We start from the raw sequence: 72089 nt of genomic DNA, 5'->3' as shown, positions 1-72089 counted from the left end.
CCTGCCCCTCAGCGCCGCCCTGTTATTGTGGCCGCGGGGGGAGGGTTAACCCTGGCAGCCGCTTCCTGCCCGGCCCCTTCCGCCAGCGCCGCCACGCTTCCGGCCCCGCTTCCGCCGCCGGCTCGCCCCGCCCTGCCGCCATCTTGGGGGCAGCGAGGGGCGGGGGCCGTAGTGCAGCCGCCATCTTGAGTGCGGCGTCGCGGACGCCATCTTCACCCCGTCGCCCAGGAGACCGCCATATCGGTGGTGGCCACAGTGCAATCGCAGCCAGTTCTTCATAGCCCACGGAGCGGGGCCCGGCGCAGCCTGCCGGCACCCGAAAGCTCCGGGCGTACTGCGGCCTGAGGCAGCCGGCCCTACGTGTGGCCGATGACACGGCAGAAATCACCGCGTCAGGCTCCTGAGAGCGTTAAATGCCGACTGAGGTACAGGGCCATAAATTGAGTATTTTGAAAGACAAGGAACTAAGGAAACGCTGAAAGACTGGTTAGGAGTTCGGCATTACAACAACAACCACACCTGTGTGGTAGGTGGGATTAAACCAGCTCACAGGCCACAGTGAGACTCTGAGGTCCCTGTGCAAACATTTGGAGAGGAATGTAATTTATAAAAATTATGCCCCAGCCCACACTTCTGTATGATCTGACATGTGATACTGATACGTTATCTGCAGAGGCTTTAGCCTGGCCTCAAGAGTCCTGCTAGTTGCCTTTGCCAAAGCGTATTTGCGGCATTTTGTGGGTCTATACGTAGGCCATCTTTTAATCGCTGCATTTGGACTGATCCCAGTGGAAATCACAGTTTACTAAGCATCTTGGAGCCATATTTCATACAAACCCGAAGGAGTTGAGTAACCAAGCCCATTTATTACTAGGCAGAATATTTGTGGTTTGTTTTTTGTGAAGGCCAAGATGCAAAGAATCAGTTACTGGTTTAATGATCATCCCAGAATAATCCACAACACTCTGTGGTGAAATATGAAATAACAAAATAAAATTTTATCTTGCCTTTGCAGAATGAGCAGGGTGAGTCACAGAGAAGCTATTAGAAAAACCCATAGGTACAAGAAAGCACTGATACCATCTCTTTTGAAGAATCATACAGTAAATGCATGCAGTAGCATTCACATTTAGTCTGATGTTACTCATTATTTACCCCAACTGTGAAATGGCTTCAGGAAGTGTTCCTGCTTAGCTTTTCCTCTTGCACATTAGAAGCAATTCCCATGACTACAAAATCAAATAACTGCTCTATCCAAGTCTTGTTTCTCTTGATCCCTCAGCTAACTTCTCACATCATCACTGCTACCTACAGGAAAGACAGCAGGAACATCTATCAGCTAATACCTCATACAATCTGCCTGGCACATTACATTCCTATAAGATTATTTCAGTACAGAAAGAAAAGCAGGAGAAGGCATCATACAGCAGGAACGTGACAGGAATGCATGCGCGATAGGCTGTAGTCAAGCTGGGTTGCTGAAGGGGAGGAACTGGTGCCACTGATGCTACTGCTGAACAGAATTGGTACCAGCTATGCAAATCAGGGACAGGTCCTATTCTTGGCAATCCGTGTAGATTTTAGATGTGTCAACAGCAACATCCAAAACATTTAGACCCCAGAAACATGGGGAAAGTAGGCAAGTGAGGTCTTCTCTGAAAAGAAAGCAAGAAAAGGGAGACAGTTCATTCAGTGTCAGGATTCAAGCATGGTAATGCTTGTTCCTGCCCATGCCCCCCCTCAAAGGCAGGGGGCATGCATTTAACGACAGTAAGAGAAGATTGCTAAAAGGACACAAGAGAGGCTAAACTTAATTAAGGAATCTGGGCAGGGCAGTTTGGTTTAACTGTCATTTAAACTTATGTATAAACAGTCATAGTATATGAATGGTTAAGTGGTTACAAGATAGACAGCAGAAACCAAAAACACCCTCTTTTTTTCTTAACAGAAACTTCGTAACTTATCACATAGATCAGTTATACATGGACCTTTGAAAGCAGTTTGATGGTTCTATTTCATTTTCTCTCCACTGCTACACATGAAAAAGTTTAAAGTTTGAGGCACTTGAGAATATCTAAACTAAAACCCAAAGCAAAATAATTAGAAACTAGCGATACTGAACAGCCATCAAGAAAATTCTAGTCTTGAACAAGTTTGAAATGAAATAGCACACTTCATTACATATAGAACACTACTGAGAAGCTTACAAAGTATAAGAGGCTATTGTTACTTAAACTAATATTAGAGTATTTGTTTTGCTTCCTGTTATCCAGGGTGTTAAGACCTCTCATTTAGAGCTGGTATTTCATGCCACAAGCTTATATTTTAGAGAGGTTTCATAATTTTATTTCTATAACACAAGTATCACTGAATTAAAAATAAGAGACCCGAGGGAATGAATGCATTCCTTTATGTTTTAAAGAAAAAAGTCTACAACCCACAGACCCTCAATACTTAACAGTCTGCCAAAGAGATGTTTCTAAGATTTAATCTTCTGAGACAATGAATGGTCTCCATCCTAACTGATGACAAAATTTGTCACTAACTGCATACAAAGTGGCTAGCAAAAACTCATCATTTCAAAATTTAAACCTTCTTAGGGAACAATTTATTAAATACCCATCTAGCTTCAAACAGAAACGTCAAACTGAGAAAATCTTCTAACCCCAATACTTTTACTATAACATCTCATTAACAATTTATGTATCACTTTTCTTGTATACACTCCTACACCATCAACATAACTCATAGAAAATATCCTAGCATACCCTAAACCCCAACATATAACTATTTTCTTCTAAGAGGTCTTTCTCTCCATATTTATAAGATATCAGTACCTAATGTGTCTCACCTGCATCACCGAGTAAGCAGTCTGTATTTTGCTCCTCTCTCCACAGCTGATACCCGATAAAATCGAATCAAAGGGGTTCTGACATACAGCATTCCTTTTACATGTCAGTAGTACTTTCACTAGGGTTTAAATATCTAGCCTCACATTTCTGTGTCTTCTTTACATAGAAATAGTCTCTTTTTACAAGGTTAATCTTTGAAAGAATGAGTTCTATTTTCTGATATGCACATGCGCTTCTTCACCCTGGAAAAGCTTAAGAACTTTTTGTAAAATCTTTGGGGTTAGCATAGCACCGATATTGTAAAAATATTTACTTCTTATTGCTAATACTTGTGTTGTCTGCCTGTTCCATTGAAATGTAACCATACTATTTGTATCCTTACCTGGATGTTACAGCTCACATCTGCGCTGGCCATGTGTTTGGCCATGAGACGTAACTTAAATATAGAGGGTTCTGGGACTATATGTCTTTTCCCTCTAGGGAGGGTGGTCTCAGTTTGGACGATTACATACCTGTTTGCAATAGTATAAAGTTACCAGATCCGTAGTGCTCTTGGCAGTCATGGAGGTTTACAGACTCATGAAATCACTTCTCACTAATTCTTTAATTATGGAAGGCTATATGGAAAAAATGATGCATGCATTTGTAAAACAAATTTGGTGCTGTGAACTTGAAGTAAATTTATTCAGGGGAGAAACTATCTTTCTAGTGGCAGTTGGACCCTTCTGAATTATATTTACAGTGTCATAAATGGGAAATCCATCTGATGCCAAGGTGTTTTGATTGCACTGAGCAGAACTGTGTTGTCTTTCCTGACTATAAGCCACCCAGGGCTGTCTTCTGTTGACCTGGCTCATGGAAGCTGTTGTGATTCCCTCCAATGAGAGAGAGACAATTCAGCTTCCCAGTGAGCATGTTCACAATAGCCATATGACATGCTTTGGCTGCTTGAAAACATGGAGGTGTTGCTTAGAAATTCATATAAACTCCTAGCTGTTTAATTTCACACAAGTGACAAGGGGTGTCAGTTTTTGTCAGGCTGTGGGAGGATTACAGGGAGCCCTTTATGGCAGAATGTGCCTGTGGCATTGAGGGGTGCGGTCTATTAACCGTCACTAAATGTGCCTCTGCTCTCATTTAAGAGGGTGCGGACCCTGTTAAAACAACAGGCCTAAGAGGCTGTGCTGCAAGACAGAATTAAAAATAAAAACAGCTTCCGGAGATACAATGAACTCTTAGTAACGTATGTAACAAAAAAATCAAGTAGTATAGCACCTCAGTGTCTGCACTTTTCCCTCAGGCAGACATGGGGTGAAAGGCAATAGGTACAGGGGTGATGTGCTGTGATTTCACACAATTACAAAGTGAGCAAAGGAAACTATGCCCTCCTTTGAGCTTCTGAATTTATTTCCTGCTCAGACAGGAAAGCTACAGTAAGCACCGGAATCAGGAGGGAGCTATAGTTAAATGTGTATTTGGACATGGGAGATGGAAAGAAATTTGCAGCCCTCTGCTTCAGGTTAGGTAGATTGAGGCCTTTCAGAGCTGGAATTAAACTGGGGTCCTGCTCATTGTGGGAGATGTGTGAGGGCTGGGGCCATGATGAGCTATATTGCAATGCTTGTTAGGAACGGGGAGGGAACTGCCTTGTTTTGCTATTCCCCGGTTTGGAAGGGCATGAGTGTAGTCTGTGGAAGTAAATGCAGCTTCAGTCCTTGCAACGATGGGCTTGTTCACTACAGGAGTGGAAACCTGCCACGAGAGTAGATACAGCAGCAGAGACAAACCTGTCCTTCTGTTATGCTCTGTGTGATGTGAAATCATCTTCCTTCCAGCTGTGCTCGGAAAGGGTAGAGGTGAGCCAGTTGGAGGCCAGCAGCTGCAGGTGTGCTGTGCTTCTCCCAGGAGGTGGCACCTCAGTGGCATGGATGGGAAAACAGCTCTCCCCATGCCCACATTTCTCTACTTTCAGGTGCTGCTTCTGGGAGGTCTGAAGGAAGATGGTCACAGATTGGCCAAATTAGCATAAAGCTTATGTGACATACATCTCTGTCAAGGGGGGCTGCTGTTCTTTGAGGAATCATTAACCTTTGGGAATGAGATACTAGAGCTGTCATGCTTGTAGCTGGTACATTCTGATTGCCTGCTATATCTGAGAATATCTTGGCCTAACTCAGTTTCATAATTAGTGGTCCCTGTGACCAGCTTGTGTGTTAAGAATGGAATGAAAATTTTTAGATACTTTTGGTTTTTTAGATTTTAAATGTGTATTTCTATGTATTTGCTTGTGTCTCAATAGTTTAACACACCTTATGTACCACAGAATTTGAAAAATATCCCTTTACAGACAGTCGATAAGTTAATTCATGTAATTCATGGCTTATACAACTTGCATAAAAAGCTTTGCATTACTAGAAATTGTCCATACTATCAAAGCATTTATATTCTGTAATACAGAAGTGGAAAATCTTGTTACATGTTTATGAGTTGTCCAAGGACAGATAGATGCACAGTTTGGATTACTATTTGAATTTGATCATACGTCCTTTAGAGTGATTCCCAAGGAAGATTGTTACTTTCTCAGTTTCCCAGTTCCTCAAGGAACTGAATCTCAGAACCCAACTGTTACCAGACTTTGTTTCGGTTATGGTCTATTTATCTTCTGCAAAACAGAAAGGAAATTTTCCTTCTTTAACGATTTTTGCAAGGAAATCTGTAATATTTGAAACTGGAAGGAAAGGGGAAAAAAGCAGCCAAAAATCTGTATGTGGAATATATGAAATTTGTTCAGCCGTTAGTCCAAAAAACCAAAAGTCATCAGATACATTAGCACAAGTAAAAGGATGGCAAGTTTGAATAATGTTCTCTGAAGAATATCAGAGTTCATTTCATTTCAGTTCACTTTAGTATTAGTTTATTTTGTTTTATATTGGTGTTTGCCTCAGTTGAATTAGTGGAAAAAAAGACAATACTTAGTGGAAAAGAGACAATACTTAGAGTTGTCATAGTGATAGATGAAGTATGAAAACCTAAATAGAACAGAAGAAAACTAGAGATAATGAGCTCCATGCCACAAAGAAAGGTTGGAATAGCCTTTTTGGGAAAGATTCCTAGGCAAGTCTGTCTGTCTCCCATTTCTTGATGATCATCAAGACTTTTTGTTTTGTCTTGTTTTTCATGACAGATAAGTATTTTTCTCCATGTGGCTTGTTAAACTCGGAAGAGGACCCTCTCTCTTGTAAGTGCATAAGTAGAATCCTATAATTATTTTTTCCTAAAAATAAATCTGTATTTCCTCAGACACCAGTTTCTTTTTCCTGCATCTTGGTTAATACACTGTATGTGTGTTGATTATTGCTTATTATTGAAATACTTTGAAAGCTTTGGTACTCTTGTGTTCTGCATTGTAATTTTTAAAGCTTTGGGGAGAGAGGGCAAATTTTCTGTTTAAACAGAGTGTGTGGGAATCTGCATGTTTTGTGCAAAAGTAACAGGATAGCATTTCAATATTTTTTACTGTTAAAGGTGTGAAATCTGGTAGAAAAAAGTATTTTTTCTGTCTTTCCCTAAGCTTATATACTAATATGATCAAAGTTAATTTTGCTCCATATGCTGGTTGTTTACCCATTCTCTTAGCTCAAGACTTACTTTTAAACCTCTCCCATCTATTATTTTTTTTTATATATTGGAATTAGCTGAAGAATGTTCCAAAGCAAGAGATCACCATGAAAATGCAATTTCAGTAAAAACTTAAACTTTTAAGATGTCTCCTTCTTGGCACATGGCTGAAATAAAGAGTGTTAGAACTTCACCAGTATTTTAGTGGTTACATTTTTTTTCAGCAGTTCTCTTTGCAACCACAAGTTGCAGAGTCTTATAGAGTAAGATCTTATGATCTTAAGATCAAATAGTTGAAAATGTCTTCTGCTTACATTCTCTAGGTTGTGACACTAAGGGCCCATTTTTTTTCTAAATACTTAGTATTAAAGATTCAGAAACACTAAAAAACTGTAGTAACTAGAAACACTCAACAAGCATGAGATAACCTTTGAGCTATTTAATGTAAACAGCCTGAGCAGTATCACACTGGTTTTAGAGCAGGGTTAGAACACGGCTCTCCAGGCTGACTAGGCACTGATACACCATAATGAAACCAGCTGAATATGAATTATATTCCATTATACTTCACCAGTCAATTACCTGGTATTATTTTCAATCCAGAGACATGGGATTCTGGTCTGATCTGAAGAATGATTTATGCAATAGCAACTGGAGAGCACAGCTGGCAATTTTTCATCTTGCCCTTGATGTCTTTAAGAAGGTAATTGCTAGTGTAGGAGTCAGGAGACCTGGATGTTGGTTCTGGGTCACCCATACATTTCTGATATATAAGAGGCTTTGATCAAAGTGGCTTCATTCCCTCTCAGCAGTTTGCTTTCCAGGTCAATCTCTGAGATCTTAGGGGCAGGGTCCATCTCTTATATTGAACTCATGGAACATCCAGTGTTCTTCATCTCCTGTACTTACATACTAAAATAAAGGCAGTAACAACAGCATCAGAAAATTACAGTAACAACAATATCAGAAAATACAATGCAGGCTTTACAGACCATGAAGTAGCTGTATTGTACTGGCATTTTCTTTTTTGGGGAATCCACCCCATCTGATTTTCAGGCCTGTATTTCATTACCTTTTGTCATAGAAGTGAAAAAGATGATGTTGTAAAACCTTACTGAGAAAGCCTTTCCTTCTTCTCCACATATAAACAGATGCATCAATGATATATGAGTAACTTTTCAGTGTGGAGTTTTGAAAACTCTAATCCTTAATGAGTGCAGGGAGATCTGTTCCATTTTTGCATTCAATGCCAGTATCTGGCTACCTCTATTTTATTTTGTGATCTAACAAACAGGATCTGAGCATGTTTCATCAGCTCACTAAAGCTACATACATTTTTCCTTCCCCATATTTCTATGTCGTTGCTCCATCACACAAACTTGACTGTCCAGATTGTCCGGCCGCTTCAGCATTTTCTTCAGATGTTATTTACAGCAATTTGCAAATCATGTTCTTTGCTCTGGTATGTGGCAAAAGCTGGTATGCTTCTCAGCCTTATCTGCAGCTACAGGCCAGTCCATAATGCTAGGAGGAACTGATAAATAGCACATGCCCTCCATGTTAGAAAGTATTGCTTTCCAGCTGCAATAAAAAAAAAAAGTCTGTTTCATGTCAGAAATAATCAGGAACAAATTAGAGTCCCAGGGGTCTGTGGCAGATGCAGGGGTCTGTGGTGGACCATTTTAGACCTCTAACTTACAGGGCTCTGAATCACCCTTGTGGGTGTGCATTGTCTCCATAGGAAACTTAGTGGTTTAGGTTCACAAACACAGTCAGTTAAATATCTCAATATACTAAAGCAAATGGTATGAATATCCACTTAGGCTATAACAAGCCAAGCTAGAAGGCAGAAAATATCCTGAAATTGTCTGCTGGATTTTCTGACATCATGATGAAACATCAGAGTTTGGCTTTGTTTTCTCAGTTTCATAGAATCATAGAATGGTTCGGGTTGGAAGGGACCTTGAAGATCATCAAGTTCCAACCCCCCTGCCATGGGCAGGGACACCTTCCACAAGACCAGGTTGCTCAAAGCTCCATCAAGCCTGGCCTTGATCACTTCTAGGGAAGGGGCATCCACTGTTTTTCTGGGCAACCTGTTCCAGTGCCTTGCCACCCTCACAGTAAAGAATTTCTTCTTAATATCTAATGTAAATTGCCCCTCTTTCAGTTTAATACTATTACCCCTCATCATATCACTACACTCCCTGATAAAGAGGCCCTCCCTCATTTGATCTTTCTCAGTCAAGATACATTCAGGTGAGACGACCTTTTGTGAGAATCTTTCTAGGTTGACTGTCCAGAGCCACAAGCCTTTGAGCTGTGAGGAACTTTTACAATATTACTTTGCTTGTTTACGTTCCTGTTGCCTAATTGCCGGGACCTTGTTTCCAGATAAACAGAATTCATGATGGTGGTGCCTGTAGTCTGGGTCCTAGGACAGAGAAGAATTTTCTGCCAACATCCTCCATTAATTCCTCTCATTCAATACTAAAAGAATTAGGTTCCTTACCTTTCTTAGCTTAACTCTCTTAACAGGAAACAACTCTAGCTGATGAGCAATAATATTTCATACTGACAGATTTTTTGCTGCTGCTGACTTATTTTTAGTTTCAGTATCAGCCTACATCCTCATGCTTTATACATGTCCTAATCCAAGAGCTAAATCAGAGCCATCTGACTAGCCTCTTTCAGTCCATGCACACAGCCCTTACGTCTTGCTGTTCTTGTGCCATGAGCACTTGCAGCTCTAACCAGCAGTTTCTTATTACCTTAGAACAAATTTACAATTCATCTCTTTATGAGCAACATATCTAATCAATGCTGAAGGTACAAATGTGAGCAGTCTAGCTAAAGAAGAAAGAAAAAATGCATTGAAAGTACCTGAATAGTCTGGTTACCCAATGGAGAATTTTTATGGCATTGCTTTTCTAGTCAGATGTCTTACTTGCAACTTCAAGACACGGCAACTTCACTACATTCTAGTGAAGGGGAGGGGAAGAGATGAACAAAGTTCAAGAAACCTTATGGGATGTTAAACTCTAGTCTATAACAGTGTTGATCTCTGTTTGGTAGATTCCTCTATCAAGTTAAAATTGCCCATTGGTTCTGCTTGATATTCACCCATCTGTCCATGGTGCTGTCATTGCCACTGTCTGAAAACGCTTGAACTTGCCAAGTCCCATCATCTGTGATTTGTTGCATCCATTCTTCACTAATGCAGAAGGAAGGCCTGCTTTCTGAAACAACCATGAATATAAATTACATTTGAAAATGTGTCATTGTGATAACTTGCTTCAGCAGTTAGGACAGTCTCATGAAAAAATAATTTAAAATATATCCATGAGAACATAGTTCATAGCAACATAAACTTCCTACAATCAGAAAATACTAATGATGGAGGGACTAAATAAATATATGCAATAGAAACATGCTGTCTGTTGAGGCTCTTTTTTATCTGTGAAATGAACATTTGGTTTCATGGAAATGGCCTTTATTAACTAGGCCTTTATTAGCAGAGTGCAAAGGTGAAAAATATGATTTTTTTCTGGGAGCTTTTCTGGAATAACTTCGATAAGCTGGCAGTGTAGGTAATGATAGCTTGCTCTTCATGAACTCTGCTTTCTGTTTCATGGAGAGCACGGCCCCGAAGATGATCCCTTCCACTTCTTCTCCCCACCCACACCACAAAATCTGATTCTATGAGAGAAATATAGCAGCAGAAACACAGTCTGGGAGGTACCATGAAGAGAGTGACCACACTTCTTGGTCTAGGAACTTCACACTCCTCACATGCTTGTGTGATCCAGCATTTAGAGCAGTAGTCCATCCTTTGACACATGAAGATGCTAATTAATCCTGACTTAAGTTACAAAGAGAAGGGGACTGTGGTCTATGCAGAAGCTCTTATTCCATCTTCATTAGTCAAAATGTTTAAATTTCCAATTTTATCCTCACACTTGGCTAAGACTGTTGTTCTAAACTGATAACCTCAATAGAAAATCAAAGTGAGTCTCTTTTCCTTATGCATCACATAGAAAATAATATACCCCTTTTCTGAAAGATGAGAGTTAAAGCCAAGGTGTTGTGTTTTGGGCCAGATTTACCAATAACAAGACAACAGATGCTGTCCCCCACCTCTTGCTCCAAGGAGAGGAAGAAGAGAGATAAAGAGATTTATGAGTTTAGAAAGAACTAAACTACTTTAATGAAATACTAATAATAAAATAAAAGAGGAAATAACAAAATAGACTAACATACAAATATGTACAAAACCGTATCAAGCTCCCAGGGATACGTCACCAGCAGGCACTGGGGAAGTTCCAGACTGGACTCGGTGATGAATAGGAACTGTATTCTAGATCTTGATCCCTAAGAACCCGCAGGTTGGCATCAAAGGTAGATGAACTGACAGGGCCCTCCTCAGACATCAGTCACTAACAAAAAAGAACCACTGGAGAGGAGCCAACGGGACTCCTTTGATCCCTCAGCTTTTATACTGAGCATGGCAGATGGGATGGAATACCCCATTGGTCAGTTTGGGTCATCTGGCCTGTCCACTCCTCCCCACAGGTGCAACCTCCACAGGGTAAACAAACAAGTCAGCTGATCCTGGTTGCTACAGCAACAAATATAAGCAAGTACCTATCTCACTGAACAAAAAGTTGGCTTTCACTGAATTTACTGAGTTTTTAGAGTTGGAAGGGACCATAGAGATCATCTAGTCCAACTCCCACCCCAAGCTTCACCCCAAACCAGGACACAAGATCATAGGTAGCCTCCCATCAGTTTTAGCGACCTTTGAATGATCCAGAGTGTTGAGTAGGTTTTTAAGGCATTAAGAGCACCACTGTCACTTAAAAAGGGGTCTTAAGCCTCCCGCTGTGGGGAATAAATCCTGCTCCATCTCAAAAACAGTCCCTAGGCTCCTGTTCTGCTGCCCTGTGGTTTCGTAGGACACACCAGCAACTGGGAACAGCATATAATAACATTAAGAAATCCATCTGGCCAAGACTTACATAACATTTGGTAGCTACTGCTATTTTGCTCAGAAATGCAATGCATTAGGGAACTATACAGTCTGTAGAAGAAAGTCCCTTGTTAAATACAGTCATCATTTTGTATTATTTAACACAGAAATGCAGAGTATTTACTTTTATGAAGTTTACTTGGTTGGAAAATAGCACTTCATTTGCATACTTAATCTAGCATTTCATTAATCTCTCAGTCTCTCTCGTTGGTGGTTAATCAGCATCACATAAAGTCCAACAGCCTCTTCTCTACAGGGAGTGAGGGTGATGTTCTTAACTCTGCCAGGAGAAAGAGCACGTACTAACACCACGAACCAACAAACCCTCTTGGTCCTTCCATGACAGGCTGCAGCCTGCCTGATCCTCCAGTGCCATTCAGCCAGCAGTGGGATGGCCAGGCTTTTTGGTGTCTCGCCTTCAAAGGCAAGCGCATGAGCTGCTTTCTGCGTTTTCCATTCTTTTGAAGTATGAGTCTTACTCCAGCCCAACTAGAGTACCAGACAGAAATGATCAGAAATGATAACCAGATTCCAGTTCCAAAATTTTCTTCATGTGCAAGCCCAGTAAAGTTATTCATTCATAATTTTTAATTCTGGGAAAGTCTGTGTTCTCTTGACTGTCTATTAAAGTGCAAAAGATATAAACTAGCTTAATAATGAAGAAAATAAGGTTGTAAGAGCAGAATAAAAATATCTTCAGGTCTGAAAGTAGCCAATTTATCAGAATTGAACAGAATTATTGATTATCGCATTTAGATGACAGAATTTAAAGCTTATACAGTCTTACAATTCACCAGATTTTTTATAATTTGAAGGAAAAAAAGAGCCTTATTATAGGGTAAATTCCAGTAACATGAGGCCATCTAGTGCATGTTATCAGTGTTACAACTTCTGTTCCAGGCTTTGTCTTTTCACCTCTGACCCTAGCTCCTGCTCTGTGATTATTTTCTGTAACTTGGGAAATATCTCATTTGTGAATAATGAATACAATAAACTTATTGTCTAGAAAAGTCACTGTGGACAAAAAAAAAAGATTCAATGTTTATTTTAATAACCATGCAGTCTAAGTAGGTAAACAACATATACAGATCAGAATTGTACAAACTTAGAAGAAAAATGAGAACTTAAAATTTAGCTACAAAACTGGAAGACTCAAAGCACTGCCTAGGAAAGCAGAAGCCTTTGAAAAGAAGTATCTGCAAAAATTTCTGGGTAAATGAAAGAAAACACTTCACGAACAAGGAAAGCAGAGTCAATGCCTGCACTGACTTGTGTCCACTAAAATCAGGTGGCATTGTCAGAAGATTTGAACTTTAACCATGGAGACAAATATATAAAGAAGGGCTCATGTGAAACCAATTTGCTACAAAATAGGAATCCTCCTGAGAATCCCGAGAAAGTGCTTTGCAGAGAGGACAGAAGTGTTGATCCCAACACTCTGCAGCAGAGAGAAGCAGCAAAGGATAGAGCTGCGATGAAAAGCCTATTTTGTGCTTTATTCACCATCATCAGAACAGGCAGGATGAATGAAATTATTTAAAAGATTGTGATAAGGCAGTGTACAGCTGTTCTCAGCACTCTTCTCCGTCACGCAGAATTCATTCAGCATGCCCCTGCTTGCTTCATACGTAAGGCACCTCTACTTCTTCTGCAAAGGAAAGGAAAGGAAATAGACATTGCAGATATTAAGCTTAATCTTATGAACTAAAATCTCTCTGAAGTCTTCAGCCAAAAACTTGATAACAGAGAATACACTATAAAAATTTGTAGGAAACAAGAAGGCACTGATCTGTAAACAGTTTTCTTTTAAAAAAACATGTATTTTATCTATAAAAAGCAAGATATTTCTGGTACCACTTTTGAATTCTTGTATGACCTGATTTGGATTCAAGTGCTTTGTTAGCCCTGTGTTGCTCACTGGACTCTTCTCTTTACTGTCCAACTTGTACAGTTTCTGCTGGAATAGGAAGTTGCTCACACAAATATCAAGGTCATTTGTTTAGATCAATTGGACCTTATTGGTGGGAGAAGCAATTAGTCTATAAAAATTACACAGAGAAGTAAGAGTAGAGACCCTGAAGAAATGAGGGCATGTAGGTGGAATGGAGATGATACCAGATAATTTAGCTAATCTCAGATTTTGGCTTATTCAGGAGTAATTGCGTAGTATTGTACTTACAGGACTGCTTTACAGAAAGAACATTTGTTGTTGTATGTTTTCCCATCGGAGCCGCAGAAAGGTTGATAGAGTCTTTCACAGTAAATAGGTCTTCCTCTCTCTAACCTCTTGTATTCACTGCAGTCTACCTACAATTACAATAGATGGATTCAAAGGAAAATGATTTCTCACATTCTCCATTCACCTACAGAAATAATGAATATACTAATTTTTTGGACAAGCTTGTCAGCTGCTCTAAAGCAGCACAGTCAGTGGGGCTTCACCATCTATATTAGCTGAGCCTAAGCCTCAAAAGAGAAACATTCATTCTGACAGAGATGCGTGTGATGCTACCCATGTCAGGTACTGAGCACCTTCAGGGACTTTGCTGTCTGTCTAAATAAGAATACAGTCACTGGAAAGAAATAAACCCCCCCTTTCTATCTACAGAAAAGTTGAGCCTTAATATTTTTTTTTCTATCTGAGTGCAATTGTCAGTAAATTCAGTAAATTCAGGTGAGATTAATTCTCAAAGATGTGAAGGGTTTCGGTCTCCTTATTACACAAGTATCAGCTCTTGATGCTTCTTACACTGACAAATGGATCAAGTAACGTCCTATTTAAAATTAGCATTCAAGAAATCATTGAAAGACCCCCATCTGATAGTGGAACTGTATTCATTACAGACTTATATATGCAAATGGGAGTGTAAACTAATAAAAGAAATGACTGAAAATGCTCCTGTCCTGGCTTTGAAGCTCAATCTTCTCCTGTCAAGTGAATGTTATTCCAAGTATTTGATAAGTAATGAGTTCCTTGTGCAGTGCACATAGTCTGTTTAATGTGCCGTTTGTCATCCTCAAAAGTCTAGGGCTTCCTTTCTGATGATCTAGCCGAAATATGTATTATAAATGTATATATTTAAAACAGAACCCAACCCTGCTGTTCTCTTGTTATGGCCTGATGTTTTCCCTTCATTCCAACTCTTAGTGGACAGGAGTGTTACTGGAATTCATTACAGATTATATGATTGGTTTTATGGCAGCCATTGCCCAGGATCTGCTGGTGGGTGAGATGAGGAAATGTGTGTGGTCAGCCCCTGCAGCAGCCCAGCCCCTGAGCCCCCATGGCTCAGCACAGACTGAGGGGTCTCCACTGGCAAAAGGAGTCATTAGCCAATTGCTCTTTTCAGTATTCTGGGTTTAAATCCAGTGTCTGGAAAGCAGGAGGCAGCACACATAGTCCCAGTTGAAAAAGCGGATCAGAAACCTGACATATCTGACAGGTTTCCACAACATAACCCAGCAGAGGCAGCAGCATGGAAGGGAATCTCTGTAGCTTGTAACATCATTTTAAAACTGGAAAACCATGAACTTGTGAGAGCCAGTTAATATAAAAGCTAGAAACTAGGTGAATTTACCCTAGGTGTATATATATATATATATGTTCTATATATGTGTATGTGTGTGTAACAGCTGGTGAAATGGGGAAAATACTTAATTTGATGCAGAGAGTGGGACAGGCGCTTCCTGGAAGGGTCTGTATGTCTCGGCGTAGTTTTAGACATCAGAAGCTGTACGTATTGTGCTAGTATGGGACCAGATCTGTGTGTGTGTGGGTGTATACTCCCTGCTACTGTCCACTGGACTCCCAAAGGGCTTGTCTCTGCTCATCTGAATCAGGATTTTTATTGCTTGGTCTCACATTTCTTTGAGAGGCTGATCCCAGAATGGGCACTCCAGCATAGCCAGCATGAAATTAAGATTGGTACGTGGTTTCTGATCTGAAATTCACCAAGAAAGCCTTATAGTGTTATCACCCGATAAATATTTTAAAAAATCTCAATGTCTCTGACTTTAAATTTGGCCTTGTCCAATTTGTCGCCCAGACTGCATTACAGGTAAAAACATATGGAAGTTGCCAGGACACTTGTATGGAGACCAAATCTCTGAAACTCAAGAATTGCTCTCTGAAATCTCAATACTTTGGCATAATTTAATTAATGTCTAGCAAGTTGGTTTTTTTCTGACCTCATGTTGTTACAAATTATATATTTTCTATCTAGAAATAAAGGAAAAAATTACTCACCTCATCCTCTTTGGCAGCATCTGCAATATAAACAGAATCAAAAAAGATAAAGTAAAAAACATTGTTAACGAACATTCAGTTTGCACTGGGATAATTTCATTAGTACCAGCCCTTCCAGCAGCACCAAGTCTCTCACCTCCTTGAAAGTAAATACGGACATAGTTTTTCAGTGTTTAATAAGATACAGGTGTCAGGACCTATTAAACAAGTGGACCTTGTTGTATTGTTTACCTTAGAAATCAGTGTCAGCAGCTAGAAAAGCCTTTGTTGTCAGAGGGGATAGAGGCTGTTATTCCCCTTTTCACCACAGAAAGATTGAAGACCCAGGAGTCAATATTATGTTTAATGGCCAGTCTTTTTAGTATGAACTAGTTGTGGAGCATGACTGGGTATTAAATCCCAAATATATTTAAAAAAAAAAAAAGTATGTGGCAGTAGGCAAATCACATGGTCCCTTTAAACTTTGTTTCTTTCTGTCAATAATAAGGATGATATTTTCATTGAAAAATAATACTAAATATATATAGTAATGGTAGTGCAATTTGGATCATAATACCACTTTAAAAAGTGTTTCCCCTTGCTGGTTGATATGGATTCTAAACTGTTTTGTGGAAGGATTGGCTCTTATTTTGTATACACATGGCATCTAATATAATGGAGCCCTGTTCTCAGGTGGAGCTTCAAAAAGCTCCTTCAAAACAATGATAATTATACCTCCCATAAAGTAATCAAGTAGCATTGGCATGTCTCCATTATGGTGACACATTTGTTACTTTCTTTAGGAATGTATTTTGTTCTTCTGTCCTGTAATTGTCGTTCTGTAGCTTCCAAAAGATAAAAGTTATTCGGCAGAGGCTTCTGTACAGAAGGAGCAGGAAGAAAATACATTATGATATAAAAGGCAATACAGCTCTAGCACTTGTCCTTCTGACTAAATGTAGCTTTGTAGCTTTTTTTGATCTCTAAAGCCATCAAGTGTTCCACTGAAACTTCCTTTCATGGAGCTGCTTACATCTTCTCATCAAATAAAGTTGTCCCAGGTAAAGAAAACCGGCATATATAGTGCTCCATGTCAAATTTCAGACTGTGTCACCAGAAGTTTTACTGAGTTTTCATTATTCTGGAACTAGATGAGATTTAACCCACTTCCACAAAAACGTTAAGATGTTATTTTTTTTCTCATAACCTTTTAATATCTACTATGTATTTGAGAGTGAATGCAAAACAGATGTGGCTCAAAAAGTATTGAACCTTAGAGTTTTAATGCAGGCAAGATAAACTAGAAAGTTCAAGGGAAGGATCTGCTGGAATTCTTATGAAAGCAGTATTTATTATTTTTATCTGCAGTTACTGAAATGCCATTTGAAAGAACAGTTGCTATTAAAAGCATGCCATCTCATTGAAATTCACGTTTTTCATAGAAATTTTGATTTTGAGACAATTTTCAAAGCAAACTTTTCACGGCTAGTCAAAATGGAAAATGATTATTTTGTTTTGTAATTCTGGATTTGTTTTAACACGTTCGTTGTTTTGCTTCTTTAACATTCATAATACTATTGAACAGCCACTCTACTAGCAGAGAAGATTTAGACTCTCCTTTTTCAGTTATTCTAAATGTACTTACTTTTCTATATCTTTCTTTTTATATTGCAGTTTTTGTTAATAAAAAATAAATTACCTAGTGAAGGCTCAAGAAATTCCTTCCATCTCCCTATTTTATCATAGAGCAACTTGTGGCTCAAAGTGCTCTCCAGCCTGGCAAACTAACACCATAAAGAGGTTATTCACAGCCATATTATGTGTCCCGTGCATAATCAACTGTCTCTTGCTTGCTCAGTTTGGCAGGAGAAGGATGTTATCAGCTCCAACCTCCCTGTTGAGATGGAAATATAAAAATAACTAGGTAAAACCCTGCTGTTCTCAGGCTTTAGAGGTCACTTTTTAGTTATAATGCAGAATGCAGCACTGATTCACACCACCACCAAGGAGTAGCTTTCATCTACTCAAGTTGGCAACTGTAAAGCTGGTGCAATGCTGTGTGCTAAATAGTGCACAAGCATAAAATTTCCCTTGCTTTCTGCCACCCAAGCCCAGCAGCCATTGCTTACTGTCTCAGTAGACTGAGAAGCTTCCACTGTATGAACGTTAGAACTATAATATAGCAGGAATTAAAAAAGGTCACTTACTTGCTAAGCAAAGAACTGCCAAGGTGAGGAGCACAACAACGCCTGTTATCTTCATGGCAGACATGGGTTCTTGACCTGTTTCACAGCCAATCTGTGCTCTCAGTATTCCAGTACACTTAGCTTAAATGTGTATTTGTGTATCTGTGAGAGCAGAGATATATATATACGCTCACACAAAGAGCAGGCGGCCTGATGATGAAATCCCCTTGTAAAGAAGATAATTAGAAGAAGGTGTTGCCCATGGGTAGTGTCAATAAGAATGTCTTCTGTAAAACATGAAGGTCATACGTACAGGGCAAAGATGAGCGTCACAGCATGGATTGTGTTGATAAAGGAGATGTATTGTACTTTTCTAATCCCCTTGCCTAATTAACTGTTCCATATCCATTAGCGAGTTCAAGGAGTGACTCAGTAAGGTGGTGACTTATTGCTGTTCTGTTATTGCCATATTGACCCTTAGAGCTGAACATAATTCCCACGGAAAAAATTCTTACTGGGTGCATTCCAAAAGATTCATACTGGTAGAGCTGAAATGCTTAATTCCTATTCTCTTGAAATTCTGGAGACCCTTGTCACTACCTGTGGATAGAGGTGATGCTGGTGAGTATGGCCATGCACTGAGCTCTTTCAGACTGCTCTGTGATCGTAGTTGCTGCTTGGAAAAGTCTATGTTTCATGTGGATATCCCCACCTTCACACACGGCCCGGAAGATCCCCCAGTCTTTTCAGCATTCTTCTACCTTTAAAGTTTGACCAGTTCAGAGATCAGATACAATGCTTTGTGGCAGGAGGGGCAAAGATACCGCATTGCACTGCCTAGCAGAGGTGATGAGTTCTCAGCCATCGTGCATCCTCCTGAGTTACTGCCTAGTTTGCTGTCATGGAGGTATGGAGAAGATCCTCTGCCTGCCCATCTTTGTTGCTATTTCCAGCTCAATAGGTGTCATATCACATGGGATTCTTTAAACAAATCCAACACAGCAGTGTGTTAGTGACTTAACCAATAGGCGTAATTTTCTGATATTTGTAATACAGACCAGATGTACAGTCTCAACAGGAAACTCAGATCTGAGTCTTAATTATCATAAAGTTCAAAGTAATGTGGAGCTTTTAGCCTATAGTTCAGTTTGAACCCACCCTTCCATAATATCCTTGTCTTTAGTGATTTGCAATCACTAAAGTAGTGTAGTAGATCTGCAAATTGTCTCAATATAAAAGATCCCTGTGCACTATTGCAATTTGTAGTATTTCAGTGGTGACCTTGCAAGATAGCCTGGGGCTTTTTCCCCATGCAGGAGTTAGGTATATATATATGTATATGGTGTGTATATATATATACATATGGTATATATATGTGGTAATTTCACTAAGACAGAGGGACTGAAATTCTTACAGAAAAGGTTGTAGTGGGTCAAGCAGACCTTGGTCTTCACTAGCTCATGTGGAAATGAGGGATACGGATCATCTTGTGTCTAAAAAATGTAGGTAATGAATAAATGGTTAATTTCTCATTACATAATGGGACAAAAAAAATATGTGGAATGTCAGTGAATTTTTTGTTCTGGAAAGCTCAAAACTTTTCTGAAGTTCCATGAGCATGTATAAACTCATAGAGAATATTCAGCATATGTTCGTTGGTTGGTGAACAATTACCAACATTAGACAGTAAAAGCAAAACCCAAAACAACCCAGAAGGTACTCCTAGTCTGAATAGCTTTGAGCAAACAGGATTCTTGAAGATATCTTGAAACTGTAAAACTGCAGCTTGACACAACACACAGGTTCCTTGACACTGGTATGAGGAAATCTGTCACTTTGGTTACACTGTCTTGCCTAATATGGTGCCACAGATTGTACTATCTGATGCAACCTCAGTATCCATCCTATCACTCTAGCAGGAGAATATATACATCTCTTTGCAGTTGTCTGAGTTGATGTAGGAGGATTTTCTGAGGACTAATGTAAAAAGGAAAAGAAGACTTTTGAAGGGGGGAGGGAGCTAATGAAGGAAGCGGATTTTTGGATCAGATTTTTCTTAGCATTTGAAGATTATCTTGCTATTGAAAGGATTCCTGATATTTATTCTGTGCTCCATAGCAGGAAAACTTTGGTGTGAATGTTTTCTTTCTGATAATGTTTAGGAGCTTTGATTAGGGGTTTTGAATCAAATTAAGATTATTTTTGAGCAGTGGACTTTAAGCTTTGTAGGGCTTTCCCAGACAACTAAGGTAGGAGGGATACAGTTCTGATGAGATGGAACGTATTGTAGGGTGTGCGAATAACAGCTCACTATGGACAGGGCACAGCAGAGGGTCTGCTGAAGTTCTGAAGATTTTGCGTTTTGAAATATCAGTGCTGTCGTGAGAAGAAAAGTGCCATACGCAGAAAGCAACAGTCTGTTTCACTTTCTGCAGTGAGGTAACACTCATATGCAAAATCTCAAAAGGAAACTTGGTAAAAAGTAATGCCACAAAGCACTTACTGCAACTCCAGTTTAAAAGGCTGCTGAAGTATCTCAGTATCTATATGCCTAGCTTCAAGAATGAGCAGAATTCACATTAGCCAACTAGAGAAAATAGTCACTGTTCATCTGAAAAAATGCTTAATCTGAGGCATCTTTCTGCCCAGACTTGCAGAGGCTTGTTGTTTGCCCTGGTAGTCGTCATACAGAGCTGGTCTGACAACCTGAGACCTGTCATCCTCAGGTAGGCCAAAGGTTCATTAGGTTAGAGTTGTCTTCAAGAGCATTCAGTGGCAGACTGAGAGGACGCTAGAGCTTCTCATGGTGGACAAGTTGACCATAAGTCAATGGTTTGACCCAACAGTGAACAAGTCCAACTCTGTGTAGTGGGCTGTATCAGTAAGAATGCAATTATCAAGTCAAAACAATCGTTGTTTTCCTCTGTTCAGCACTTACGAGGCTGCATCTGTCTTCTGTGTACAGTTCTGGGGTGCCCAGCACAAGACACATACTGAAATACTGGAGCAAATCCAGTGAAGGACCACCAAGATGTTCAGAGCACGTCATGCTAGGAAAGAAGGCAAAGTCTCATTGTTGTCTTCAGCTACTTTATGGGGGCGTACAGAGAAGACAAGAGCCAGGCTCTTCTTGGAGGTGCACAGTGAAAGGAAGAGAGAGAATAATGCAAATTGCAGCAAGAGAAATTCCAATTAGAGGTGAGGAGAACCAGTTTCACAATGAGAGTAGTCAAGCGTTGGAAGAGGTTACCCAGAGAGATTATGGAAATTCCATCCTTGGAGATATTAAAAAAATAGTGTCTTCTAAACTGGCCATGGTCTTGTGGTGGGGTGAGGATATGGGGAACCAGGTGACCTCCAGCGGTCCATTCCAACCTGAACTGATTCTGTGATTCTCATAGGTGGATGTCAACTGTTGCTGGCAGTCAGCTGTTTAGGGACTTTGTGGCATATATGTCCTTATGAGTTAACATTTCTGGATTTGACAAAGCAAACACAGACAATAGAGCAGCACATTGCATTGATTTTAGCTATTCAAAAAAAAAGGTTGTTTCTTGGAAAACAAGTGTTCAGATCTGTTTAGTAATAGCTGCTTCCCTGAGTTGGTGAAGTAAAGCCTAAAACTAATTCTGAAATTTATGGCAAATACTCTGTTTGGATTGAAAAATGATGAGTGAAGTTTTGGCCTCATCAGCAGACTCGTACTGGTTTCCATTGAACTGGGAAGTACTGTTTTAATACATGGATGTTAACTGTGGGACTCTGATAGTTTCCTACTTTTATCATTGTATCTCGTCTTTTCCTGACGTCTTCCCTCTCCAAGTTGTTATTTTGAAGAAGAAATTGGTGAACAAATATTTATACACTTCAATGGGCCCGTTACATCTGATAAAATATTAGTGCATATTTTTCTGAGAGTGAGAACATTTGTCACAATTATTGATATGTTACTTTTATTTTTGGAGCCCTGAATGGAGCACAAATGTGATCCCAAATATGCTGCTGCAACACGTCATTTGTTAAGCGTTTGTTGTGCTTTATTCTGCACAGGAGGATGCTCTCTGGCTGCATTTCAGAAAGCACTGATGCACAGTAACTTGTTCCCTTTCATATGATGGAACGTCTCACATTGAGGACATCAACAGTGCTGAAAAAATGGTGCATGGAACAGCTAAAGAACATATTCTCATGCACCATGTGTACCTGGGAAGAATGTACAAGCCAAGGTGGATATTGATATGGTCACAAGTGGGAATTCAGACCTCTTAGTGATTCCAGTGCGTGTTTATTTGGAACCCAGTACACAGACTCCATCAATTCTATGGTGTGTGGGTGGTTAGGGTTGTCCACCCATGTGCAATTAACAGATCAGACTTTTAAAGTCTTGCTCAATGGTAGATTTGAGAACCAAGTGATGTATTTCTTAAGGCATCAAACTGTGCCAAAATATTTGGGTATTTGCCTGAAGGAAGGTGAGTTTCCCATTTTCCACACCTTAAGAAAGATCAAAGGAGCCTTTCTTTAGAATTGCAGGTATCAAGCTGGGACAAATCCCAGCTGAAGGTCTCAGAGCTTATTTTAGAAAGTAAAAAAACCCACCAACACCATGACTCTGTAGAGGCTGAAGCTGCTCTCTATTATTTTTCTTTGTATCTTCTGATCTCTTAAAGCTAAATGACAAGGCTGTGATACCTACTGTCCTGCAACTAGATTGTGAATCCTTTGAGTTACTTAGTGTCATACCATTGATGTTTCTGAATGACTTCACACATATCTGCAAAACGGGCATTAACAGCTTAGCTTGTAGAAGTGAATGAATTGCACAGTGAGCATTGAATAGGACTTACTTTAAATTGCCTTCTATTTTGTATTTTAAGATGTAATTTCCAGGTGTTTAGCACTTTGAAGTTCTGTCACACTGAAGTCAGTCAAACTGAAACATTTCATGAAAGGTTTCGTGTTTTTTTTTCATGTCTCAGAACAAGGTTAGAGGACATACATAATATTAAAAATATTATGACTTTTATAAAAAAGAAGCTACAACTTATGAAGAAGTTGTAAGAAGAGAAGATGAAGGTCAACATGGAAGGAGGGGTGGATATGAAGCATTTGGACCCGAAACCTAATAATACCCAAATCTATTATTCTCTCACAGAACCCCTAATTAAGTCTTTTTTTTTTTTCCTTTTGCTGTTAGCAGGTGCCTGCTTACCCAGCTCTAATAGCTGAAGCACTTAGAGGATAGCAAGCTCCCTCTGCAACCTATTAGTTCCTCATTAAGTACACCAACTATTTGTAAAGCATTCTTTAGGGTGAGGAGCACCCACAAAAAGCCCTGGAGGGAATTAGTCAGTCTGTGTTCAGTGCAGATTTAGGGAGGTGTGGTTGGCAAAACTTAAATCCACAAGCTGAGTGATGCGTGTGAATAGAAAGCTGGAGGATCTGCCCCTTCCTGGAGAATGGTGGGTCAATGAGTAAGACAGGGGACCAGTAGAAGACCTGTTATGTGACTATGCAATTAATGACTGTCATGCCATCAGAACCTCAGGAATAAACTTAGTTCTATCATTATTTTATTTCAGAAGCTTTGATTTTGCAATCCAACTTTTTTTAGGGGCAATTTTGTACATTGTGCAGTTTGAGCGAGTGTATACATTGTGACATTTATAAGAAGGTTTCCAGATTTTTTGCGGTGCAACAAGGAGAGGAATTAAGAAAGAGAAGTGCAGGGATTAACTGTCAAATCAACTATTATTTACTTGACTGGATGGAGTATGTTAGGAAATGATCTCCACTCTATGGAGCCACCCTATTATATTTGTGCTGTGTTATTAACACCTTTTGGTACAATCAAGAGAGTTCCTCAGATATAAAAGACTGTCTGACAATTTCTGGAGCAGATATTCAGAGGCACTGGATCCATATAAGCCCCTGGAAATGCATAATCAAAGACTGAAGCCAGCCTTATGTCTTAGAGAGCAGCCATCTTGCAATCAACTTGATTTCTTCAGAAAAGAAGGCGCATTATCAGGCTGTGCTTTGTTATTTTTCGCAAGAATCTTAGGTGATGACTTTATTCGCTACTGGCTCCTCATTACCTCATGATCTATGCCAGGAAAGCTTCCTGTAGGGAGGTTTAATTCACCTTATGGGAACATGGCACAGAAAGGCATATTCCTCTACAGGTAATAGATCAGTATAGTCTTTGTCAGGATACTGGTAAATTTAGTCTCAGTACTTCTGAGAGCGAAAACGAGGCCGAATCAAAGTTAATGAGAGGTTTCAGTGATTGGTTTCAATGGTGCCAAGGTTTCAACCCAGATAGCTGAAGAACAGGAAGGTCCTACTAATCCTGAACACTGTACCAACAATGTTAGAGAGAAACCTCAAAGACCTCAAGATAGATGTCAGCCTGGTTTCAGTTGCAAACCTGACCACAAAGGCCAGTGAACTTCAATGTACTCTTAAGACTTCAAAAGAAACACTAACTTCTTAACCTGCAGAAGAGGATTTAGAAGAGATTGCTGACTAACAGGCATCACTTTTCTGTGTTTCCTGTACAGTTTTACAGGCCACAAATTTGGTAGCATTAATCAGTAAGATTACTTCTCCCTACAGACGTTGCCTCAGAAGTAGTACATAATATTCTGGTAGGAAAGTGAAGAATGGTATTAACCATTCTTCTTAAAAGATCACAAGTAGACAAAATTTTCTTTTTCCAGACATATTTATTATTAGCTCCTTTGTAAAACAAGTACAGTAAATTGCATTTATAGCAAAAATGTGTACACTTAATAAATACTAACAGCACTTATAGCTAGATTATCAACAGTTTTCTGAAATATCAGATACTTCCCACATTTCAATATTTAAATATCTTAAATCACCACCCATTTCTAAGACTGGAAAAGAAGGAAGCATGGTCACCATGGAAATCATTCTTTAATTTCAATGACCCTGTGTCATGAGGCCTAAATCCTCAAAGATATTTCAATGTACTTTGCCCTCTTGAAAGTCAGGACTTAGGTGATTTGACAAAAATGTTCAGGGTTCAACAGATGCTTCTGCTTCTTTCCAGACCTGGGGACTTACACTGTAAGCAGTTCAGAACCAGGACTTGAGGGTTTTTTCCTAAGGTTCTGTGAAAACACCTAGCACATGTTGCAATACTAGGGAAATTCTTTCAAAATTAACTATAAAAATCTGTATTCTAAAACTCTAGCTTTAATTAGATGCTTAACATCCATATATAAAACCAGTTACCAATTACTCTCTGAAATATCAGATACACACCGATCAAATTTTAAGTAATTTAAGCTGTCTTGGTTTCAGTTGCAGATTCCTGACTAGTTGTACCCTGTGGTTTTGCCTGTGGCACGGCAGGTCTGAATTGATTTTATTGTCAGAAAACTCCACTGCAAGAGATGCAGTGTGTCTCTGAATGAAGGGTTGCTAATGATCATAGGCCTGAAAGAGAGGGAGTTGTGTTTAGGAGGTGTTATATTCCTCTGTTGGCTCCCGTTTCCTTTCATGTTCATGAGAGGTGGCAACAGGAATCTTGTAACCGCAGCACCTCAAAGCTGCCTCCGTGCCAGCGCTCCCATTGCTCCCACTGCAGCTCGGGTCCAGCTGCAGCCGTAGGGCTTTGAGAGTGGTTGAACTCTCATGCAATAACCATTTGCAGGGTTCACCAGCCGGGCATCAACATGATGTAAGCACAGAGAGCTGCCAGAATGCAGCAGCTGACACTTCTAAGACTCGGAACTCGCAATTCCTTCTTTTACTAAAACATCTGCAATCAGATTGAACAATGAGGGTGGCCCTTGATACATGGTATGTAGCTGCCTCATGCAGCCAAGGCTTTCTAGGCTGATACATTTCAACAAAATAAAAATAAATAAATAAATAAATAAATAACCAGTTAAATAACAGTTACTAAACAGAACTAAAACAGAACTAAAACAGTTCTTTCAGTAAGTTACTTTCCAAATAAATTACTACATGAAAAAGTTGGCAATTGCCATCATCTGGTATTGCAAGTCAGGTCAAGTTAATAAATACTAGTAAATAAATAAATAAATAAATAAGCAAATAAATAAAAGCAATACAATAATATGCCGAACCTACAATAATGGCTGGCAGCAAGGTATCAAAATACTGTACATGTTAATATAACATGATGTATGCTAAAGGTGTCACTTAAATTGGGGGAATTTAAAAGAGCTGCTAAAATCTGAACCATATTAATCTATTACAAAAAAAGATACAGTATGGCTTCTTAATAATCTCAAATGCATATTTTTCTTCTAATTATACTTATGTTCTTGTGCTAATTCATTCTTTGCTTTCTTTAGGAGCATCGTGCCATCCTCCTAGAATCTCTTACTGGTTATCTGTAAAATAAGAGAAAGGAAATTTACATAAGAATTATCTTTATTTTTCTCAGACCTAGATTTTTAGCCCATTTCTCAATGAAGCTTTGCTGGTCTGAGCCATCTATGAAATGCCACCATTCAATTTCTCTAGAGGACTTGGGATCAGATAATGCAAGGCTCAGAAGTTCCTGTGTCTGATGGAGATTAGGGATTCAGCTTCAACTGATGAGAGCGAGGCACCCCTCCAGCTACAGCCCTGTCTCAAATTTCCTTCAGTTCCCACTAGTAAATAATCAGTGCCCCTGTACCAATGCAGACTGGCTCCACAGAACAGTGTGATCTCATTTCTGGTGTTTCAGTTGGGCTACAAGTTTATAACTTTTCCACAGTGTGACTCGGGAAACTTGGAGGTCAGAGAGATTTGCATCTACACCCAAAATTACAAAACAGAAGAGAGGAAGAAGATAAAAAAATCTGCATAATTCTTTTTGGTGTTGATCTGAAAGAGGCTGTTTCCATATTTAAAAATCTGTTGTGACCTGGAAAGCTGGGCTAAGATTAATTTAGAGCTGTCAGAGAACACTAATCAATTCACAGAGTAAGAAAACAACCACCCTTAAGACTGGTAGAAGCTGCCAATAACTTTTCTTTGTAATAGCAAATCTCTCCTTTCTCTCTCTCTCACTCCCTTTCTCATTTTACTGGTAAAACCTGGCTGTGCATGGATTGTCTCCTGTATTTGGATGCTCAACACTGATTCATAAGCTCTCAATGAACAGAAAGGATAAAAATCAGCATGGGTTATACCAGCTCATATATTTTTTAAAGAATATTTTATAATTTCCTAGTTAAGTAGAACCCTACTTATGTCCATGAACCTGCATCCATTGTTTCCTCTCTGACTTAAATGGATTCTAATTGCTTCCTTATTTTTATTTTTATTTTTTAAGAAGAATTATTGTTTAGGCAGCCCAATACATTTACATGTTTATTCTCTTACAGATATTTCATGAAAAAATGTTCAGGAGACAAAAATGGTTATGAGGAAATATGAAATAAATGAGTATTTAAGAAGCACAAGAAACTCCTTGCTCTCCTGAGTAAGGAATCATCCCTGCTCCTCCGGTAGAAAGTTCTTTAAGTCCTACCTGCACCGTGAAGACCAGTCGCTCCAGGCTGAGTTGTAATAGCGATCCCTGGCCTGCACAGAGATCTTGTCTTTTGGGCTGGTTGTTGGAATCTGAATAGACTGCTCCTCAGCATCGTAGACCTGTGAACAGGGCACAGCTCCATCAGCGGATTGGAAAGGTCAAGCACAACATACAATAAAGTGCCAGAGAGATTGCAACAAGCACATGTAACTCAAAAATCCCACTCCTAGTCTGTTGTTTCAGGCACCAGTCTTCACCCACAGATACCAAAGTCATGAGGACTTATGAGAACTTGAGCCTCAGTAGAAACAAACTGAAAATCCCACTTTCCACTGAAGTTGGTGTTGTAAAGTGATCCAAACCCCAGACTGAAACAGTCATTGAAACAAAGGGGTTATTTGTTTGTCTGGGTTTTTCTCTTTTTTCTTCTTCTCCCAGAGCGGGAACCCTAAAAGGCAGAAGTTGCTGCTTTTCAGTATCATTGAAATTTCCACCGCGGACTTGTGGCTGATACAAGAAGCGCTCAGTAGACTCAGTTTCTCTACCCAATGGACTGCACAAGACAACTCTGCTGGATCAAGGAGTCAGCACTAGGGGAATGGCCCCATCTGCTGGTTACGGGCTTGCTTATTTTTTTCACATAGCAAAAGACATCCTTTAGTGTCTTTGGTTTTAGCAGTTGACAAACAGATGATCATTACATTTGTTTGCTTTTCTGATTGTTGGACCCGAGAAGAACAGCACTGCAGCAAGGGACCTTCACTGTGGTCAACTGGTTTGTGTATTTCTTTCCAGTTCTGCTGTTTATTTCTTTGGCAAACTGGGCAAATCACAATACTACTGTTGTGTACCCTGTAGTGCATCCATTAGCATTAGCAAAAGAAGCAAAACCATTTTGTGATTTAAAAGTAATAAAGAGTAGCAATGTTCGGTTAACAATTAACCAGTAACTGGAAAGTGAGTGGCAAAGACTGTAGCCTTCTCCAGTCTCTACAGAAATGCTACCAAATGAGTCACTGATTCCTTATTTGCCAATTCACCTATAAAGTCTGAGGTCCCCAGGTACAAACAACATACAAGGAAATCAGTGCAAGAGATCCTAGACTTCTTGATTTGGAAATTGGGATTTTCCCACATTAGGACCCACACAGCCTACTAATGAGTTAGTAAATACATTTCTCACGCTAGCACGGCTATGCAATGCTGGGCAGGATTTCATCTCCCCAGTTACATCAGAGTTGCATCCACCCTAGAGTGTGTTGCTTGGATCTTATTGCTCATAGGAATAGGACTGGGAAGGAGGTCTTATTCTGCCAAGACAGAACCTTACTGCATTTGGGTATCAGCATCCTTTTTTAAATTTTTTTTAATTTTAGTCCATGATTCTTGCATACTAAGCTTATATTATTCTATATTATTTCATATATGATTATATTTTTCAAGCAAGAAAATTTTGTGTTTGACATGTTGTATCTCTACCTGGATTTTGTGTTTCTTTGTACTTTCAACTTTGACCCTGAAAGTCAAAGGGAAGTAGGACTTTGGTGTGCTCCATGTTCTGGGATATGTCCAGGTCACTGTTGCATTTTTGGCCACGTACTGACATTGGGGTGGGTCAGGTTTTACTGCAAGAGAAAATATAGAAAGAATTAATTCACATTAGCAGCATAATATAAGATGTTGGTGTACTACTGTTGATAGATTTATAAGTATCTGCTTTGGGATCCTACAGGAGATTAAGAGAGGAGTAGGCACAATGTGTAAGAGCTGCTTTGTATGCTTCTTAAGAAAAATTAAGCACACTACCAGAGTTTTTCTCTGGGTAAGATCCTTCTGGTTTTTTGTTTTTGTTTTTGTTTTTTTTTTTCTGGGAAGGTTACAGAGGGCTCTGTTGGACAGAAGAATATCTTTAAGCCCTGCTGACCATTAGGGTATTCAGCAAAACATCTGTTTCTTTATGATGCTGCTTCATTTTCCTGTGGCATCATGGTCACAACTGGTCCTCTTATTTCCTGTCAGTTTCTATTAACCTGCCCTGGGTGCCCATCTGTAAGAATGGATCAGAAGGGAAGCATACATAGTGTTAACCATTACTTATTTAAATCTGCAGTTCTCAGAGAAGAGCCTGCTGGGTTATTGGTTATTCTCTGACTTCTCCCACATACCCCTTCCAAACATGTCCATCTAATAGAGAAGGCTACAGAAACTTCTGGAACATGTGGGGGTGAGAGGGTTGGAGGTCACAAGCTAGGGAGATGTTGCTTCTTCACTTCCTCATCCTCTTGCAGACTGCTGATATGATTTGTTTTCCCGTGTTCCAGTAACTGGGGGCTTGATACAGATTTACAGTAGAATAGGGCAGGGATTCCCAAACTTGGTTTGATCAGCTACTGTTGTTAGTTCCACTATCGGCAGCAAGAATAAAGCTAAGAATTAATCATGATTCCTGGTCTACTCACCGATATCTCTGATGAAGAAGCTGCTAGTGTAGTTCTCATATTCCACCTCGTCAATGACCTCCAGGAACATCTCAATTGGCTGGTGCTCTTCAGCAAATGGACAATAGTTTTCTTTCTGGCACTGGACAGTGTATTCAGTCACTGATTTGTCAGTGTGAGCTACGGGGCTGCTGCAGGTTATGTCTCCTTGAGAGCTGAACACAGAACAGAGAAAAGTACTTGGAAATGTTGGTTTGTTCTGAGAATTTGTTGCCATAATGATAACACGTAGTTGGTAACGTAATGTTTTAATGTTGCCTGTATCATTTTACAGCTGCACTTGTACAGCTTCAGAAACAGTTCAGCGGGTGTTCTTATATTCTCAGTGCTGTGTACATATTATTGTAAAAACACAAAAGTGCCCCTGCCTTAGCGGAAGGAACTAGTGTTTAGACCTCAGCCAGGATATCTCATTTCTTATTACCACTGTCCCATGACAAGCTCTAGTATCTTACTTTATTCCTTAGTCCCTTCCAAAACCTTGCTGGAAGAAATAAGGGAAGGTTAAAATGCATCCACTGGGAAATAAATAACAAAAGCCATCTCTAGAGTACTATCTGGGTCTATTTTTGCTTTCAGCAAAATAAAACACTTTGCAGTTGTTTCTTCTTTAACAAAGTGAAGTGACCTTTGCTTAAGCACTCCATGTTTTGGAGAAACCCCCAAGAGTAGTGGAAGGTAGGAAATCCCCACAAGGTTCCCCTCACATATTTCCCTCGCAGGTTTCTGCAGCGTTCCTCAACAGAGACTTGTCAGTGGACATGTGGCTTTTGCCGTGGGTGCAGCCTCCCACTCCCTTAATTTCGCTGGCCTGGCTGCGAAGGGACTCAGTGCTATGATTGTTTCTGCTTTTGGCTCAACTTCCTCTCTCTCCCCTGCGTGAATGTTTTTTGCTATTGCTTAAGTTATTCTGTTGCTGTTCTGTAGCAGCTGTAACAGTCCAGTGGGGGTTGTTCCATTTTCAAGTCTTTATTAATTTCTGAGCAACTTCCATGCCCTTATTAGTTAAGTTAGTCCCAGTGATGGCTCAAAACATTTTACAGATGTTCAGACTCTGGAAGTGGGATTCCTTGCCCTCTAAATGTCCTCAATAGCTTAAACCCCAGGATCTCCTACACAAAGTAACACAAAGGGCTCTTCTGGCCTTACTATGAGATTGTTAAGGAAAGTACAAGCTCTTACCCTTCTAGACTTCTGATTGTGAACTTCACATTTGGACTCTCATTTTCTGTCATCCATGAACATGTGAAAATTCCAGAGTAGTTCTTTGCTTCACATTTTAAAAATGTCCTTATTGGCTCTAGATGGAAAAAGAAAGAAAACATGATTTATTTACTTTTTTTGCCAAAGAGGTCAAAGCGGAGAGAAAACAGTAATTCAATCGACTACCTCCTGCTTTGGCAGGTGGTGGGTCCAGAGGCAGACACTCTTACACTGCCCCTGCAGCAGCCCCCTGAAGTTCAAAAGCCGTGTAACCACAGTTAGTGGCTGAAGGCAGGTTTACATGGCACCACCTTAACCACGTCTGCGTGGCTATTGACAGGAGCTAGAGCACACCCAAGCTGCTGCAGACAGCTGTCAGTAAGAGGTAAATATAGACAATCCCTTGTTCCTTTCACAAAGAAACATCGCAGCTCTCCATTGGCAAACCTCTGTGTTTGTTTCCCTCTGTTTGTTTGTTCACGTGTGCACATGAGAGTGCACACAGTGGATAATCTCACGTCTTCACACAGTGGGGTACCTGGTGGGAATGTCTCCAGTGTGAGCAGTTAATGAGGCCTCAGTATGGGTGTGTGGTTTGTTTCCACAGCCCAGCACCGCAGACTCTAAACAACTCTATAACAGACCCTGGATGTAGCTGATGGACAGACCGGCCTATGGCACTGGATAGGTGGGTCCAGGAGCCAGGGAAAAAAAGCCTTAGAAATTCATAAGTTCCTGGCACTACAGTGAGAGACTGCAATATGAGAGAGATGAGTGAGGTTCATGCAGAAAATGCAGAACATCACAGGCTTGTCCCAGTGGGTTAATTGTGAATGGAGAAGCCCAAGAGACAGCACTTAAAAACTAGGTCAGTCCCTGGTTCTGTCAAATCATGTAGCCCTGGTTTTGCAAACCCTCTCCTGAATGCTGGCTCTGTGAGATGGAAGCAAAGCAAGTCAATTTCTCCCCCACCAGAAAAGCAGGGGTGTGGTATTGATGTTATCCTGTATCTGATCATTCCTGCCATCACTCCATCCTATAGGCCTAGAAAATCCTAAATTAACCCCATGGCAACTGATTCCTATGCTGCTCATCAGCTGCACCATAAACAGACCCACAAAAGTAATCAGTAAAACATTTGAAGAGGACCCATTTTAAAGTGGTTATTTCTTATGCAGTTCTCCAGAGGTGAAGGGCCTTCTGGTCCTCACAAAGCTCCAATGCACAAAGCTGAGCAAGATGCATCATATCATCTTATGACCGTACCTTTAAAACTTTTCAGAATTGACCTTATCATTTGCCCGTTGGAGTCTATTTTAGTTATGAGGAAGAAATTATAGCTGACAATTTCATGGGTATTAGCTGTCAGACAGGTGTAGTTGCCAGCATCTGGGAACTCTTTCACTTCAGCAATCAGAGTCTTTCCAGTTCCTTTCAGTTCGGTGCCCTTTTTCCAGTAAACTGGCAGCGCTTCGTCAGGGGTGTTACAGGTGAGCTCCACTCTTTTAGCTGGTGTCTCATCATCCCACTCTGATTCTATGACGTACACTGGACATTGCAGAGAAAGACATGTTAGCAGAGATGTGTACTTAACAGCGTGAAGATTGAACTGAGCCCTTTTCTTTAGCTCTACTCTCCAGGTAAACTGCTACCAAATCTCTGGCTCTCTTGCCCAAGGCCTTACCATCACTTGGAAATCTTTTCTACAAGAAAAGGTTCTATTTAGAAATTTTGCAGTGTATCTACAACATGCTGATCAATGGGGATGGCATTTTAATGGAAGAAGTGATTTTTTTCCATGTTCCTAGAGAATCTTACAGTAGTTCATAACCATGGGAAGTAAGTAGGTACCTTTGTTTTAAAGGTGAGGATGCCAAGACACACTGAGCCCACGGCACACGGCCTGTAAAACCAGTCAGTACAATGGTGCTTTGCTGTGGTGCAAAGCTGTGACATTGTGGCCTCTTCAGCACCAAAGGCCTGTGAGTGAGCAATGGGAAGGTCGGGAGCTCTCGGTAAGTGGTTTGTATTTGCCAGTAGCTGATGCTGTTTTCTGTTTTCTGCAGGGGACAATCTGTACTCCCATCACCCTGGTCCAGTGGAGCAATTGCCAGGAGATGGGAGATCGCTGAGTTACAGCAGAGCTAAGCAGACTGCAACAGGGAGGTGTACTCTTCTAAATGCCATCTCATAACTCTGAAGTGTCCTGCTGGCCTTTCCAAATTAGAAGACACACCACACAACAAAATAACTTGGAACAATTCCATTAAAAAGGCATTATCTTCTCTTGTCTCTTTGCTGTAGTTGGCTGAAGAACTTCACCTACACTTCTGTGTGGCAATAGTTCTCAAATTCAACAGTCATTGCTCAGATATACTACTGCCCTCACAGGCTCCCCAGCCATGTTCAGTGCCCTCAGAGACTCTTCTACATGCAGGAAGTGGCAAAAATCTGTTTCTTAGTGTGCCAACACCACAGCAGGCACTCAGCTCAGGAAATCAGAGTTCCAATGAGCTCAAAGGCCTTTTCACTAGAGCATTTCAATACCAGAATGAGACCTTTAAGACTTTACCACTAAGAAGAAACACCAAGAAATAGATGTCAAACACTCAATCTAAAATGGCAGAAAACATGCAACTTCAGGAAGCTAGGAAGCTTATCAAACTACTCGTGCAAATTTGAAGTTCAGGCAAAGTAAGCCTTACAGACTTCAAACACAAAGATTATTCTTAATACTGACAAACATATTTGCAGTTTTCAGCACCATAGTATTGCCCAGGGAACCCACAGGATAAATAATTTTTTAATGTAAAGATATGGGGACAAGTAATTGAATTACTTTATACAAATAAAACACAATCAAATTGAGAATGCTTTTCTCGTGTTCATTAGGGTCCTTCTTTTTGGGTAATTGCTCTGAAGACAGCCTGGACTGTGGAGCTATACTGGGTGAATAAGAACAGCAAATTTGATTACCTGAATTCAGCCCAATTTTCTGGTAAGTTATTCAAAAGATTTGTTTGTCTATTACCGACCCTCTATTTTTATGAATGTATTTACATTTAAGTTATTCACCAGAAAAGTTGGATAAACTATTTCTAGGTTTTAGGTTTTACTGTGAAATACTCTTTTCGGCAATTAATTCTACACTTGTTTGTTTGTGGGCTGTTACCTAAGTCACAAAATACTGTCTCTGCTTCCAGACTGCATAACTGAAACAGGAGAATGGAGAATAGGAAATAAGTTTCTAATGCAAATATTTAATTTCTTCCATTAATACCAATTAGTTGGCTAGTTACTCACAAACAAAGAAGGAAGAACCTTGGCCTAAGATACTAGAGTTAACAAATTCTGTGCTTGTGGACACAGGTATAATTCTGAAATACCCTTGTGTCCTCCAGTCAGCTGTAGGTCTCAGTAGCTGAAAACTGCTTACCATTTTCCCTCAGTTTCCACTGCGCTTCCAGAAGGGCAGCAAAGGAAAATAATGAAAGTAAGGCAAATAGTAAGTGAGACATCTGTAGGGAAAAAAAAAATAATTACTAAACTTCATTGAGGATTGTTAAGTGTGTACTGAAATCCAGCTCAGTGCTGGACAGGATAATAGAAGACAGAGCCAGTTCCAGTGAACTAAGAAACATTCTCCCACTCTGAGAACTCATAGACTACATAAAAATTGAATCTCAGGTTTGTACTGGAGCTTAAACCAAGATTTTGATTCTCTTGTTATTCACACCACAAACCAGTTTACAGAAGAAATCAATGAACTTATTGTGTGCATAAGGTCTTACATGGTCAGGAGCTCAGAAGCATTCCCAGGTCCCTCAGTTAAATACTCCTTGTGCAAGAAAAGTCCTGCTGATGCCAGTGAGGCTTAGTCGATGAACAAGGCATTGGACTAAAGGATCAATGGACATTAAATTCCAGATACACAAAGCTTATAAGTATATTCCTTGGTTTAAGCATGTCAATAGTCCAATTAAAACAAAGGATTGTGAATAAAAGGAAGGAGCTGCTGCAGTGTTTTGCTGAACTATAGTCCTCACCATCTCTGTGAGAAGGAGTGACAGCAGTGCCAATAATGCAGTGTAGAGCTGGCGCCAATACTGACACTTGCCTATCTGGTACTAGGTTCTACCATCCACCCAAGGTTGCATAGTCTAATTAATTTTGCAAGCAATTTCAGGCTACTACTTGATTCAGTGCCACAGCTATGTTTGCAGAAATAGCTGGATATGTATAGCATTGTTGCTGTGTTCACTTGAGACATTTATGTATATCTCACTTGAGAATATGTAAGTATATAGCTGTATATAAAATAAATAAATAAATAAATGTATATCTGTCCTGAATTCAACATAAAGCTAGTTTCTTCATGAAACACAAAACATATTTGCCAAATATTGTAGTAACCACCGAGTGCATAAAAAATTTTAGTGACTGTTATTTAGATACATTTTCAGACCTTTTTCAACTGGAGATGAAGACAAATGAATAGGAGTATGACTTAGAAAAAGAGATTGGTGAATATATCTTTCAATGTCTATTCTGACTACAGTGGGAGTCTGAATGAACATGAAAAACACAAAATTATGGGTTTTTTTCCTCCCAAACCAGTCTTCTTCAGTGAAATGGGGGTAGTCCTCCTGATTTCTTCTCATGTGCTATGAAACATTTTCATTTGGGTTTATGGAGGAAGAGTATGTTCATATTTCTACGTGCACCAAATCTCTTACTCACTGGCAGCTCCTGCTGTTACTAGCAGTGCTTAATCTTGATCAGAAGTCAACTGTCTCTGGACCAATGCCAAGGAAATGCCATCTGATTTTGTACACCACATGGCACAGCTATTAATGGGACCAGAAGCTACACGTACAGTATCTGGAGAGAGTATCTCAGAGAGGAACCAGCTCACATTGCACTCGGAGAGAGGCAGGAGCCTCAGTGAAAAGCCAGATACTATCAGGCAGCCTATCAGCAATATATTGCCTCATTAAAAGGCAAACATTCTTAGATCCTGATGATTTTCTACCACAGGCAGGATTATCTGTAATTTGTGAAAGAAAAATAAGTTCTGCGATTTTCTGAAAGATGCTCGTTTCTTTCGTTGTAACATGGTTGTTACAACATTGATAATGTCATGTAACGTTGTAACGTTGTACATGATAACATTGTCATCACTATGCTTCGTAAATCCAGTATCTGAAATGCCAACTAAAACTCAAGAGAAGGTTCTAAAACATCTCCTCTTTTCCATATCAACTTTTCATCAAAATTGAAAAATTGAAAAGAGAAAACTTTCTCCTGGTTTTAGGGAGAAACCTCACGATTCAGGTTTTGGATGAAAAAAACTAAAAAAAATTTAATGGAAAATTATTCCACTTTTGAGATGGAGGGAGAACAACACATCCCCCTTTCTCAAAATTTTATTGAAAAATTAATCAGAAATAAAATCAGGTTCTGAACATCACTAATCAGTGCAGTTGCCCAAGAACTTCACAGATGAGGAGGGTGTACCAACATCCTATGTTTCCTGTGATCTGGAGCATGAGCTGCTGTAAATCAACACAAACTCCTTCACTGAGGATGAAAGAATAACTTTCATCAGAAAGGAAGAAAGGACCGCTGGACATCATCTGGACCAGTCCCACTTAAGGCAGAGCCAAGTCAATCATGCTCCATGTTTTTTAAAACAGAGAACAGTATGACCATAAATACCTATTTGTTGATGCACACACCCCAGCAACACGAATATTGGTTAAATACAAAAGATTATTCCTTATAACATTAGCTGATCTGTTAGTTAGATAAATTCTATGAGTGATATACATACATACAGTGTGTGCTTAACTTCAGGCACACATATAAATATAAATACTGTCCCGAGAAAAACAACTTTTTAAATACACTTTTAGATATAATAAATAATTTAAAGTTCTCATTAGTTTCATCTGAAGCAGCTGGTACTGCACTCGTGTCACCCCAGTGTTAGAGAAGAAAGGAATTCTCACCTTTTCCTGCGATGCCTGTTAGCTGAAGTTGTCAGGCAGGTTGGGTTTGTGATCTGAAGGAAGCAAAGCGCTGGCTCCCTTATAAATACTTCTAAACTCTGAAAGGAAAGGGATGCTCCGTTTCACCGCAATACCACAGAATTGCAACACGTGGCTTGAATTCCTTTTTTGCAGTGGCAGAGCTAGAGCAAAAAAAAAAAAGTTTGGGACTCCCAGGTAAACTTTAAAGAGGAAATGAGATTATGAGATTGTTACAATGACCTTTATGGTATGCTAGAGGCATTTCTTTTCCTTCCTGATTTTCTGTCTCTCTCATATTCCCTGTTCATCATCTGAGGAAGAGTAAATACAGACTAAATAAACTTCCAAAACTGTATGATGGGAAATATATTATGAAGACAGAAAGAGAAAGTTAAATAAACTAAGTCTATTTCTACCTGGTAAGCATGAAAGAGATAATTATATGTAATAAAATCCCAGCTACTACATCAATCAGAAGTAAAGCTGAGGGAAAATTCATTTCTAATTGCTGTTTTAGAATTGTGTTTATTCTAAAAATTGAGACTTAGGCCAACCAAAAAAATAAACAATCAGTTATGCCTCAGAGATAAAAAAGTGAGATTGTCACAATATTTTATGTTGCAGTTTTAAAATATAACCTACTGTTTTTTCTTTATAAACTGATGTTCCTATTAGACTTGTATTCAAGCACAAGAAAAGGCCCAACCATAACATATACTTTAAAAATAGGGAGAAAGTTTCTACTGATTTTTTATTATTTGTGAAATAATAGAAAACAATTCCCTTTGTCAGGCAAATCAAAACCGAGTTGTTCTTCTAACCCTGTTCCAAACCTGAATAAGATGACTGAAAAGTTATAAGCAAGAAGAAATACATTGCTTATAAAAGCAAAAGAAATGATTTGAAACTGGACCTGACATGCTTTAGGGATTATTAAGGGGCACAACTCCATCCTGTGGGCTTCCTAACGCCAGGAGTATTCCCTCAGCCCAGCTCAAAGCTCCAGCACAGTAATCAGCAGTGAAAAGATGGTGCCTGTCCCTTTCAAAAGTCCTTCACACAGATGAAACCACCCAAGTATCTGCAACATGTTGCATATTTGGTGCCCCCAAATATGGTAACAACATAAAAAAAAGGAGGAACAACCCAATTTAGCAGTGATATAAACTTAATATGAACCCCAGCAGTTCCCAGTGCATGGGGTTCCTGTTTAACGTCGCACATCTGGGAGGCAAAAAGCAGGGAGGGTGGCACACTCTTATTTGAAAGAGGGTAGTTTCAGGTTTCTGGATTAACTGTGCTGAAAGCTTTACCCAAATGTGCAGTGGAATCCTTTTCTCTCATTAGCCATCCTCTTCCAAGGAACACTGCTTGAGTAGGATCACATAGACCTTTGGCAGCTGAGCTTTAACTCCCTTCCCTCTGACAAAACACAAAACTAGAGCATTTCAATCTCAGATGGGCCCAACAGCTTCCCTGCTGAGCCCAGTGTGCCCGGCCTGGCACTCAGTCGCCAGCCCCAGCCTGGCCATTGCTCGAGCTGTCAGCCAGAGCAGAGGGGGCTGCAGGCTGGCACGGTGGCTTTTGAAGCAGGTTTGAAAGGGCAGCTCTGTCACAGGGAAAAACTGCTCCCTTCACCCACTGTGTTCTGAATCTGGAGCAAAGGGCTTTATTGATTTATTCCTGACACAGAATTGACCACCCATCAGTGAACTATTCATTTGAGATCCATATCGATAATATAACAGATGAGCTGGAACTTCCAAAATGTTAATTAATACCTATACATGTTCACTCCCCACTTAACCCAAAAAGCTCTAATCTCCCCCTCCCACACACACTCACATTGAGAGGACATGTGGGCCACAAGCACATGTACTGTCTGTGCATCTGGCTGATGCTTGTCTTCCTCTCTTACATGATCATTTGGGACAAATGTCTTCTCAGGCACTTTTGGGTCCTCCATTCACATATACTGTTACTATTCCTGCTCCTGTCTTAACAGCTGTCATTATCCAGGCCATTTTGCCAGCGGTGGGACATGCAGACGCTGACACTGCTGCTGCTGCTGTTGTTTCACCGTTCAGACAGGGAGACTGGCAGTCTAAGAAAGCCTGTTGAGAAAGATGTGGCAGAAGCAGCTGGTACACAGGCAAGTGAAAGGTATTAAAACTGTTCCAGGTGACAAAATTGTCTCTTGATCCTGGTCCCTGACTGCCTTTGAAATGCACGTCAGCAGGAGCCTGGGCCATTAATAACCATATTCCCATTAATCTGCTTCTCCTCCCAGGGGAAACCTTGTCACAAGGGCAGGGAGGAAGCCTCAAGGAGCAGTGACACCCCTTTCCCCGGCAGCCTCAGCCTGTTCTAATTGCAGCCTCCGGGAAGCGCTCAGGGCAGCTCTCCTCTCACAAATGAGACAGAGCACAGGCTGAATCAAGGTTAGGCAACAATTTGTTCCCATTTAAGACAACTTCCAAAATTCATTTCTGTGGTAACACCCAAGTTTAACAGTGAGCCAGTAATGACCAGGAACACTTGAGAGCTGCACTCAGTCCCTGAGCAGGGATATAAGGGCACAGGTAACTTTACATACATGGTGCCTACTCCGTTCTCAACCCACCTTAGCTCGCCTGTTTGCTTAGGTCAGCCATCTACTACAGCTTTTCTTTTTTGACTGTGCTGTCACTAAGGCATAGTTAAACATCTGATCAACCTGTTGGTAGTCTTTAAATGCCTGCTTAGCTCTGAAACATGAACGGTTAATGATTAATATAAATAAATACACATTTTCAGGGTGTATGCTTGCACACACATGTATAAAACATAATTGCCTTAGCTCAGTTATTGTTACAGGACAAATAAGAGTAATGCCCAATGTACCCAAGCGTTATGTCAAGATGCCCGTTATGGATCACAGACCTTTCTGTTGGAACTTCCATGATGGGATAGTTTGCTATGATCCATCAGAGGAATTTTTAAATATTAAAACATAGAGATTGTGAAAATATCTCTTGATGACAGTCTGATTTTCCATTATGAGCTCATATATTCTTAAGGGGAAATTTGGAGGAGAGCAGCTTCTCTCCCATCATTTTATCCTACTTCCCCTATGACACTGAAAGAGAATGGTGGAAACTCTATGTCCATGTTTTGCTTTCCTCTAATGTAACAAAGGAATGCTTCCTCTTGCTTTCCTCTAATTTTCTGCCTTTTTGGCAGAAATGACCCTTTTGAAAATGGTTTTTCTTTCTTTTGAAGGACAGATGATTTTTGCTTTGTGGAATAACACAGTTATTTCACCACAATCCATGAAAAAACCTGCATAATATTACTAAAAGGAAAAACTATATAAACTGTATAATCAGTATGATTTCTCCACATGGAATTTTCTTCAGCATCTGGCTAGTTTTGCATAAATGTCGATTTGGAGATTAATGCCAATGATCAAGTGTTATTATTAATGCAGTAGTAGTGAGAAGGGAACTCTGTTCTTTATATGTAATTCACAAAACAGTGATATATGTGATTTTATCAGGAAATACTGTGTAATATTAGCATATTAATGAACTTTCCTAAAAAATTCCAGTTGCCAGCTACCACGTGGAATCACTGAACCAAGACCAAACCTTGAGAGAAATGCAAACAGAGGGGAAAAATACATCCCACTTCTATTAAAAATAAAATAAAATAAAATAAAAAGCTTTATACAACAATGATTCATTTGCATTATGATACAACTAGAGCAGCCACCCAAGATGGGGACTTCAGGTATCTCTCCTTGGATGGAGAGGACAGTAAGATGGTTACCTCATTTGTACACCAAGCTTGTCGAACATCCACTACCTCAGGAGTAGAAATTGCACAATAGTATTACTATGGCCTGACATCATTAATTAGCCAGTATCACGCTAATGTAGCTACTCAACTTTCAGATTACAGCTAACTGTTGTTCAGTGTAGGGCTGACTGCAGAGATCAAATACATGCAGATGCAGAGTACAAACTGCAGCTAAATAAGAGAAGTGGAAAGAAGGGTTTTTCATCTTTTAGTCCTCCTCTCTACTCTGTCCTGCGTAAGGATAGAAAAAACCAAAAAGAGGTACGGCATTTCAAAAGGGTTTTAAGAACCAAATCATAATTTCTACAGTAAATGACTCCAGAGAGTCAATGGGATTTGGGTACCTAAGTCTATGATATGCTTTTGCAAATCTTGATAGGCACTCACAAAATACGGGGCAGAGAAACAAAAGAAACTGGTGTCTCTGTAAGATTCATTGCAGAACTATAGAGCTACCAGTCCTCTTTAACATGGGAAGCACAGAAGTTCCTCCCCTAGAGTGTGCATAAGGAGATGGTTCATTTCTTTTTTAAAGTGCAATGCAATGGAATTCTTCCCATTACATCAGTCTGCTGTTTCCATCATAAATCTGTTGCTTACATTCAATAAATCCGATACACTACGCTCAGCTGTAGGATTTAGATGCAAGTTGCTCACTTTACGTCATGTCCACTCATTTCTTGAGTGTGACATTGCAACTATTTGAAATCCACTGCCACCATTACTTAGGCCAGGATATAGTGCTGGGGGTGGGGGAAATAACATATCAAACTGAAAGTAAAGGGAAAAACCCAGTAATAACTTATTGACTTGAAGTCAAGCAGCATTTTCTTGTTTGTCAGGCAACTTCTATACAAAGGAGGCCGGACATTTGATTTCTTTGCAGTTCTAAAATGCATATAGCATTTTTTTCAGGTATTCACAATCAGTTAGTAATAGGCAAGGATAAAATCCTTGGGCAATCGATTCAGTAGCTGAGTATCTGTGCAGAGAACCTGATGACATACTTGTCATTTATATCACCCTAATAGGAATTTCAGCTGACTTAAGACATAACAGGGAAAGGTATGTAGGCAGGTAAGCAGGTATGTACATAACTTGGTCACAGTTTTTAGAGCCAGTGACTGTTTGCAATGGATGCGTGATGGGGTCAGACAGTCTTTTAAAACCCAGAATCACACTATTGGATTGGGATCAACAAGTCTGCAGGAAACAACAGTGGTCTTTCAACATAAACTTGAAGGTGTCAAAGGAGGCAACAGCCAATGTAGTCCATCATGGTGCTTTAAGCCATAAAAACATCCCTGGAAAAATCTGTATTTTCTTTACTAAAAGCCAGTTAAGACTTCTCTGTCAGTGATAGGATCAGGCAATGTAGGAACATCATTTCATTGTGGAAAATTACTAGAAAGCATCTATTGTATGGTCTGGAAAATGCTTTGATGCTCTCATACTGCTCTTCAGTTATTCCTTGGCCACAGTTGAAGCAAGACCAATCAGGAGTAAGACAAAGTGGAGAACTATAGCATGACACTGAAGAGAAGGAAAAACATCTACACTAACATTCAGCTAGAGAAGAAGTTATTAAGAAATTACTCTCAGGTTTTGGAATTGTATTAAGCACCTAAAATTAATCAAATACTTTTCTCAGACATTAAAGGATTTTCTCGCGTAAGTACATCTATTTGATTAGATACCATTACTAATTATATTTGTTGATAGGTGGGAATCAGCTTTGTGAAACATGTCAGTTTTGTACAGCAAGTGACATGCTCTTGAGACAGTGTCCAGTGAGTGACTTTAAGCGAAACAGAAGCAGAGTGAAAAAGAATGGCAAAGGTTACGCATACCTCAGAGACAACTGGTTATAACAGCACCTTTTGCAGATGTTTTGTATTTCAGGGGTCATTGTGTTATAATTTTTGTGGAATTGAATGGAATAATCTATTTTTAACCACTCACCTATCACTTAATAGCACAGTATTTGAAGGACAGTTTACTTTTTAAAAATTATTCTGTTTTAGCAACCATAAGAATTTGTTTTGGCACTGGTTTGCAGTCTCAGATGTGCCTTTGATGTCTCAGAGGTGAAACAAACAACAAGCTGTTGGTAACATGAGATATTGTTCTTCTTTAATGCAGTATGAGCTTGTTACATCCCTATGGATACATGCAATATCAAAGGGCCTTTTGAGGAACAGGCTGCTCATGAACCAGAGGTGAAGGACTCCTGTCTTTGTGCTGGTTAGTGTAGCCCATGCTGAGTGATCTGCAGCTTTGGTGAGGGGATGAGATGGGGGGGAAGGTGCCTTTTGTTTCTTCCCATTTGGGAGGAGAAGGAAAAATTATCAAAGGCACTGAAAAACATTTTTAACCACTCCAGCCTTTTGGTAGTATATTGCAAAAACTCACATAAGTTGCCAGATTTATCTGGGACCCTCATGGCCATTCTTTTCCAGTTGCACCAGAGCTGGGCTCCAGAATTCTAAAACAACACCTGGAGTGTTAAAAGGATGATAGGGGTTAAAAATTCTCACCTTTTTTAATAGTAAGAAATCTGGACATAAAGGTAATACTTCTTTAGGAGAGAAGAAGGGAGGAAAACAGGTCTCTCTCCAGAAATGGCCCAAGACTTCTGAATGAAACATTCCAGGAAGTCAGAAACCATCATTGCCTTCCACTGCAAATGCACCTTTTCTTTTACCCTGCCTCAATGTGTCTATAAAGAAAAAACAAACACTCCTTCTTGCCCTTCTAATCTGCGCACACTTCCTCCTCTGGGGAAAACAAACAATCCGTGGTGTGTACATGCATGTTGCTGGGGTACCAGGCTGTTACCATGGCATTAATGCGAGGAGAGCCAAGTAGAGCAGAGCAAAGGAGTTACTCTTGCTCGTAGCTCCACTAAGTCCACATTCACATGGCATTTCACAAGCGGGTTTGAACCTTTCTGAAGAGGCTTTCTTCAGGCTGGGCACTGCTGTGCAACTGCTGGCCGAGCTCAGGATCCCAGCTGAGAAGCTGACACCTGTGCAGGAAATACTGCACTGACAGAATTCCAGGTGTACTCTTCGTGCGGGTATGTCAGTACAAAGTGTAATCATTATGAGAAATACTTCTCTTATCTGCTGTTATTACTATTTTGAAGGGGAAGATGGACATGAAGTACTTGGGGATATACCTGGGAGAAAATGGAAGTCATGACAACTTCCTATTTTCTATTTATTAATTTGTTTATATTTATTTTATTCTAAAGCCTAGAGGCTTAAACTGAAAATGGGACCTCATCTTATAAGGGATACCAGGAGTTCATAGTAAGATTCAGTGCCCAGTCATGATTTAGGCATCTTGTTGCATCACTTTTTATCTGTCAGAAAATTCCAGGTTCCTGGAGGTGGTGAAAAGATATTTTAAATTATGTAATAAGAGCCTTAGCATCTCCTATGACTGTTAATGAATGAGGTCATACAAGGCCTATTTGGAAAGCAAAGATGTTTCACAAATGAACCACTTGAAGCATCCCTCAACTTCTGAAAGTCAAAGGAAATTTCTGAAATGACTCCAGTGGTTGCTTTGTGATATGACATTTGCTTCTGTAACTTCTGTGAACGTTAGCTCTGCTAAGTCATGTTGTAATAAGTGGGACTACAGTATTACCAACCCCGAGTGCTAAGAATTCAGGAGCTTTGACATGTGATGGTTTCTAGCAACCACAGTAGAATGGGGAAAAGAGAGGGACTGTGGGCTGGCAGGTCCTCCCTGCTGTTACCAGATAACATTTGGAAGAGATGTGCCCTGGATGGGCTAGAGCCCTGCCAGCCTTCCACACTCCCAGATAGTATCTGCTTCAGGGACTTACTTTTTAAACAGTATTTCTGTCTTCTGCTGCTATTGTATTTAGGATTTAGGGTGGAGCCAAGTTGTACTTGTTGGCTGTTATTTGCAACTACAATAGCTAGAAGCTGATTTTAGTAAAAAAATGTAAGCTGAGAATTCTATCTCATGTGTTATCATGTAAATCTGAGCCTTAAGATTAACTGTCATGTTAAGAAAACATGAGTCCCTGTAAAATTATGAAAGTTATTAATACTATAATTAGAGAAATAATAAGGTTGCTTGGTACTGTCTAGGACTAATTAAAACTACACAATTCAAAATTTGATATAGCTTTTATGTTAATAAACTGCAAAAGGTAAGTAATCTGTGAGCAGTTTCTAGAACTTTGCAGCATGGTCTTAAAAGAAAGCTGAAAGAAAAGCCCTTTTTTTTTAGTTTTTGTTTTCTATTCCTGATTGAAGACAAATTTGGATTAATGTGAATTTATACAGAGTTTGTACAGCGGACAAAGGAATGTTTCATGTTTAAAGAGAAAACAGCACAGGCTTAATCCTTCTCCCGCTAATATAGTGGGTGTTTCGGTGTAGACATCAGTGAAAACAGCTTCTGTGCCAGTGTTGACCAAAAACCCTCTTGGGTACTGAAGCTACAATCCTTACACAGGAAAACTTATCTCAGACTTCTCTGGATCTGAGCAGAAATGTCACCCCGTGTGTGTGGCCTGTGGCTGAAACAACCTGGAACCACTGAGCTCGAGGACAGGAAAAACTTCCACTGTTTTTAACTGGATGGTGCTCAGCCCTGAAGCGCGCCGCCTGCCCGCTCCAAGGGGGCACCGAGACCTGGCTTATCTAGGGAATGAACACACATCTTATGCTTTAATATATTCTGTCCAACAGGGCTTTACAAACTGGCCTACAGCCTTGTCCAAGATGCTTAGAAATGAGTTTTTAAAAGAGTAAGGTCACCACAGTAGCCTAAAACTCTCAACAAATATTTGAAATTCCACTGGAAAATTTGAAGAAATGTGAAACACAGGTTTTCAGTATCATGCAGCAAACCACTAGGGAGACCAGCAACACAGGAGTTTAAGTTGGAAGTGTGCAATAGAATTCACGTTTCTTAACTTTGTCCATGAAAAAGGTGTTCAGACTAGATCTGGCCTCTAATAGGGAGCAACAAATATTTCAATAATTTCTCATGTATTTCTTTGTAAATTGAAAAAATGAAAACCCAAAAAGGTATTTTTACAGTGTCACTTCTTTCAGTGCAAAAGCACACTTTCTGTAGTACTGCATTGTGCTGTAATTTTATATTTTTCTACTTTTTAAAATTATTGTCCCTGAAAAAATGTCCTTTGTATTACAGAGTTATTAATTGTAGCCATAAAAAAGGAGTCGCGTTTCTTCCCTCTCTTCTCAACGGTATCAGCTTTCTTCATCAATTTTTAAACTGCTGAACAGCCCTTGTTGTCACAATGTTTATGACACGAGTCAGTTAACTGAATTTATCTTGTTTTTATTTGACAGGGGGAAGTCTTTAAAAAATTTCTTTTACCACTATTATGTTGTCTCTGCAGCCAAAAGTAATTAAACAGACAGAGGAGAGAGACGTACTAAACAGTCTTTGTTTTTTAACTATATTTTGTCTGTCTCATTCCCAGCTGCGTTGACATAAAGACTGTTACAAGATTAATGGGAATTAGATTGTTTCATACTTAACCACAGCAACTCCAGTTCCCACCACCACACATTTCTGAATGAAATCTTTGCAGAAGGCTTCTTGGTTAAGACACAGGGTGGGTGCAGCTGCTGATGTGCCAGCTGGAAGGATGGAACAACGATGACAATCTGAAGTTGCCTCTCTGTATGGTCGCTGTCCTCAGCTTTCCCAGTGTTTGCCACCTCCATTCCCGACTGGAATACACTGCTTCTGTTCGAACCAACTGACGGGCAGTTTGTACTGGTGCAAGCCAGCAGCTGGTTGTAGCCCCCTGCTCTGCCTATTGTATGGCCTGTGGCTTTTGTTTCACTTTGGGCACAAAAATTCACTACCTCATCTGCCCAGGGTTTTTGAGCCCACATGGACACACACAGAGTCTGCATCTCTGGCTCAGTTTCGGATCCTGTAGTATTTTCTCTTTTGCTGATAGGTTTTGTTGTATCATGCAACATTTTAAACAATTTAACATTTCTAACATTTTTTAACATTTCACAAATCTGTTCTAGGTTTCTAACTAAGGAAAAAAAAGTAAAACAGGAAGCAAAGAATAAGAATGTATGCTCCAGATCAGGCCAAAGACCAGTTGAGCTCAATATCCTGTCCCAAGCAGTAGCAGAGAACAGACTTTTAGGTTAGTTAAGACCAAGCAGACGCTGGTACCTAAAGCAAGCATTTTTCATATTGAGCTGCTGACTGACCCGCACGCTGCCCAGAATCATACTCCACAGTGTTACATACACAGATGCCAGAATGACAGAAATGGGACTGGAAACAAAGAAACAAAAGAATGTAATTTTTTTGTGGGTTTTTTTAAGTATTGCTTCTAAAAAATCTGAGAACTCCTGGGGTTTATTTCGGATTTTAACCCTGAAAGATCTAAATATCTACCTGACCCCAAACTCTCTGGCAGGGGAAAAATCAAGAGGATAGTTCCTCTGCAGTGTCCTGTGTCTTTGTGACACGGTGTGGCACAGGACACATCAAAGCACATTGCAATGCCTTGTCTCAGGACTGCGCAGGAACGGGGCACATCCTACAGTGTTGCTGTTACTGCTGTTGTTCTGCAGTTTCCTAAGAAAGCTACTTTTAGGGGATACAACATCAACCAACCGGGTAAGACGGTGAACATGGAGCCAGCTGGTGCGGCCCCCGTGTTCAGCTGCAAGGGAGAGAGCAGGGTCACCCCTACATTAAGACAAGTCTTAATGCAGAGACATTAAGATGAAGCTGCTTCATCCAGGGAGCAGGTCTGTGCTGCCTGAGCTGCACAGATGCAGAAGGGTGAGGAACAGAGCCTTCAGTTCTCAGTGCCTGCTACCAGCGTGACTGGATGGGGGCACAGAGGAAGCAAAACAGGAAAGGAGGTGACTGCTTGCATTTCTTTTTGAGCAAGGCAAAAGCAGACACGCAGCTTTTCATGTCACTATGGGGTGTCTTTTGAGATTTTGGGTGTGAACCTACCTACTGTTCCTTATTCAGTGGAGGTTACTGGTTGGTCAATAACTGTAATTCAGCAAACAATTTAGGTGTCAAAGTGAGGAGAAAGCCTTGCATGAGGGAACTTCCACTAGTACTTTCCCAAAAGAATGATGAAACTGCTTGCATGAAGTGAACACATTTGTTTCTGCTTACCATCATGACATGGAGTATGAGGATGTGCCTGTAGTTGCTCATATTGGGAATTGTGCTCTCTTGCTCCTCCCTTGGCTCTGACATCACCCTGAGTAAATGTACCACAACAGGTCCTTAGAAAAAACGTCTGCCACATAGATGAAGTTGTTCACCAATGTCAGTAAATTCCTTGACTTGAGCAGGAACGAGATCTTGTTTAAATTTGTCTGAGGAGACAGAAAAAAAAAAAAAAAAAAAGAAAAGGAAATGCTTCGTGCTTAAAATGTTCATGGATTTGTACTTAGGGTTGATTTTTGCCAAAAAATGTAATCCAGTGCCTTTTTTTTCGGTGATTCGATACACAGGGCTCTTCAGAGTTGTAAGTGGACTTTCAATACTCTTTCTATAGGCAAAATCCCCTATGACACCCCTCAGAGTACTCAAAAATTCAATTCCTCTGTGCAAAGCTAAATGAAGTTACCCAATAAGTATTGACGTAATGAATCCACCATGGAGTTTCTTCCTACCTCCACCAAACCTTTCCCCGGCACTAGAAAGTCAATCAAATGTGGGTTCCAGCCACAAATGACATTACTTCCTTTCCGTGGTAATAGCTACTACAAGGAACACCATATGAAAACAGCACACCCAATATCCAATGTTTATTTCTCTGACTTCTGTCAACTCAGCAAAGAGTTTGTTTGCATTTATGACTTTTCACAATGTAAATTCCTCTAATGTCGTGAGGCAAAGCTGTACTATCTTTCAATTAGTTATGGAATTTCTAAGGCAAGTGAGAAACAGCAGACGACAGCCCTGAGTTGTGGAATCTCTTCCATATGCACACACCTGCCTACCTCAGAAGTTAAACATTAATATTCCTATGCAACGCTTGTTTGTATATATAATAATAATAATAATATCAGTTTTAGATGTTCTGTTTCAATTCCCTCCACCTATAATTAACACCCAAGAGTAAGAATCAATTCAGAGAGCTTTATTCTGACAATTGTAACAATAAATCTCTTTGTCAAAGGAGCTGTTGTTTGGCCAAAGCAAACAGGATGTCAATCACATCTAGAGAGTTCAGCAGAAAAGTGCTTTTACCACAGAATGCAGTTCAGTGAATTCAGTTCAGTTCTTTAAGATCAGACAGATTGGGTGCAATAGAAATTTTGCAGTAGAACAATAGATATCAAATAGTATCCTTCTTATCTTAACGGCTACCTTTTGCTTTTTTTGTGTTTTTTTTTTCAACCAGCTGAATTTAATGAACATACTGTGAACATACTACTTTACTGCTGTGAGCATCCTCATGGAAGGACACTTCCATCCAGATCTGCAGGGACCTTCCCGTTGGCCGAAGGGGCCAGTCCCGTTGCGGGCTGTGGTCAGCGTCAGGAGCCTGGCACCGCTCCACCAGCCAGCTGGCAGCAACACCACGGGCACAGGATGTGGTGTGAGGAGAGCCATGTTCTGCCCTCACCACAGCCTTCCACAGGAGTCAACTCTGTGTGGTGTTTTAAGAAAACAGGAACCTGCCAATCTGCAGCAGAGCTATAAATAACTGAGGGCAAAGTTTATTCACAGCTGCCATATGGGAGGTGACTGGGCACAGCCAAGGCTTTGAGGACAGAGTCATCAGAGCTAAAATCCCTGGCAGCCATGAATTTCCATTGTGACAATACTATAATTACCATTTCATTATAAGGGACTACATTTGCATTTCCCTTTCCTTACAGTTAATTGTTCATGAACAGGAAGAAATAGAAGTGAGGAGAAAAGAACCCCAGAAACATGATACTATCTTATGCAAAAAATGTCTCAGCTGGTGAGATCGAACTTCATTCGCTTGCGCTGCAGCTTTATTTACATATAACAAATCTACGGAAAAGGAAAGATGGGGAGAGAAACCCAGATTCTACTGAATCACCTGATATTTGTCAAGACAGTGACGGTTACGTTATCTCACCCTGCACCGCTGCTGGAGGTTGTGTCTGCGTTCACAGGTGAGCCAGAGGCATCTTTGTTGAGAAAGGACGTGTTTAGTAGCACTCAGGGTTTTGCTATGAAATGTGGTAGAAAAGACAGAAGCACATTTCCATTAAGAGCACATATAAAACCATCTGGTGTGGACAAGTGATTATCATTGTGTGTAGCTTATGTCTGATATTACTGTTCATTGTTCAAACACTTGGCCATGAGGGTTTGTCCTAGAGACTCTTTACCTCCATTTCTCATTTTATATAAAAAAGCATCACTAGTGCTGAAATCCAGCAGAATGCAAATAAGTTTAATATTCCTTACAAACAACTTCAGCTTATCCGTGTTTGGGAAAGAAAATTTAGAGCCACTCCTCTTAAGAGAACCAATTTTTTCAGTTTGAAGATCAAAGTTAAAGCAAAAAAATCCCCTTCGCCTCAACTTAGCAAATTGTCATAAAAGATCCTCTCTATAGGAGAAGAAAGGGTTTACATCACTCAGTATGAAGTCAGAACATCTGGCAGCTCCCTTTCCCTGTTACAGTCTGTTGTTTGGAGGCTTAGACCTGCCCCATGACCGTGTGGGAGGGTTCCTGCATTTGAGATATAACAGGAACCCCGGGATGGTGCAAGGCGCTGCCAGCAGCTTTAGCAGCCCTTGACCTTTACTACTGCTTGGCATAAAAGTTCAAGTTCCTGTTGACCTCAGCCATGACGAAAGCCATCCCAGCTGGTGCTACTGCCGCTCTCTGATGGAGCTGCTTGGCTGGCATGAATCAAAGACTCTTCCTCCCATCTCAGCTCAGCTGGCAGAAACTGCCACTTGCAGAAATGGAAACGAAAGACCAGAATCTTACATGAGTTGAATGGGCACAGTGGCACTGTAGAGCTGCACCAGCGTGGTCTCTTGGGCTGAGAACCTGGCCTGAAATCCCTGTAGGATTTCACTGGTATTGCTCACTGGCTGGAGCACATGGACAGGGCAGAAGAATAGGTAATATCCCATTCAATAGTTTAAACTTCCTAGTGATGCTCAAGCTGTTGTGTTTTGCAAGTTTCTAGCAACCTTCCGTATCAGCAGGGGGGATGTACTAGTAGTATCTGTGAGAAAGCTGTTCTTTATAAATGTTTGTGCTGTGCAAAAAGGGAAAAGGTGCTAAAATTTGTTCAAGACAGTTTAGGTCTGATCAGCTTTACGGAAGCTGAAATGGCCATGCAGAGATACACACCTGTTAAAGATGTAAGTATTGTGGTGAAACCATAGAGGGAAAGGAGCAGGACATTTCCCAGGTAACTCCAACATTTTCTTAGTAGCAAATAGCTGAGAGATGTCTATGGCTTGGAAGTGTAAAAGATGGCAGTAATAAATGCATGTTGCTGCCCAAAGGCTGGAGGGTGGGACTGAAGCGTGGGCGAGTGATGGCCCCATTGGCCCTGGCCACCATGAGGGACCTGTGTGGGGTCTATGGTGCACAGTGGCCTGGATTTGTTTGTGTGAGACCCCCTCATCAGCACCACGCTCCTGGGCACTCGCTCACATCGCACCAGCAAGAGTCTCTCCTCCCGGTTCCCAATCTCTCGGTGCAGAACGTCCAAGAGTCCCCAGCACAGTTGCAGTCACATAAAGGCCAAGGTTTGTCTTCCCATTTGTATGGCTACAGATCAAAGAAGGGCTTTGGGATTTCTTGGCAAGAAACATCAAGACAATAGTTTGGGAGCAGCCACTGCTTCTGTCTCCTCAGACCCACTGGTTTAGTCAGAGCAAGCACAGATTTTAACTTTTTTCCTGATCTCTCTGCATAGGCTAACAATGACTTTGCCTGATGGATTTTTAATGAATGCCAAGAAGAAGCCCTAAGACTTTCCTTTTTTGACATGGTTTTTCTCATTTACTGGCCATTTTCACAGTGCAGAGTATTCTACACTCTTCAGTGAAAAAAGAGTCTATATGAAAACAGCCACATAACAAGAGAGTGAAATGCCAGTTCCACAGATTCATTTTATCTTCTCACAAGAAGTTGGCCATTTTGGCTGAAAGTAATTTCTCTGCCTCAGAAAGTAAAGGAAATAATTTCCTTACAGAGTTCTATCAACCCCAACAAAGCTGAAGCGTGTCAAAGGGAAAATAAACCCAAACAACCCCAAAACACAACAGAGAGAACAAATCTAAGGAGGTTCTCAGTGCAGGAACAGATAGAAATGCTGGCTGGATGTGGGTGTCCCATGTGCATGGTGCAGGACAACCCCACTGCTCTGGTGGTACCCTTCCTATGCTCCAGCTAATGTGTGGGGGCCACAGCTGCCTCCTTCACAGCATGACCAAAAAAGCCACTATTTTGAAATAACATTCTGTACATTGCATCTCTGTCCAGTGAGGCCACTGTGAGCAGTCACTGCAAACTCCTCCAGGAGCACAGTATAGGTCTGTGCTGCTCATGCCCACCTTCTCATGGCCGACAAGATAAAAAAGCTTCAAATTAAACCTGGTCATTCAGGACTACCCATGTGGTGTTTGAAGTCATTGCAACGTACTGGGTGTTATTTCAAAATAGTGACTTTTTCCTCATGCAGTCACAATTTCTCCCCCCTCAACAGTTCTCATTTTCAGTTTTGAAATACTAAGACAGTTTTGTTATGTTAAAAACTTTGCTCTTTCCTTCTGAGAGCAGCCAGAGGTGGAGTACGCAGTCACTAATTTGCATAGCCTCCCCGGCTTTAGCAAAGCTTCCAATTGCTGGCTGGTTATCTAGGGATGTAATAACAAGCTCCAGTCAAAACAACTCTGCGGTTTCATTTACATATTAGGGGAAATAAAACAATACGATGAGTCAGAAGCGGAGGTCTCTTTATTATGTAATAAAATAGTAAGCCTTTCAAAGAAAACGTAAGTCTGTATTCACTGTAGTACTTCCCCCAGAACTGTCTGTAAGATCTCACTTGACCTCAAAACCCAGGAGGCTGAAACCGGCCCCGTACTGTCACCGGAAGGGGAGCTGTCGTGGCAGTCATATGAGTAGCAAGAGAGGCACCATCCTTACACCGGGCAGCAGAGCCGGGGGTTCACACACACACACACACACACACACACACACGTGTGGCACTCAGAGTTTCCGCTCCCTTCCAATATCTCTGATAGAGTTCATGCAATGCAAACTCCAAGCTAAAGGAAGAGCTCAAAGAAACTTGGAAATTCTCACCCTGAACTGTCCCTCCTCTGATGTTCCTGCCTCGTCTCTCTCACAGAGACTCCGTTATATGGGAGAAAGTATGAGAAAATTGCCAGGTTTTCTTACTTGAGTCAACGGTCTTTCTACTTCCAAATGATCATATCCCAGGAGCAGGAAACCTGAGCCACGGATACTGCTGTCACAGTGGGCCATCTGATGGAGTGAAGGGTATCTCCACATGGGAGATCCATCCACCTGGAGGATGGAGAGAAAGAAAGACATTTCAAGACCTTTAGACCCAGTGAATAAAGGGAAGAAAACACATTTCCTGGGGACAGGAAGGTAATTTGATCCAGTGAAATATAAAACCAGAAAACCTGTGATTTCAGTGATTTGTATCTTCAGAAGTCACCTGACAGGGAAGTGTGCCTGTCCACAAGTTGGTGCAGAAGGATTTTACCTGTCTCTGTAAGCACAGCTCTGCAAACTTCATTTCTCCGTACCTCAGGGAAAGCACCTGGAAGTTCTGATGCAAAGTCACGTGCTGAAACTCAGCAGTGCTACCGTGTTGTCATTAGCTCCTGACAGTGGAATAGGGTTGTGTGGACTCTGATTTGTATTTTTTTTGACAGGTCTGAAGGCCAAAATCAAAATCCAGCAGAAAAAGTAAACATTACATAAGAAAAAAACCTCTATGTATTATTTAAAAACAACACTGTAACCCAGGCTCCTCCTGACAATGTAAATAGATTGACAGAGATAGCATCCTTGAAGCACAGAACATGTGCTAATTCTCTTTAGCAATACCAATATTTGGTGCATATCCTGTCCTGCTGACCATCTGGTCAGTTGTTCTTTAGAGTTTTAATTACCATATTCTACATCGAAAAATCTCTCACACTGTGAAAAATCAGTGTTATCATTACAAATAATTATAAAGAAGCTGATTTTCTTCATTTTCTGAGGAGAACTTTTCAAATACCAATTTCTAATGCTTTTCTTTGACATAAAGTCCTACCACAACCAATTAATGTGTCACATATTTTTCATGTCAATACATAGTCCTGTAACTATGACCAGTGACTTTACACTGACTTTTTTGGAGTCAGGCTTTGGCTCATGATTTCTAGGTGCTTAAGAATTGAAGTTGTATCTCTGCTCCATTTAAATAACAGAATATTTAACTCAGAATGAAAAAAATTGTGTTAATTTCACTGGGTCAGGATCTCACTGCTGGTATTTACAGATGTGACTTGTCAAATGGCAGTGGGAATTAAAGAATGTCTGATTGCTCAGTGGAGATTAAATACAAACAAGGAGGATTTTAATTTCATAGTCCAGGTGCTGCCAAATAAGAAGAAAAGCTAAATGGACACATCTCAAAAATACTGATCAGTGCTTTGCTGTTGGCAAAATAAAATGTTGGAATAAACTATGAAGATTGTTTTTTCAATAGAATTTCTGATTTGACAAAAGAGCACAGATGCTCTGATACAAGTTTCTTATGCAGCACTTACATCAGCCGTAGGGTGTTTGCTTTCATCCCCTCCCATATCCACACCACCACCCTTTTAATAGAAGTTGTTCCTTTGGGCTTTTACACAGATCTTAGTAATTGACTTGCGATTTCAGTAATTTTTTGTGGCTACTCTCTCAGTACTTTTCAGTACTTACAAAAAACAAAACCAAACTGGACATAGAGAATTCCCACTGTGTCATATGGTGTTGTCACTGTACAGGTCATCAGGAGCCTCTGGATACCCACAAACGAGATGAAGACGGACTTAGTGAGAGCCAGGGAGGGCCATCATCTGTGCCAGTAGGGTCACAGACACGCAGCTTCATTCTCCAGACTTAGTGCTGAATTTCCAAAATTCCCAGCCACATCGACTCTTATCCCTTATTATTCCCTTCATGCTCCCTTGCCTCAAGTGCATTTCAGCACAACCTCTTCTGCTTGAAGATAATAAAAATAAAGTTGAATGAAATGCTTGACTTGAATCACGTATGTTGACTCGAGTTTATACATTCCAGTTTGCATTTCATATCAAACTTTAACCTTTCCTAGTGTTTAATTCTAGCATTGTCTTCATGCACTTTTTTATTAAGGAGTCATCTACAGTGTTTAAACCAGATCCCAAATTCTCAAAGCTTAGGGATTTTCAAAAAAGCCCAACAGAAACTGCAGTTTATTTGAATTTTGTGAACATTTTCACTAAACTCAGACCTCATTAACATTTTTGAGACCACTGCTGGCATCAGACTTCTGGAATCAGAAACTTCAAATGTATTTGTGACATTCAAATTGGGCAATTAGTGTATTTTCCAGTGTGACTGCAAGTCTCACTTCTGGTGTGCCAACAAAGTCCGTATGACCAATGCAAGTATGCAATGACATAAGATGATATCAAAACCAAATCTTGCCAATGGTTTTTGCAAAAAGATCTCATTACGGGAAATGAAAAATTGTTCAAGCTGAAAGCTTTGCCAGCTTCAGAACAAGAGAACTAATGCAAATTGAACTGGTATAACAAAATCAGGAACCTGTCCTGAATGAGTGAATTTGCTGTGGAGAGCCCTGCAAAGGGCACACAGTAGTCTGTACTGAGAGTTATGCTGGGCTCTGATCACGCTGCTTTTTCTCCTCCTCCTCAGAGACATAATGCTACCTGTCAGTGTACGGGGCTTGTGGGCAAGGTGTTGGTACCAGGGGGCAACAGGAGCGGCTTCTGTGAGAAGCTGCTAGAAGCTTCCCCCATGTCAATAGAGCCAATGCCAGCCGGCTCCAAGACGGACTCGCTGCTGGTAAAGGCTGAGCCCAGCAGTGACTGCCATTGGAGAAGTTCATGGAAGCCTGTCTCCTGTGGGAGGGACCCCCGGCTGGAGCAGGGGAGGAGTGTGAGGAGTCCTTCCCCTGAGGAGGGGGGGGGCAGAGACAACGTGTGATGGACTGACCGTGTGATTACCATGGTGCTTGATACTGAGAAATTGATACTCTGAAAGATTAGGTTACCTGCCTAAGGTAACACAGAAGCACCTGATTTGCTTCTGCCCTGTGCTTTAATCACACGGTCAGTCTTCATCTCTGTTTAGGCAAATGACTTAAAAATGGGAAAGAAAATGTATAAAGAATTTCCAACATAGAGGGTGACAATGAGTCTTTTACCTATGAATCAGACATTCACTTCCAGCCTTAACCTACAGTGACTGAAAGCCACTAATCTTTAATGAGCAGCTTCATAGAAAGTTTGAGTAGATTAAGTCCACTTTCTGATAGATAAATCCCCCTTAAAGACTCATATCAAGGGTGATGTCATTTGCAAGACTAATGCTCATAATTCATCTCAGAATTAATGAACTCCAAAAAGATTCCTAAAAAAAGGTACAGTCAATTCTTTTCTCCAGTCTACTTCCCTCTTATTTTCTCCCTATACCCAGTTCATGGGTTTTGGCTGATTCAGACACCGCTGATCAGCTGCGCTGCCACCCAGGGACACTTGCCCAGAGTCAAAGGGCTTCCTGGGCCGGGCCCAGAGCCAAAACATGAGAGAGACTTTGTGTCTCTCCAGGTGTACTTACAAGTCCTGGCTGCTGGAAATATTGCTCCTCCTTGCTCATCAGCCAGCTCCTGATGAGCCCCGTGCCCAGCACCAAGAGTGTGTGGTTGGGAACTAGTAGCAAACACGGAAAGAAGCAGGACTGCTTGGTTTTGCAGCAGTGTGTGAGATTGCTTCAGCTCACCTGGCAGCAAAGTCACCCTAAGGCTGCAGGAGCCAATGCAGCTGCATCAGAGCCTGGATTGGAAACCACTTGCAGCCATCCACATTCCTCACAGCCATTCTGCTACAGAGGTGGCTCTGGCTCCACGGTGGAGGAGACCTTCCACTCCAAGTCTTAGGGCCTCTCTGGTGCTCTTCAGCCTACTCCTGTGTCTCAGCAGAGTTTGCAGGGCTGAAGCTGATGGCAGAATAACTACGGAGCTCCTCTCCTCATAGGCACAGGGAAAGCACAGTGTTTGAGGGCACACAGCCATGTGAAATGCCATAGCTTCTCCTGTGACCTTTTATTCTGTGCTGGTTGTCTGTCTTCACAAGCATTCAAACCCCTCGCTTCAATACGAACAAAATCATAAAGTAATTGAAGAACGGAGTATTTAGGAAAGCAACATAGTTCTTTTACACTAGACTTTCTATCTCATGGGTGGGTGGAAAATGTCCCTGATAGCTTCATTCCCATGACATCAAGAGACCTCGTACAAGACTAATAGGGGTATGAAATGGGGAAACTCACTGGGGCAATTTTCTTCCTCTTTCATTTTCCACATGTGTGAATATAATGCCCTAAATCAGTAGATTCAAGTTTAAAAAGAAAGACCACGTGTTTCAGTACGGTCAAAGAGTTCATGTGCCCATATTTTTTGCCCTGAGGAAGAACAAAAAAAAAAATCACAAAGAAATTTATCCCCTTTGAGACATCTCTTTATGAAACATCTTTTCTTTAAAAAGAAATGCCTATTAAGAAAAAAAAAGAAATTGGAAGAGTCACCTAGATCACCAAGATCAATTCCGTATCATCACAACTACACAAGAAATGTTTACTCCAAAGCATCCTCTGAACAGCCCCTTCCCAAGCCATGAAATTCTCCTCTAAATACCTTGAACAATGAAGGTTACAAACCCAGTGTCTCACAGTAACACAGCAGGAAAGACCAAGGACATTATACTGAGGATAATGACTGTAATGAGTCCCTCCACTTCCAGGGAATTTCTGAGACGAAACACCTGCTAAAAGGACCACATCTCTCGCTGCCAGAAAAAGGCAAAAGAAACTCTCAAAGTCCTTTACTGAATCTCACTGAAAAGTTCTCTCATCCTCACCCCATTAATTGGCTTAACAGCAAATATGTGAGCAAAATATATTCTTAACTTAGTTTCTCTAAATTGTGGCTTATAGGGAATAAATCAAACGGTTACGCAAAACCAGCATCTCCTTGTTCTTCCAGAGACTTTCCCCATTAACTGGGATGGTACATGGACAGAACAAGTACTATATTCTCTCCCCAAAACAGAGCTTTGGGGCCGGGCTGGGGTGGTTGGAAGCAGGATGGGCATTTTGATCTCAGACGTAAACTGGTTGAGGCACCCTGTGTGCTGGTGGCTGTGTGTGGCTGCCCCCAGGGAGGTGTGAGCAGCTGGGTGTGTTGGCTAGAAGACTGCTCCAAGGCAGGTCAGATGTGCCCTCAAGGAGCTCAGGGCCTGGGTAAAAATATCGCAGCCTCAGACCTTTGAGTTACATCTCAGTGGTGGTCATCCTGACATGAAACCATGTCCAGTGAATAAAAAGTCTTCCCATAATCTTAGATTTTGCTGTTTTTCATCTGTGAGGGCTTGTTCTGAAAATGCTCAAATACCTCAGGGGCAGGGGAGGGGGGGTGTGTCTCCCTACATCTCTGCTATGAGTTCACAATTTATCCCTTTGGCTAAAAAAAAATCCAAAACAAAAAATCCGCCCTTACCTGCTTTCCAAACCACTGTGTTAGAAGTTGTTTGTTCTTTTTAGTCACCCAAGGAACAAGAGCAGTGTATCACAAACAAACATACCACAAGCATATTACAAACTCTACAGTCTTTTTACCATGAATCTCAACCTTTATCTCTCATCTTGGCAAACACATACCCACAAGTTTCCCTAGAGGTTTCACTGCTGCTAGAAGAGAGCTGTTTTGTGGATCCCCTTGTTTAAACACTGTCAGAACACCACTGACAGCGCGTTCCCAAATCAGATTCTCAGTTCTGCAATATTTTCTCTGTAGTCTTTGAGAGTCAGACAGTTTTGACAACATCAGTGTGGTTTGAGAAAAAAAAACAACAAACCACAAACACATACATGCAAACCCGTATTTAGAATTGAGGAATGGTATCATCTTCTTGAGGTGAACAAAAATTCCATATTTTCTTTTGTGTGTTATGAGAAAGATACCCTTTTCATTGAAAAAGGCTTCTTCATTTTTGTCAAGATATGTTTCAAATACACATAGCGAAATAAGCTCTCAGCTTCTTAGCCCTCGGAAGTCAGATTTTGTGCCATAAAATTTCCCACCTTAGATGATTCTCCAATGCACAGTGTGTCCTGAACCACTGTCTTCAGTCTCAATATTACTTTCTTTGTGGGTCCCACAGGGCTCAGACACTGGCATTATGCATCCTCCCTGCCCCCAGCATCCTTTGATTAGTAGATATAATGACCCAAAGGAGCCTTAAAATACCCAAATTGTTTAATTAACAGGATATTTTCATAAAGCTTAGTTTCCTTCACATTATTGGCATGACTATCTTGTCATGAAGCAGACAAGGGAAGGAAGGGAGCATTGCCAGTGTGTAAATCTGCTCCTTTAAATCCTCTCTTGCTTCTTACCATGTTTAAATCCAGCCAGGCTTATCCCTTTGCATGTACCCAGTTTGGAACTACAGCCCAAAAATCAAACTGGTACGTTTTCCAAGGGCTGAACAAATCCATGAAAGAAACAACCCCTGCTATGGCCTCTGTTTCATGAGGATTTCTCAAAGGGTTGAGGGATATCCCATTTCTAGGCAATACCTTTCATTCCTGTATTTTTCATTGTAGCTCTAACAATTTAGTCCAAAATTGTCTTAGGCAGAAATCAGAGTATCACATTCAACATTATCACAGGTAACTCCAAATCTGCCCAACCAGCAACTGGGCTAGAAGGACTGAATTTTTTTCTTACTAAAATGCTGTTAAGGACTCAACTCTAGAAGGATTTGTAGCGTGGTTATATCTCATTAGGCACTCACATACAGCAGCTGGCACAGGAGAATCTCTGCAGCTCATACAAGCACTGAATTTTGATCAAGGTGTCAGGCAGGTGTGGATGCTTGAATCTGACTTTCTGATTGTCTTCAGACACTGGTGGTTTTGAAGCTACTAAGCAGCAAGAAAATATCATCCATATTCTGTTGGGTAAATGCCTTTGTGCCCCAAAATGAAATAATAAATACTCTTACAGTACCCACCTTTTTGAAATTCAGGCCCTGTCTTTCCTGTGAGAAATAATATCTTGTCCCACCATCCAATGGCTACATTCTAAAGATTTTTAGACTTCATATCAATACATGAGAGTCAGAAAGCCCAAACTTTTCATTCCTGACCCCGGTCCAGTTTATCTTTCTTGGCTGGCTTAACATCCACCAACAATTTCTATGTTGTATTTAGCGAAGGAGAAGACCTGCAGAACCCACCTGACATTCAGTGAATAGAGCATGTTGCCAGCCACCCGCAGACATCAGGTCTGAGCAAGACGGTGTCAGAATGAGACCCTTGTCAGCAGCAGCAGCTGTAGGGCTGGCAGGATCTCAGCCTTTCTAGTGCGGACACAGTTAGACCAACACAAGTGTTCTGCACCGATAGAAACTCCTTGCTGCATGGGAACAGCTGAGCCACCAGCCCAGGGCTTCCCTGGATTATTTTCTTTATACATTTTGTGCAATTCATTAAGAAACATTCATTTCAGCAATGTAGCCCATTTGAGAAATTCAGTTTCCTTTTTTCACATATAGATAGATTCTAAGAAATGCAGGGTAGTGGTCAAACAGGGGACTTTCTTCAGGAAAACAACGAAGATTAGGTCCGACAGGAAGACTTAGTTACACGCTCAGTTGTAGGAAGACCCACTCGCTTTGGTGCTACCTTGCTGACATGAACAGTCCACACAGCCTTCTAAGGACATAGGAGCCTAGAAACAGGGTTTCCAAAACAGCCCCCCTCTTGCTCCTTACCAGCTCTGAGCTAAGGGACACTTTGCAGCACTCAGTTGAGTGCTGGGACCAAAAAACAGGAATTTGTGTCTTAATGACACTGTAACACCATAGGAAACAGACCAGAACATCCACATGATTCGCCTTAGGATCCCAAAGGATTCCCCTCCCCTTATCTTTGACTAAATTCTGGAGTTTCTAATTATTCAGATTTTGCCTTTGAAATCCATGGGTATTTGTAATTAAAGATTACAGAATTGAGACCTCATAGGAACATTTTCAAGGAAATAGAAATTTCCCAACTCTAATTATTTCTAGGCTCAAATAGCAATCTTTTACTTATGAATTTTTAATTTGGTAGAGTGATAACCTTAGTTATATATATGAATATACACACTAGAGGTTGCAAAAGAAGGTAGATTGCCAAGAAACAAACACCTATTTCTTTAATTAGCTTAGAAAATTAAAGGGAAGTATAATAACTTCACACTATAAAAGTGTGGTGTGTTGAGGAATAATATTCTGTGAAAACAAGGAAATTTTCTATACAGATGTAGGAACTACTACCAGTACCTCAGCCAGAACCAAATTCATGTGGATATTACTGAGGCTTATATAACATTTGTTAAATTCACTTTAACTAATTAGTCCGCAACTTTCCTCTCCTCCTAATCCATGAGCCCCTTGCAAAAGCAAGGCAGCAACGTACTGAAAGAAAGGTAATTCTCTCTTTATGTCAAATGTGACTTTAGTTTCAAAGTTGAAAGAATCATGAGAAAGCACTTCCTCCAAGGATTTCTATCCCAAGAAAATACAGCTTTTTAGATCTGATACCTCAGCTTATTTAATTGCTGTATTTTTGGAGGTTCCTACTGCATAAGCACTCACAGACTACAAAGAGAATGAAGCAGAAAGCTCTAGTTAGAAAGAAGTAGCTTTGAATATGAATCCAAGGAATTCCTCATATTCCTGTCTTACCAGAGAGCATCAAAGCAAAAATACACATGGGTCTGTCCATGCACATCCAAGAGTCCCAGTAGAGCCCTACAACCAAAAAAACAACCTCTTTTCATCCTCTCCAGGTTTATCTTTGACCTGAAAAGCTGGGCACCACGGTAATTTATACCTTCCAATCAAAAGGGTGTGTTTAGGAAGGTGTTTCAAGTAGGAATTAGCTGTGAGCACCTGTGTTCTGTTATCTCTGAAGAGCAGGAGGAGGATAGTGAAGCAGAGTCTTCATACAAGACGAAGTAAGGCAAGATAGGATACAATGAGATTAAAAGAGAATGATTTTACTAAAAAAACCAAGTTTCCAAGAAATATTACTTTTCACTGAAGTAGCATGAAGGGGATGAAAATGGTCTCATAATCAGAATCTAAACTCAGTGGTCATTAGGGTACATTAGATTGTAGGGGAATCGGAAGTAAAAACTGACAAAGGACTTTAAAAGTACTAACAATAACAGGACACTTGAAAATGGAGGTAGAAGAACTGCTGTTGTATAACAGAGGGGACTGGAAATTCCCCTTCTGGTTCCAGACCACTGCACTCTGTCATACAGAGCAGGTTTTGCTATTCCCTGTCCCAGCTCCAGAAACACCTTAGCAAAAGCACTGGCTTTGGGGAGCGGGCAGAGACACAACAACCTCCCACAGACTGGTCTCTGTCAAGGATGGAATGAACAAGAGAAGTTCCTCCTTAATAGTTACAAGGCCATGAATATCACCATTTCCTCCTTAATAGTTACAAGGCCATGAATAATATCACCACGGTTAGCACAAGTGATGCATTACTGCCAGATCCAGCTCATCTGGAAGTTCTATACTGGTACCTAGGATTGCTCAGATGAAATAAATGAGTGCACGATGTATCACTTATTCTTTGAAACTGGATAAATAGCCAGAATTCTGATGTTTGACTAGAAAAATGTGTAGGTGGACAAAGATAATCCATCTGGGGAAACCAAAGGGTGCATTACCATGGCACGAGTGCATTTCCAGGTGGGCAGAAACAAGAGAGCACAGTTCTTGCCTGAGGAACATGTGTTGCACCTTGTTTTCCTCAGGGACGGGGGTCTGCAGTGTGTGTCCCTGCCCCATCCGCCCCACGGCCCAGAGGGAAGCGAGGGGCAGCACTGCAGTGGGAACGCAGGGAAACCCCACATCTCCACAGGGGAGGGGGCCTGTGGCACAGAATAAACACACCCTTTCCACGCTCAGGGCACGGGATGCAGCTGGTCTGATGTTTGCAGAGAGCAAACCCACTGGGGCAAAAAACCCCAGTACGTTTGTGCTGTGCTGGTATTTGGACATGGTATTTTGGACCCAGCTGTTTGGGATTGCAAGCCATGAAACATCCCCAGCAATACTTGAATTTTACTGCAGTGAAGTTCCATGGACAGAGAGGATGCTCTTTTGGGCAGCTCCGCTCATTTTGAGAGCAGCAAAAAAGAAATCCAACAACTTGGTCCTTAGGACTGCTGCATATACTAGGCCTGAGTGGTGGGGGGAAAAACTCCGTACATTTTGTTCCAGTTACAAACAAAGGTTGATCTGATCATATTTTGGGGACTCTTTTGTGATTCATAAATATTCATATGGTTGGAAGTCCAAGCTCCACCAGCTCCTGAATTAATTTCTAATAATATGATAGATTTATTTGAAAAGTCTTCATTAAGAATGCATGCTGAGTTTGCTTTGCTGTATAATTCTTATGGAAAGATTTGCTAGATGAAAACAGCGCCATTAAATATATCACATGGAAGGTCTAACTATTGGGCAGTTATGCAAATTTAATTGAATTGTTTCTGTTAGTTCCAACAAACAATAGAATCACACTGAAACCATGTAATTTCAAATTGAATGTTCTGTTCTCATATTCATAACTAGAACCACGGTGGTTATTTATGTATTCTGCCAGAACAGAGCTAATATCACACAACTCATTACCATGACAGTGCAAACAGCTCATCACAAGCACTGACCGAACATTTCTAATGTTCCCAAAGTCAGAGAAAATGAAATCTAACGTAATTGTTCTGAAGGAAATACACATCTGAATCTCTCTACTCCTTTTTAAGTTATAAAAGTGTTAAAAGTGACCTGATTGCCCTCAGATGTATTTTATTGCTTTAACAGGAATTAAGAGAATGAAAGTCTGTTAATTTGTTAGTAATAACAGACACACTGTTCTGACTCTTTGAGAAATTTAGAATGATAAATGAGAATGAACAAACTGAACAATGCAAGGCATTTTAGTGATTACATTGGCAAATCCCTTGAGATAAACATATTGATCAATTTATGTTACATAAATCCCTCTGAACCCTTAAAGAATTTAAAATTACAAATAGAACCTGAAATGTAAAAGTTTTATTCCCTAGGAACCTTGAACGATTGTTCCTCCATGACAACCACGAGTAAAAATGGAAGTTTTTAATATACTCATCCTTCCCTAAGTATTTAATATTTAAATTCATTGCCTTTCCCATTCCTTACCTAGTCCAGACAGATGTCAGAGAAGATAAAAATAGGCCTTTATCCATTTTTAGGGCCTATTTTTATCTTCCAACTGTGGTTCTCTATCATTCAGTGTTGAAGACCATTTTTTCTGCTTTGGCAGGAAGATACTGTTTCTCACATTCATTTCCTTCAAAGATAAACTGATTGGGATTGGGTTTTTTTAAAGTTTTTTATTATTTTGCCAAAAGCATTTTTTTAAAAAAGGTAAAACTTACTGGAAATGTAGAGGTCATGTATGGTCAGTTAAAGACCAATGCATGAAAACCTTCAGCTAACTGCTTTACTTCAGATGCTGATGCTCAAAGACTCAGCCACTAGAGGGTAATAAAAGATAAGGAAAAAGGGAACCTAACGCCCTCCAACAGGCTATGCCTTGTTTCCACAACTTAGAAAACGTTCAGATTTCAGTGACAAAGTTTTTTCAGTTATTTTCTGAGACTGCCTGGGCAGAGTAAAGAGCTGTTGCTGCCCACACTAAGATGACACAAAAGAGCCACAGCTAAGGACAAAGACACACTTGTACAAAAGGAGGTGCATTTGGGAGAAGAAGTATGATCTGGCAGTTTCTCTATTTAAAAAGCTACACCGACAAAAGAAATGCTTTATAAACTCTAATGAATGTGGAAGCCTTGAAGACAACTGCTGAAAGTTAATTTCAGTGTCGCCCTCAGGCAGGTGAACCCAAATCCTCCTGAGGCTGTGATTTTTCCGAAGTGAAAGTGAAATTTGGCCTAATGGAAATTTGGCCTTATGAATGAGAAATGAGGTTTTCTAATGGAATCACCAAAAGTAAAGTTAGAAAAAAACCATCATATTTGGGCCTAAGTGAATGCAAATAAAAGCCCTGGGAACTTTTCAGTGACCTTTACAGGCTGGATGGAAGAGCCAGTGAACACTTCCCAGACATCAAAGACTAGGCCAGGGCTACAGACCACACCACAGAGCTTACTTACAGAGTTTATAATCTGAAGTGCATCGTACTCTTTACTTTCAAGTGAGTTAAGAATAAAGGTTTCCGCAAGTTCCTTGGGGTTAAATGCCTCTGCACTGACTCATAGAGGAAATTGCTGAATGACATGCAATAGCTGTTATATTCTCAAACCTTCATGCACAAGGCCAATACAAAATGTTCTAGGCAGTACACTGTGCAAGCTGTTTGATTTTGCTGGGATTTAATTTCCCCAACTTCTCCTTCTTTTCGTTTTTCCAGTGTAAACAAATTTACAGATACAGCTTATGTCACCAGCTTCAGTACTGAAAGCTGTGAGCTCATCAAAAATATCTATAAATACCACACCTGACTGACCTGTATTGGAACAGCAAGAAAAGAGATCCATGCATTGTAGCAATACGTTAAGACATTATGAAAATAAATGATGAGATCAAAATTACAGATAAGTTACCTTTGCTTTTTTTCTGACAGAAAGTAATTGCAAGAGCATATGCAGTGAACTTTGCTGCATGTATAAGCAAGCCAGTGTCTGGAGAAAGCAGACCTTTTAACTAATCTAAGCTTGTCATCCACAGATTTGCTTTTCGTCCCTTGGAGTCTCTGAACTACTCCTCATGCACAAGAAAGGTCTGTGTCCTATCGGGTGATGGCTTTGTGGTGAGGAGGGGAAGGGGTGTGAACACAGGGAGAGGAAGATATTTCACATGGCCTGTCTCTAGGACCCAAACAGGTTAATCCCTCCTTGGGGTGTAGACAGGCAGCAAAGTGAGAGTGGGAGAGTCTGCTCCAGGTGCAGCCAAATCTGATGCTTGCTTTGAACTTTCCCTTTTATTCTATCGCCATTTTCACTCTGAAATTTGGCACACAGTTTTTTATTCCAGACTGGAAGGCACTCACCAGATCCCACTGATGGCCTCCATGCCTCAAGCTCTACACATTGCCTTACCTTGTCATCCCTTGAGATCCAAGGAAAATTCCACAGTTTGGGCCTCCAGAGTCTGCTGTGTGAAAGATGTCCAAGATTCTGCAGTAAAGCTGCTGTATACAGCCAGAGATATTTTGTCTAACAGCTCCTGACACTTTACTCCATCGATCATATGGCTCCTTCCGTGGTAAAATCCTAGAAGATTTCCTGTGAGGAAATAGACACAAATTAATAACAAGCTGTTCCTCTTTTGGGAAAATTATGGGCTGATAGAGCATATGTATGAGATACTCTGAAAAAGTGTGGAATCACACTTTGGTAAGAAGTGTGTGCTCAAAGCATGTAGATTCTGATCTGCTCCACTCGTTTAAAGTAGTTTGGTCAAGCCAAATCACTCCCAAATATGGTCTTAGCGCATGTAGATTCTGATCTGCTCCACTCGTTTAAAGTAGTTTGGTCAAGTCAAATCACTCCCAAATGTAGACTTTAGCACGTAAGACCATATTACCTTCATCATATTAAAATATATCTAGAAGTGTACTCAGAGTTTGTAAGTTTAGTAAGTATGCATTCTCCTGTGGTAGTCACAGCTCACACCCTTCAGCGTTGATTCACCACATACAAACTCTTCAATAAAACTAACTTAAAAATAGAAATGAGAATTTGCGTAAGACCATATTACCTTCATCATATTAAAATATATCTAGAAGTGTACTCAGAGTTTGTAAGTTTAGTAAGTATGTGTTATCCCAATGCCAGCCGGCTCCACACCCTTCAGCGTTGATTCACCACATACAAACTCTTCAATAAAACTAACTTAAAAATAGAAATGAGAATTTGAAATACACCAGAAGATCAATGTCTTCTGAGATTTTCAAAGGCACTTAGTTGTAAAACTCTCTGTCCACATTATCTGCATCTATATCACTTTAATTACTACTGAAAATCTCTTTATAACTGGGAAGGAAAGCTTTCTTTTACTATTCAAGCTAAGAAAACTATGGTCAGCATAAGCAGTAGGCTAAAGCATTTTTAAGCCTTTGATCAAGTATTATTTGGAATTATTTTATTAAATTGTAGTCTATGGTTTATAACAATAAATTTTTTTTTCAATTTATCCTTTTATTTCATCCCATTTTGGGGTGCTTCAAGCAAAAGGATAGTATTTTGGGGTTTAACTGAGACGTTTTGGAGGACAAATTTCTGTTATTGGGTTTTTCAGTATTGGCTGTTCATTATTATCAAATCACACGGGATAAATGCTGCTCACTGAACTGCCACCTAAAGCTTTCAAAGTCAAGAATGACAAGCACCATGCCATGAATAGGGACCGCCTAGTGCAGGTATTTTTATATTTATGCTTGTATTTTAATAGCCTTTAGGATTATGAATGTGTTCACAAAGGAAGCAGCTATGTCCTGACTATTCAAATAGTTTTTCTCCATAAGTAACAGCAGAGCAGGTTTCTCATGTCCCCTTGTGGGAATTGTGGTATTGAGATGGACAAGGAACTTTGCACCCTGCCTTTGGGAATGCAAAATGCTAAAATCCTGATAAACTAGTCAGGGACAGGACGAGGGCTGTAAAGATCTGAAAACACTGTAGAGCCACAAGGCTGCAGTCTTTGTGAGGGCAGGGGTGGGAGAAGCAGCGACAAGCCAACTACCGTACCAAGCTCTTGTAAATACTCATTTCAACTTCCTTACCCACAAACTTTTCAAAAAAAGGCAAGACATTTCTAAATCAAAAACCTCAAAACTGAAAACCAGGCAACAAAATCCTCCCTCCCCTCAGTTTTTTAAGATTAGGGAAAAAAACTTCTTGTGCTTAAGGGGCGTGTGAATTATGGAACTGGTATTTTCTGTTCCAAAGAGCCATCAAACCCAGAGACAAGCAAAGAAGTAAATCTTTCATTGCTTTATCTAACTCCCATTAAACTTTCTCTTAGATTTCATGTTTATTAAGTGGGCAGCACTGGAACAAACTCTGCCATGGTTTCTCTGCAGAAGTGTAGACCCCAGGGACAGCTTTGCCTCACGAGGAGAACCAGCACATCCCTTTCATGGCTATAAGCTGCTGAAAATCACGTTGCTACAGAAAATGGGTTTCTGTAGAATATCTCAAAGACACCCTACATCCATTACTCTTCAGAAACAATGACCTAGGGCAATATTAAAGAAATTGCAACTCGTCAGCTAAACTTTAATCAAATAAAAGGAAACAATTTAAAGCTCTGGAATATCGGTGGGGTTCTTTTAAACAGAAAATGGCAACAACAGCAGAGCAAAACAAAAAGGCCCTTCCTTGTCAGAAAGTCAACTACATATTCTCTGATGTTACTTATCGAGAAAGCAGACAGTTACAGGGTAAACAGAGGGGAAGAAAAATTTATTCTACGTTCTGGGTCTATTTTAGGATGGGCTGAATATGTCTTGCACTTAGTACAGGGAAGCTGAGACAACTTCATAATTCGTAGCTCAGACTCATGTTAGATTGTATGGATTTCCCAAAATATTTGTTAAAAAATAAGTTACATTATATCACAGCAGCATCAAGCAGTGCAGGTGAAAAGGATATATTTTTTTAAATTTTCCCCTGTTTCCACTCTGCTTTGTTCACTAAACATCAAAGTCATTTCAGGGAAAATATCCTCAAAGGTAACAGAATTGAGGTAGGAGTTAACTTGTCCTCAAGCAGCCAGCTAGAAAACTTCTTGCAAAAGGTTGTTGCTGTCTGTCTGGGATGATTTAGGAAACTTAATAAACATACTGCTGATCTCATTTGCAGTGCAAGCAAGAAGCAAAATAGATGTATTAACTCTTTGAGGCCTAGCTATTTTTCCTTTCATAAGCACTGAAAATAAACAATTGTCTGCTGCTTTGGTTTAGTTACATAGTTAGCACAAATGTGTCCTTAAACATCCACAACTGAATATTGCTGAGATTAATTACAGAATAACATAGAAAGGAGCTGCTGAGGTCATCTACTAAGTTATTAAATCAGTTTACATACCTAAGTTTAAGCATATAGTTAAGTGCCTTGTTAAACTGAGAGCCAGGCAACTACACTACTTGTCCCTTTTGATTAAGCCCTAAATTGTGGGCCAGACATGTCACTGAACAGATTTTCCCCCCTTCTCTGTTGTGATTTTCTGTCTCCACTGGTTCTTTTCAGCTGATTATTTCCTAATTCTGCCAAGAAAATTAACTTATTAGATCCTCAAAAAGGTTTTGCTTTTACCAGTCTAACCATCTCTGCAACAATTTTAAGTCTTATCAGGATTTGGCAAGACTAATGTAATACAAGTCCTTTCTCTTTCTCCACTAAAAAAAAGCAAAATTTAAAAACAAATTGCTCTGACTATACTATCTCTTTCCCTCTACCTTTTCCTTTCTTCCCTATTTACAGTTTTGAACTGGCTTTTCCAAGTCTGTCTTGTCTTGATTTTACTAGTACCTGCAAATCAAAGGTATTGTCTTTCCATTTATTTCACAAATTCAATGGAGTCCTGTTAGTCATACCGGTTTTTTTAGGAGAAACCATAATAAAAATGAAATCAAATACACGATGTGCTCTCGTGCTCAGATCCTTGCAGATACTTGAAAATTAAAGAAAGAAGCAGGATCTTCAGTCACGGGAGAGCTGACTTACCAAAATACTTCTGCATTTGAAAATCAAAGACCTCTTATTTCTTACTAGACTTGGCAGCGTGGAGGTCACCCTGGAGAAGGGAGACAGGGCACACGAGGCTGGAGAACCACAAGGACCAGTGCAAGCCCCGTGCTCCACGGGGTCAGCACAGTCAGGCGTAGAGATGTGGGGCAATCCCATCCCCTGATAGCAGCATGTGGATTTCCACTTGTGCTTTCATGACTGCAGGGTCCTTTGCACGGCCAGAATTACTTATTAGGAACAAGTCTCCTGGTGAACTGGGATACACGCCCGGTACGTCCTTTCTGTGTCAGGCACGTTGCAGAGTCCCACCTCCTGCTACCTCTAGACATAGCAGAAAATGTTCAGCCTCCTCACTGGCCACTTCGCTTACTCTCCCCATCTTTGTAGGGCAGAAGAAGTAACTGGAGAAGTTTAGGTCCAAATTATGCTACTGGTTTGGCTCCTTCAGGATGGCAGCGAAATGTAATACCTGTTCTGTATGGCTTTATAATAAACACAACAAATAGGGTGGCCTTTTCCCAGCTATTCAAATAGGAGGGACAACACTAAATCAAACTCTATGGGATTTTTTTCCTCTCTGCAGTATGATTTAATAAATATAATATGTAGCTTTTAATAACTTTTTTTTTACGTCACTAATGATACTAATCTGGGAGCTTCACATCACTGGTGGTTATTTGCATATTAGCCTTCCAGCTGAATTTGGCACGATTCCTGCTGCTCAGACAAAAAACCAAGAAAGCTAGTGCTGATTAGGATGCACATTTTTGGAATGCCTTCAGCACAATTTTCTCCCATAGTCACCACTGTATCAATAACACTTCATTTGTTCACGCATAACACTCATCAGCATTCACTGCAGTTGTACTTTGCCAGCACTGCCACAAATCATGCCTGGGTGCCCTACGCTAGAATATCACAGCTACCGCAAAATTAGTGACACAATTAGAAACAGCCCCTGGGGAATTTCATTCCAGGTGACTTGCTCAGCAGCTATCGCTTCTGTCCCTTCAGGCAGATCAGTGACTCACTCGGTCCATGACTTTCAGCCCCTCCAACAAGAAAGCAGAGTCTTGCACTCAACAGCTGATTTATCTCACACAGTTCACCCTGGGCAGTGGTTGAGCCAGGTCCTCCGTCAACATAGCATGCAATCAAGTAATTAAGGATTGTATTGTAATGCATAAACGTTAGATGGCTGATTTAATGTTCAGCAGAAAATAGTAGCTGTGGTATTGCCTTGCTTTTGACACCTCTGTGAATGATCTCGTAACACTGCTTCCTGTAGTTTCATATAAAATATACGCACCCATCACGAACGCTGTGATTCAGGGTTCCTGCAGGCTGTCTCCAGAGGCTGTCTTCCATCACAGTTGTCTCTCTGAGGGTGCCCCATGACACCAGTTTCAGCCCTGAGATGGCTTCTGATGGATCATTGATGACTGTTTCTCCATCTGTTGCACTTCCACAAATGACAGCATGACATGATGATTCACCAATCTTGCACTAGGAGATTGCAAAAGATGTATTTTAGAAGCCACAAAAATGTTATTTTTATATTTTTTCAGCATGATATCTTCTGTATATGCTTATTACAGCTGCTGGGGGGAGGCTATTAGCTATTTCTCCAACTCCCCTTTTTGGAAAACTGGTTTGGGTCTAATTTGAATTCCAATATCTACCAGCCATAGAGGAACATCAGTTTTATGCTGGCTGCTACAATCCCTAAATGCCATCATTCCAGGACCTTTGAAGTTCATTGTGTTTACTCTGTTCCCTCGCAGACCTGTCACATTCATATGCTGGAGCTAATAATACAAAGCGAGCATATGGGGAGGCCTTCCTTTCTCTGTCAGCAACAGCAGTGATTCCGTTTCTGACCATAGCAAGCTGCTTTTGGCAGTGAAGGGTT

General features: G+C 40.4%; 3 protein-coding genes across 4 annotated transcripts in view; all 3 read right to left on the bottom strand.

Moving 5' to 3' along the window:
• FBXO38 (F-box protein 38) overlaps positions 1 to 68 on the bottom strand; it is a 25939-nt gene extending 25871 nt beyond the window's left edge. The window contains exon 1 of one of the 2 annotated variants that reach the window (XM_014948245.1): positions 2 to 68. The gene's annotated coding sequence lies outside the window, so the exon portion shown is untranslated. The remainder of the gene's footprint in view (position 1) is intronic. The other variant, XM_014948246.1, reaches the window with a different exon arrangement.
• A 12547-nt stretch (positions 69 to 12615) lies between these two features.
• Positions 12616 to 18036, bottom strand: LOC106891389 (ovomucoid-like). The gene is made up of 4 exons (XM_014947860.1): positions 17932 to 18036; positions 15746 to 15765; positions 13679 to 13806; positions 12616 to 13147 (listed from the first exon to the last, which is right to left on the bottom strand). The coding sequence occupies exons 1-4, from the start codon at positions 17993 to 17995 to the stop codon at positions 13102 to 13104; spliced, it is 258 nt and encodes an 85-aa protein (XP_014803346.1). The 5' UTR covers positions 17996 to 18036; the 3' UTR covers positions 12616 to 13101.
• A 9365-nt stretch (positions 18037 to 27401) lies between these two features.
• On the bottom strand, positions 27402 to 34655 carry IL12B (interleukin 12B). The gene is made up of 6 exons (XM_014947846.1): positions 34574 to 34655; positions 32404 to 32685; positions 31117 to 31234; positions 29896 to 30089; positions 28916 to 29061; positions 27402 to 27555 (listed from the first exon to the last, which is right to left on the bottom strand). The coding sequence occupies exons 1-6, from the start codon at positions 34653 to 34655 to the stop codon at positions 27430 to 27432; spliced, it is 948 nt and encodes a 315-aa protein (XP_014803332.1). The 3' UTR covers positions 27402 to 27429.
• Positions 34656 to 72089: the final 37434 nt, after the last annotated feature.

This window comes from Calidris pugnax, unplaced genomic scaffold, assembly GCF_001431845.1.
Source record: "Calidris pugnax isolate Ruff unplaced genomic scaffold, ASM143184v1 scaffold27, whole genome shotgun sequence".
Classification (NCBI taxonomy): Eukaryota; Metazoa; Chordata; class Aves; order Charadriiformes; family Scolopacidae; genus Calidris; species Calidris pugnax.
Note: the sequence above shows the minus strand (reverse complement) of the source record. Positions and strands in the feature narration are given on the sequence as shown.

Bases quoted from the DNA above. Each gene is read 5' to 3' on its own strand.
- IL12B (XM_014947846.1), bottom strand. From the start codon at position 34,655: ATGTCTCACTTACTATTTGCCTTACTTTCATTATTTTCCTTTGCTGCC. The intron at 31,235-32,403 runs GTACGGTCATAA...TTTTCCATCTAG, and splicing joins AATTCTGAAAAGTTTTAAAG to AGCCAATAAGGACATTTTTA. The intron at 30,090-31,116 runs GTAAGAGCTTGT...TTCTGTGTTCAG, and splicing joins ACAATCAGAAGTCTAGAAGG to CTCTCAAGGAGACATAACCT.
- LOC106891389 (XM_014947860.1), bottom strand. From the start codon at position 17,995: ATGTCTGCCATGAAGATAACAGGCGTTGTTGTGCTCCTCACCTTGGCA. The intron at 15,766-17,931 runs GTAAGTGACCTT...TTTATATTGCAG, and splicing joins GGCAGTTCTTTGCTTAGCAA to ATGCTGCCAAAGAGGATGAG. The intron at 13,148-13,678 runs GTAAGTACAATA...TTTCCTTTGCAG, and splicing joins TCTTTCTGTAAAGCAGTCCT to AAGAAGTAGAGGTGCCTTAC.